Genomic DNA, 72,089 nt, shown 5'->3' on the forward strand with positions numbered 1-72,089 from the left:
TACAGTTAAGCCACAGAAAGTCTTTGCCTCTCTCTCTCCTAATAGCTTCCCCCATTTGAGAAGGCAAACAAGGCCCCCTCTCCTTTTTCAGGGGCTTTTAACACCTAATTAATTAGTACTCAAAGCAGAGTTTTATGTAAATTTTATTTAAATCCTAATCAGTGCTCTCATTTCCGTGCAGAGTTATTTTTACCATAGCATCAGCACTCAGGTGGGCAAGGAACAAAACTACCCGGGGGAGCAGAGCCCGACGTGCCCAGCTTGACAAGGAGACTGGGAGCATTGGCACTGCATGAGGGGCTGCCAGGTGGCACAGAGACATCCTCAGCCTGCAGCCAGCACTGAGGGGAAGGGGTGAGAGCAGCTGTGGCTATAGGGCACAGATATAGCTCTGCAAAGAGTAGAAGCAAGCATTTCTTGACTGTGGAGCAGACCATAAGGTGTTATCTTGTTGAGACTGTGTGCTCCTCCAGTAGGGAACAGCCTCTCACACAGAGATGTTGGTGCCACAGCCACCAAAGGGATGCTTCACAGCAATCCTTGAAACCAGTCTGGATCCAGGGGCAGTGACTTCATTTAGTCTATGCACAAAAGCAGGGAGTGTCAGAGCAGGAACATTCTTCATGGAATCATTAAGGTTGAAAAAGACCTCTAAGATCAAGTCCAACCACCAGCCCATCCCCACTGACCATGTCCTCAGTGCCACATCCACACAGTTCTGGAACACCTCCAGGGACGGTGACTGCACCACCTCCCTGGGGAGCCTGTGCCAGTGCAGCACTACTCTTTTGAAGAAAAAAATGTTTCCTCATATCCAACCTGAACATCCGCTAGCACAACTTGAAGCAATTCCCTCTAATCATTAACTCTGTTAATTGGGAGAAAAGGCCAACCCCCACCTCACAAAACCTCCCTTCTTAAACCTTGAAGATCTTCCACCTCTTCCCACTCATACCCAATGCCTGGCCTTTGGCCTTTCCACTTACCCCAATTCTGTCTCTGAGATACTATCAGGCATAGGATTGTCTGTGGAACCTCGTCAGATTGCAGCCCCCACATCTTAAGAGAGGATAGAGAAAAGCTCATCTTTCTTGGAACTGGATGTCCAAATGTGTCAACTGGATTACCAGACACTGCATCACAGTAACTCAGACAATCTACAGGGTTCTCTGTCAACAGTGTGCTAGGCATCAACTAGCACTACCTCCTCGCATGGTATTGCTAGGGTAGTTGGCATCTCTCCCCAGTCCATGGAAAAAGAGAGAGGGGAAAAAAATATTCCTCAGCATCTCCCTCTGGGTCATTAGACTGAAACAAGATGCTTGAGACCATTAAAAGGAACCAGCCACTAGTTCTAGAACATGACTACCTAGAACAGGTAGGAGGACCTAGCAAAGAAATCCCAACATGCTGCAGATTGGGAGAGCGAGTTTCACCCTAATCTCCACAAGAACTAGAAGATCCTGAAATTCACTGCTAATATCACTGTTGGTTTACAGTCAAGGAAGTACACAAATACCAACTGTGAGGGTCTCACAGGGCACTAACCACATTTTGTGGACCTGATGAGAGGTAGAGACTTTGAAGAGCAGCCAAAGGAAACATGAACCACATATTTTAAACACAACTCTGATGGTACTTGTAACTACCACCAATATAAATGAATGATCCAGAACATCAAACCCCAAGCCTTTCCCTTAGCTCTTCCCCCTACCCAGGCAACCAGCCATACTCCAGAACAAGTATCCATATTCCAGGAAGCGGTCTTTTTTAACACCTAATTACAGCTCAGACAGGTGATCCAGAAACAGCAAGTGGGCTAAGGCAGTAGAATTCTCATAGCACCACAGGAGAGCTTCTTCCCAACTAATGTTCACCATTGCTCTGGGAGCGCTTCCTCCTCACGCCACTTGCATTTCTTTTTTCCCTAGGGCAGCCATGGTTCACTGAGGTCAGAAAAGAAAAACGTGGCCTGCAGTGCAGACTAGAGCAGGGTGGCTAAAAATCTGTTCTGCCTGGCTCTGCATAAAGGAGACTGCTCTGAGAAGGCATTTTATCTCCTCCTCTTCTGATTTTCTAGAAAGTCAGGAGGCTGAGTCAACGGGAGTGATCGTGCCTCACACTGGATAGATTCATGCTGTTGATTTTCTCTGCCAATCCTTCAACCACTCTCCCTGCACTACTACTCAAATCTATTGATTTGCTAAAATGTCCATCTTTTGTTTCCACCTTTTATGAATCCTTCTGTCTTTTATGAATCCTTCTCCTGCCTTTAGCTTGGATAATTATAGTCTATTTCTTAAGGGAGGAAGGAGGAACTGTTTCTACAAGAGACAATTAGCATCTGCTACCCAGAGAAACAGGAATAGTTGTCACTCATAGCAGAAATCTTAAAAGGCAGTATATACTCTTACTGGGAGAAAAAAAGCATACCCACTACCAATTTCAGCGCATCCATGGCCTGGGGAAAGTCACTCATCACCATCAGTGGAATCATTATAGAGAATACAATGCAATAACAAAACAAGAACTTCATACCAATGCCATCTACCACCAGCATATGAAACTTGGCAAGTGCAAAGCAAGCCTGCCTCAGGCTCCCTCAGCAGTCACTGATCATGCAACAGCTTTTGGGACACTAGAAGAATTCCAAGGTAGTGTTATTAAATGCTTAATATTGCTCTATAACCAACTGGATTTGTTAACTTCCCTTCCACACAGTCTTTGTGTGATGGTACACAGATGTTCCCCAGGTGTTTGCAGAGCAGCTTGGCATCTGATAATATGAACCTGCATAGCAGATGCATCAACAGGTTTTGACACAACGCCATTAGTTTTGCAACTAATGGTAGGAAGGGATGAGAGAAGAAATTAAAATAGAAAGAAAAAATAGACAAATCTGTAGGCTCCCTTCTCACCTCAGACCATGCAGTCCAGGCACTGGCATACAGTGCACCTCATCTGCACCATTCCTTGGACCAGGGAGAAAGTTCTGTGACCAGCTCCATCCTGCCAAAATCCCCTCCTTCCACCACCAGACTCCCATCTGGTGAGGAAACCTGCACTTCCTGAAGACAAGCACAGTTAGAGACCACAGCAAGGAGGGCATTTAAGGTACAGAGACAGGGAAAGTGCATCGCAAAAGGCAGATAGTGGGTAAAACAGAAACACTCCCTTTTCTGTTCCTTCCGATGAGTCAACATGATGAGCCCGTTGTGTAAAACATATGCTGCTTGTACATCTGCATAAAATGAGGCAGCAAGATCTAGGAGCGTTCATTAAGGGGCTGAATTCAAGCCTTATTTTTAATCTCAGGCTTACTCTCTACCCATAATTAGGCCTCTAGTCAGTCATTGAAGCTTTATCTGTGTGTCTTTCCTCATCCTTAAGAGAGGATTATACCTTCTACCCAAGGAGTTGTAAAGAACTGATTCTACATCTATAAAGCCTTGCTTTTTACATCTGTGTAGACATAGACAAACAGTTTGCATTTGAGCAAGATTTGAAACAGACACAGTAAGCCTTCCAAAGGAAAAACAGAGAAAAGCCACGCTGAAAAGTCTCTCTACCTGTCTCACTCAGAGAGAATGTAAAACAGTGGAGACAAGCAAGAGACATGCCACCTCCGTTGCCAAGAACTGCAGCTTCCACATGGACAGGAGGCTGTGAGAGCTGCCCTTTTCCCAAAGAAGCTCAACAGCAGCAATGTGGCTTCAGTTTGCAGCCTTTTTATAACCTCCAGTAACAAGCTGTACAAATGAAACTCACGAGACCTGTGGACTCATTACTATCTTTTAAACACAATTCCCTACAGATCAAGTATGACCATTTTTGCCACAGAAATGGCATAGGAAGCTGTAGCATCTCTGCCCATGTGTCTTTCTGCCAGATGTTCATCACACCAGCTAATGTTTCCCCAAACCCACTGTCATAAAACCATGATACCATAAGATCATACACCAGTAGATCACTTTTTCATGAAAACAAACAGAAATTCATTGAAGGGGTCAGAGAGACTGGAGATGATTACCACAGCATGGCTGGGCCAGAATAGCTTCTTCCCTAGAGTCACATATTCTCTTCCCCTCCAAGCCAGGTGGGCAGCAGTCCTCTCCTTCCATATGAAGACCCCTACAGGAACGAAAACCAATTTCAGGGATATTGGCTAAGCCTCTGCACAGGCTTCCTCTGAACCTTCCACGAGCATTTATCCCTCATTTATCAAGGGATCATTATTTCCAGCTTGCACAGCTTTGCCCAAGCTTTCAGGAAAACAGAGCGACAGTTTAAGGTACATCTGATTTATACATTATCCAAGAGGAAGTCACTTAGTCAGGAAAATTATGTAAGCCTGTGCATGTCTAAGCACTCCATCTCCATTACACAGGAGTGGCAGGCAGTGTCCTTCCCAGCGAGGTTTCTCACCACTCTGGACTTAGCACACAGTTTGCCTGTGTAAGGCATTATCAGCACAGAGAGGAGAAAACAGATCTTAGGGCTCCAGCCCCCTCTGCCATGCATCAAGCAACTTAGTTTGTCTTTGTAGCTTATTCCAGCAGTAATCCTATAATCAGGGCAACAGTTACTTAAGGCAGAGTTATTTCAGATGCAGAGTTATTTCAGAGGAAACTTGCATAGCAAGAGCCTGCATTCCTATAGGCCATGAATCCAAAGCCTTTCCATCTGTAGCATTAATTATAAAAAAACACCAATATTAGATGGAATAGATAATTTATAGGAACAGAAGATTATTCAGAAGGGTATGGCTGACTGCTAGTTTATTAGCCTCCAGCTCCACGGTTTCAGCCAACCAGTGAATGTCAGGGGATGGAGAGCAGAAGGGCCATGACCTTGTTCTTACCCCCAACATTCAGCCAACTCTGAAGCTTAGTGCTCATAGAAAGAACTATCCTCCCAAGAAATGTGTGGGGAATACTGAGAGCCTTATGAGTTTCGCTTCATTCACAGAAGGGGGCTGGCTGATCTGAGGGAGACTTTGTACCAGCTTTTGGAGACATGGTGCACTACAGCCACTGTGAATTAGAGCTGTGGCTCTAGTCCTTCCCTAATACATTGCAGTGGGTTGATTTGTCTGACACAGCCAAGACACTCTGTTGCATCTTGGCTCCATATACCCTGTTATTTCTCTTTTTATGCTATCCCTGGCAGAAACAGCACTACAGAGAGGGAGAACAAATTATTTGTTCCTGTGTTAGAGAGGATCTGGAGGGGAAAGTGGTGGCAAACAACCACTTCTCCCCAAGTGACAAGCCAAAATTTTCTTCCCCAGCCAAGAGTAGAACTCTGTTCTTATCTCCAGTATGAGAAGTGACATACCCTGCCACCACACACTGCCAGTCAGGAAGTGCCATTCCCCTTACAAGACCAGGGGATTGGCCACAAATCAAGCAAGAGTGGCAACTTGAGTGTATCCCAGCTCAAGGATCACGGATGAAGTAGCTCAGTGATGGTCCCAGAAAGCATCCCATCAAATGGTGCAACAGATTGTCAGAAAGCCAGAAAAAAAGCTCTGGAGAGAGCAGTGAAGTATCAGTGGTCCCTTGTCCATACCACATCAGTAAGAATAAGGTAAGTGGTCTTTGTCCTTCCGGGAAAGCCTAGCTCATCCAGCTATTACGGTACAAACAGCAGAACAGCAAGGTGTATGTTTCGCATGCACTGCTGAATAGACAGCAGTTTTTCCCCCCCCCACAGCATAGGTAGGTTTAAGCCTCAACTCACCTTGTTACCTCTTGGTCAGAGCCACTTACTTGTAAGTCTGCAATTCACCTGGAATATGGCTGTGAGTTCACATGGTATATGGGGTACAGTTTCATGAAGACTTCTGCAGGAGTCTACACCAATACTGCTCCCATTCAGAATGTATGGGAGAGACAGGAACAAGCCAAAGGCACAGAAACATCTATCTGCTGGCAGTATTTGCCTTGCATGCTACTTTGAGGGAGACAAGAGTCTCTGCTGTCCTACTCCTCCCCCATACAGAATACCTCAAAATAAACACCATCAGCTACTCATCCACACAGAAAGCTGGAGCTGCATTCAGACAATTCTGTTCAACAGGAGAAAAATACATCTCTCTCCAGCCCTCTCCTGACTTCAGACACATCTGCACTGCAACATGCAGGTTCAACTGTCACCCATGCAGAAGCATCCTTACTAATTCTAAGCTAGGTTACATGGATGATGGTCTAACCCTAACAGCAAGTCCTCCTCCACAAGCAGCTGATAGCCACCAGCCCACCACAACTAGGTGTTATGCCCAGCACAATAAGGGCAGACATAAAACGAGCTTACTTAGTAGATAAATGACACAGAGTGTTATCACATTGCAGCAGGGTGCTCTCCCCAACCAAACCTGGCTGCCACCGTACGCCTACCTGGCCTTGCTACTTTGTTATAATTGGCATGAACACATCACTCTTGTTTGTCATCTTTCTCGTTGGCCGTACAGCTCACTCTGTAGATTTCCAACGACTCTGTAAGGGTTTAACAAGCAAAAGCTGACTTCCTAGTGCCAATCAATTGCAGACAGATTTTATACAGCCATACCTGCTTCAGCATTAGCCACAGGAGATGAGTCAGGAAGCAGACGACTAAAAGTTTAAGATACTCCACTATTGCTGCAATCAGGAGGTACGCAGAGACAAAAATCCTGCTGAACAGCTGGTCAAGCAACCTTTGGATTGTACAGCCTTCAATTTAGGGCTTGTTCTCACTGTGATTAGCTCTAAGAACCTACTAATTACAGAGGTTTGTAGTCAGTCCATCTTTGACAGGCTTCTTCTTTAGATGAAATAACTTTTTACCAATAAGATCTTTGTTCATGCCGTCAAGGTGCAGACCTTCCAACATTACAGCTGGTAGCATCAGAAGTTAACTGGGAAAACAAGAATGTATGGTAGGAAGATTTCATAAACCTTAAAATAGCCAATATTTATAATTATGAATATTGTAGGTTTCACAGTGATTACACACGACTTTGAAAAGCGATCAGGAGTCACTCAAAGAAAGTGAGATCTACCCATTCAAATGCAGTCAAACCGCACTTATTTTAGAGCTTTTCCATCCAAGAGATATTCTTCTTGGAAGCTGTAGAAATAACATATACTGTGTTAAGCATGACCTCATCAAAACCATTCTGCTCTTTCAGCCTCTGGAGCTCTGTGAGGCTTACTGCATTTTTCAAATTAAACACACACTGAATCAGCAGGTGAAGAATCAGCAAAGCACCCCCTCCCTGGCATCCAGCAGGCTCTGGCTATCTGCTATGGCTTCACAAGAGGAAGAAGTCACGTGTCTGCTCCCAGCCCTTAAAGGTTCAGATTTTCAAAGGGATCCAGCAGGTTTTTGTAATAAATATGGCTCAGAGCCTCATCAATTGTGCTAAGTACAAAACTGACAAACCTCAAATTGTAAAGCTCACAAGAAATCTGGTCCTGAAGACTACCAGCATGTTTTTTTTTTTCAGTCAAGTTATTCAGGCTGCAGCAGGAAGTTATTAGTTGATCTTTTAATAGGTGACATTTCTAGGAGCATTTGCTCCAATTTGAAAGGTAATTTGTATTAGCTGCTCTGGTTCCTGTTTGCAACTCTTACCCCCTCCCCTGCTGCAGGCACCTGAGCTGGCAGCTTTTGTATTGCTCTGAGGAGGCAGGAGAGGGAAAAGGGTCATCTTTCACACAGGGTAAGAAGGTTTAACACAACAGGAGCCTGAAAATGTCTTTGCTTAGGCCTTTACCTTTATTAAGGTAAACAGCCAGACCTCACCGCATCTTTTACAGAATAGGCTACCAAAGTACACCTCCCTTTTTATTTGAAGACTGATTATAACATTTGAAACTTGCTACAGTTTAGTTGTCAGTGTCCTATAGTGACACTCACTTGGATGACCTAGACTATTCCTCATTCCATTTACCTAACTGTTTGCATTTAGCAATCGTGATAGCTTAAGTGCTGCTGCTCGCAATGCTTATAATAAACAGAGTCTGAAATGTATACACCCAGATTAACTCCATACATTCAGTATCTCAAGTAGATCTTGCAGGTTTTGTTCTATCAAGTGTGATTTCCAGGATATTATTAAAGGAGTTGTCCCCTGCATTCCTGGATGACATCACTCCCTCATGTCACCCAGGACCCAATCAGAACATCCTTCTCTGTGAGATCCAGCTGAAGCCCATGCAGCCTCCAGGGCCAGTGACCCACCTTGAAAAAGATTTTAGCCAGTGGGTAAACTGTATCCATGGGCATCACAGCTAGATTTCTGCAGGAAAAGGTTCCAGAACACTTGAGTCAGGGAACATAATGTTCCCCAAGGACACTGAGAGTCAGCTTGGTGCAACTCCTTCCTGAGAAAAGCTTGCAAGTCTGATCAAGATCCTCTCCACTGAGGAGAGCAGCATTTCAAGCAGCTGAGAGCTTCCTGTAGATGTCAGAGTGACCTTATGGCAGCGAGGCAGGGCTTGGATGAGGAACCAGCTCCCTGTGCAGTTAGGGCCCATGCTTATCTGCTTGCCCTGTCTCAGCTGCAAGGGAAACAGTACTGCCTTGCTGTGCTCCTTTCAGGAGAGGAATGGTCAATCTGGGAAGCCAGCCCTCAGGAGAGGTTGTGCTAGTAAAATGCACTGTTTTGAGGTAATGCTGTAGATTCAGGATTTGCGCTGAAATCTGTAGTAAGTGCACAGCAGGTTTTTGGCATTCTCAAGAAATATCTGGGTCTCCTGCATATAGGATCTGCTGGATGAATCACTGTAGTTGGCAGAGACAAGCCACACATCAGCTACAGAATCCAGGATTCTTTGCACTTAAGAAAAATCCTGAAATTCCATTCAGTTTAACATTCTCCCTTTTTAGGTCTGTAACTATGTAAGTATGGCTTCTGTTCCCAGAATAGAAGAAATGTAGCATTTTCTTCCCTAGAATCATTAAGGTTGGAAAAGATCAAGGTCATCTAGTCCAACTGCCCATCCACTATGTCCCTCAGTGCCACATCTCCATGTTTCCTGAACACCTTCAGGGATAGCAACTTCCCTGGGGCAGCCTGTTCCAGTGACTGGCCACACTTTCAGAGAAAGAATTTTTCTTCATATCCAACCTGAACCTCCCCTGGTGCTACTTAAGGCCATTCCCTCTCATCCTATCACTGTTACTGGGGAGAAGAGACCAACCTTCACCTTCCCTTGTCACCCATAGGCAAGCTTCAACACTCATATATGGCAGTAGCTATTCTCACCCTGCCAAATCCATGTGCTCCAGGAGTGGAGTGACATCACATGTACCTGGAGACACCCACAAGCTGCACTCAATCACATTTTGCTGGGTACAGCTCAGGGTGGCCAAGTCACCATCCTTCAGAACTGCCAGCAGACCAACATCATGGGCACTCCTAACACAGCTGCACTGAAGTAATCCAGCACAGCTAAACAAGTCCCATAACTCAGGATTTGCTTCCCCAGCCCAGGAGCAGGTTAGGCAGCAAGCACACACACGATTATGGCAGTGGATTGGGGTGTGGGAAGAGGAACAGGTAGCCACAGGTTTAGTATTTAAACCTCATTGAGCACCTTATTTCAAAGGTGCACCCAAGATGCACCTTATAAAGGTGAGAAACAATGAGGATTTACCTCACCTGTTAATCATTTCTCTTTCCTGGCCTGAAAAGGGCTGGAAGGACTTCAGGTGATCACATGGTTTAAATGTCTTTCACATGGAGGACAAGTAGTTTCTGTAGATGTTGCTACGATAAAGAATCCCAGAAGGGTTTTTTGTATATTCTGTGGGATGTGCAGGTGGTATTGAAAAGTTAACAGCACTAAGTGTGATGGATTACTTGAGTATGAAATATTCTTAGTCATAGCCAGAAGAGCTGAGCAAACACTTGCCATGAAATAAAAAGGTGTTTTTTTCTTCCCACCATCTCTACGAAGTTAGCCTGTTTGGAAGCTAGGAAGAGTGTTTTAATCAAGGTTTAGACCTGAAGTGAGAAAGGGCTGTGTGTGGAAGGAAGAGCTGAGCACAGAATTGGTAAGCAGCAGACCCTGAACTCGGCTGCTAGCTGTGACCTTGGTCTGCTCAAGTAACACACCGTCCAGCTAGGGTCAGGACCAGCCCTGAGTTTGAGTCCATCCTACATGCCTTGTTCAGCTCCAAGGTTGCTCCAGACCTTACATGAGGCAAGTGCATCCAGGACTCCTGCTGAGCATGCATTCAAGAAGTTCTTCAAGGAAAGTATTGCCTAGGGAGGTTGCAACATACAGACTCAGTTGAAAGGACTGCTCCCAAATGTGCTTGATGTGGATTTCCCAGGGTTAGGGGAGCTTCACCCACCCACTTCTATCTGCACATAGAAGGTTTGCCTTGCAGGTTGCATTGCTGCTCAGTGGAGGTCACAACTGCATCTGTCCATGTCTAGTGGAGTGTATGTACAGCACCCTATAACAAGGTTAGCCAAATCAAATGCCTGGAAATAATTGTAAGTTATACAGGCAACATCCAAAAGATTCTGTCAAGCTTGCATCCAGCATGGATGTAAACATATCAGTGTGCATAAATAGATCCATGGAAGTGACTGGAGATAGAAGCATCTTTGTCAGATGACGTTCAAGTGTTCTGCAAATTGCTGTGTGTGCATTATGGCTGCACCAGGAGCTGGACAGAGGTAGCTAATGGTAGATACTGCTGCATTTTTTTTTATTAGGTTATCAATCAAGTGAAATACAGCAAGATGCACTTCATGAGCGTATTTTCCTCTGAAAAATCCATATTTTCTTAAATGGTCTGTTTTGATTTCTCTCTGCTGTTTCTGTAACAGCTATGATCCAGACTAGCTAATTTTGTTCTGTCAGTGGCTGTTCAGTTCTCCCACCCCCAGCTAATTTGTTTTTTAACATAGTTCACTATGTATAAGGGTCTCTTTGTTCTTGTTTAAGGTGATCTAATTCTTATGCAAATGGCACAGCTAGAGGCAGAATGCTATCTTTCTTCAATTAGTTTAGAAATTACATTCATCACCACAAATCAATGTTTCCCTACTTGTGGCCATTTTCAAGACATATGGACCAAAGGCTTTTCATCTGTTTCTCATCTCTGGAGATGCAAGTGCCAGTATGGTGCTGGGAGCTGCTTAGTCCTGTGCTCTGTGAGAGCGCTGCCATCCATGGAATCCTTAAGTTTGGAGAAGGCCTCCAAGATCATCTAGTCTACCCATCCACCTACCACTAATAATGCCCACCATGTCTCTCAGTGCCACATCTCCATGTTTCTTGAATACCACTCCAGGGATGGTGACTCCAGTACTTCTCTGGGGCACCCTGTTCCAGTGACTCACCATTTTTTCAGGGAATAAGTTGTTCTTCATATCCAACCTGAACCTCCTCTGGCACAACTTGAGGCCATTCACTCTCATCCCATTGAGAGTTAGCTGGGGGAAGAGGTACACTATCTAATACCATCGTGATGCAGCCTCATGTAACACTCTTGTATATTCACCACAGTCCACCATAGGCCCAAACATGTAACACACCTTCTTGCTCACTGCAGCCAACAGCTCTACTCTATAAGAGCTGGAACAGTTTCAAGTAGCTTAAACTTGGTTACTTCTCCCAGATCTGCATAAAGGGAATATTTAAGAGGTCTTATTCATACAAGAAATTGCTTCTGAGCTGGTGGAATCTGGACATAGGGAAATCTGTGTTGAGCTGGAAACATTGGTTCTTACTGACCACTGCTTTTCTCTGCCATCCTAAAATTAGGAAGACAGATTCCTCTCTGGACCTGGCACAGCAGTGAAAGCTCATTCGCTTTACCTGCTCATATATAGAGAGAACAACTGTGGCCATCTTGAGCAACAAATAAGATCTTCCGGTTCTGCTCCGCTAAAATATGTTTAGTCTTCTGACTTGGTTAGTTTATTTGTTGAGGCTTAAAAAAAAAACCTAGTGGCTAGACTAGTCCAGAACTCTGTAAGCCACAAGAGAGAAAACAATGAAAGTTCAAATCCACTGAAAAAATAAGACGATAGTGATCCAAAAATCAAGAACAAGTAAATCCAATTTAGACGGAAAAGCACTCCAGCAGGAAAGCCACACACAAGCTAGGACAGACCCCCCATCCTCACATATAACCTGGCCAGGCAGCAGCAACCATCATCCCCCTGCAAACCACCCCTTTCTTTAGCTCCTTGACAAGCAACCTCGTTTGCTGGTTAAGGGGACCACATGGAGCTGCAGGAGCTGTTAAGCCCCAGACTGTGAATTCATACACTGCAGGCAAGGGTTGTTAGAAATGCACTATGCAGAAATCATAGCTACATGAGGTCTCTGACAGCTGTCTTTGTCACGTGGGCTGTGACCCCACTACATCACTCTTCACTTGCGTAAGCAACAAAGCATGCAAATGTGAGTTGTTGCAGGAGCAACAACTGGGCATCTCCATCTAGTCCAGTCTGAGACAGCATGGCTCTTTGTCAGAGACAGGCCCAGAGGAAGCCAGGATTAACAGAGGTTCAAAAGAATCACAGAACAACTTGTGTTGGAAGGGACCTCACAGATCATCTAGTTCCAACCCCATGCCAAGGGCAGGGTTGTCAACCACCAGTTCAAGCACCAGGTCAGGCTGCCCAGGGCCCCATCCAAACCAGCCTTGAACACCTCCAGGGTCAGGGCATCTACAACCTCCCTAGGCAGTCTGTTCCAGCACCTCACCACACTCTCTACAAAAAACACTTTCTCCTTAACATCTAGTCAAATCTCCCCTCCTTTAGTTTAAAACCACTTCCCCTGTCCTATCTATTTTAGTGTGCTCCTTCACCCCAGGGATACCATTGCTGGGAGCCATGCAGTTACCTAGCATTTTCAATTGCAGGATCTTAAACTCTCCTTTTTTTTTTTTGGAGCACATCTCATTAAGTTTCTCATCGCCTGCCCCTCCACGTGAAAACAAACAGCATCACCGTCCCCATTTCAAAGCTGGGGAAACTCAAGCGTGAAGGGCTAAGCTTAAAACAGCCTTTCTAAATGAATGCAGGAAGGCTTTGGCAGAGTTCTGGCAAGAACCCGGCTCTTCCTTCTTGCAAAGCTTATCATTTTAACCTAAGATCATTTTTTTTTATTTTTTTTTATCTCCTGTAAAGAGCCCTGACAGTCCTATGAAGAATACTATGTAAATACAGGTTGTAGCTGTTGATATAAATCACTGTAAATCAGTAGCTGACATCAAAAGCATAAAGCTGCTGCTTCTTTCCTAATGGATGGGCATTTCATATTCCTGACAGTGCTGAGAATCATGTCTCTCTAAAAGCCCATTCCCATCTGTAATGTGATAGAAAGTGCAACAAGATGGCAGAGCAGCAAGGCCTTTGGCTACAGCAAGTGAGAATCTGCTTAGATGTGCTAGCAACAGACACAAAAATAGGAGCAAAAAAACCTGCTTACCTTCAGAAAGCCCATAACATCCTCAGGTATGCAGAGATCTCTAAAGAAATACCTTCATCTCCACTGCCAACCCTTAAATGAGGTCTGGGAAGGGGTGGATCCTGGCTCCATCCCTTCCAGTTACTCAGGTGCATTGCATGCACCTGAGCTCCCCTGGGCTGGCCCTGCCTTCCCACCAGGTGCTCAGTCACTGGTTCAAGCTGTGACAGCATTTTCACTACACCATCCTTCATTCTCAGCACAACCAGAGGTAGAGCTGCCCTATTCATGCACCCAGTCGTATCAGTTGCCCTCAGCCCTGCAGCAGCTACAAACATGATCGTTTGATCTTACCTCCCTCTAAAGAAGACTCCTCCTGGGGCTAAAACCTAGAGAAACAAGAATGGAATGCAGACCGTAGTTGGGTCTGGAGGGAGGACAGCAGAACTTTTCTTCTTGATGAGTTAATTCTCAAGCACAAGGATACGCTTCCTACGGGCACTACCTGAAATGTTTTGTTGCTGGATTTTCAACTTTCCAGTGAACATGTTTGTGCCACCAATCCAAACTGTTTTCCAAACCTTTTCTGGTGCCAGAATGATCACTTACCATTTAACCTCTTCCCAGCTCAGAAGCATTTCCTCCAGGGTCTCTGGGCAGTATCAAGATGTTGTGAACTAACATAAAAAAGTGAGGTGGCACTTGCAGATAAATGGAGGTCAGTGCAGAGAGGACACTCCAAGCAAGGATTCCTTAGATCTTTTCCAGTTGCAGCCTCATTCCCTGGGGTGCCACAGGACATCATGGTTTTGTCCAAGTCAGGCTGAACTCACATGGGGCACAGGCAGTGCTGACATTTGGGGTTGGTCTCAGGATCAGAGTATGAAAAGAACCTGCCACCAAGCAGTGGTGTGGCAAGTGGCCTTCCATATCCCACTGCAGTCCTCTGTGCCTTCACCATCCTGCTCTAGCCCTGGCAAACCCTGAGCACAGGTAGTGCCCAGCATCTCCCATCGTGGCAACCTGGTTTGCCCAGAGCAGCTGCACCCTTCCTCCTGCAGTGCTCCAGGGTAGGCTAGCACTTGCTAGGAAAGCCATGGAAGGGACTAAGTGTCCTCAGGAACAATGCACCTTGGTATTGCACAGCCATCCCTTGCATTCCCAAAAGTGACTTTCTCCAATTGGCTGCATTGATATTTCAGCACAGCTCTGTGCTGACTGAGGGGGTGAGCCACTGGGAAATCTCTCCATCCCTTCCTGCACCTGTGCCAAATTCAGAGCTTGCTCCTCAACACGGAATGATGGGAGACAAAGCAGGGGGAGATGTCACACACAGCCTGGGAGGAAACACAGCTCAGGTCCCAGACAGATAGGTTGCCACAGCTGAGTAAGCTAAATCTGGTCTGAGAAGACTGGTGAGAATAAGTGTGTCAGCACCCAGCAGAACGGGAAAGGTAGATGTCCATTCCTTTTTCAGGCTGTACTACATGACTTTGCTCCACTGACTTGCAGAGCAGAAATCTTTGATTTTGGAGCTGATTATCCAGCTAAGAGATGACAGAGAAGAGAGGAATAGTAGCTCTCAGCCCCCCAGTAACCTATCTAGGGAGTGAATGAAAGTGACAAAAACCTGCCAGCATGTTGCCTACACATGAACAAATTCTGTGAAGTCAACAGTGCTGTTACAGTCATTGCAGTTGTGTCAGGGGGATGGGACCACCTTGAAGCTGAGGACTGTGCAAGATGCATACCTGGGGTGATCCTAGAGCAGTGTGGTACATTCATACACTGCTTGGGCATTGAGATAAGTTCCCTCTGTAACTGCCATCCATAGACATGGGACCCATGATGCCTTCTCAGAGACTGGAGAGAGGAGCCTGTTTGGGAATGGAGCACTCAGTGAAGGAGCATGGCATAGATTTCTCCTTCAGACACATTCCCTCTTGCAGTGCTCCATGCAATTTACATATGAATACTGTGGTGTTCTTCATAAGCAAGGATTAAGAGAAGAAAAGTGTAGAGGAAGTGAGGGGCAGGGAAAAGAAAAAAAAGGCATGACAGAAACTGGAGGTGGTGACGGGCACCCAGAGGCAAGGTTACCGCTCAGTTATTCAGTGCTGTCCCTGCTGACACACACTTCAAGGGTATACTTTAAGAAAGAAACGCTTCACCATGTTTTGTCCCCTCCTTCCTGGCCCTTTGATCCGTTCTGCCCTGATTTCTGATACCCTTGTGCAGCATCCAAATCATCCTCCTGAGGTGAGCATGGTAGGCTGAATTTTTCCAACCCAAGGCAAACTTAGTGCTGTAGCCCTCCCTTCTGTGTGTTATAGGCTGGGCTTTTACTTGTGACTAAGAGCCAAATATACGCTCAGAGAGAGAGCAAAAAATTAAAATGATTTGGGGAAATTAGTAGGAATCATGCATGCACATTTAGGATCCCCAAGTTGGTGGGGTAGCTAAGGTGCAAATTCCCAGTGACACACACACAGATCACAACATTCATAAGCTGAGAGTCTTATTTGACAGAAAATGTAATGCAAGACCTGGAATGTACAAGTACATATTTTTATAGAGTTCCTAAAAAGTAGTTGCTGGTAAAAGAAGACTTCTATTAAGGAACAAATAATCACATCTTTAGTTGGTCCTTCATTAATTTTGCAACTCTCACTTTCATGAGAGGCTGTATCTCCAGGAATTCCTCTGACAAAGGGGTCCTCTAGAATCTAGAAGACTATCCAATTACAATCTAATGAAACTTGCAGGAAGAGTGACTGAGTATGGATAGATGCCTCTAAGAGCTTTAGAAGAAGAGACAGAAAGAGGGTGAGGGAGTGTGTGAGAGACAGAGAGATTCACTTTCTCAGATGAGAGAAGTAAGGAGAATTATATCTGTCCTTAAGTGTTGTAATGAGTGGAACCAAGGTACTCAGTGCTAGGTTTGGACCTGATTGCCTTCCTTTCTTTCTTCTTTTCCTCTTTCTCTCTCTCTTTTTTTTTTTTTTTAAGTGCAGGACCCATATTTTTTATGAAAAAACTCCATTGCTTCTTAGGGAGACTTTTTAGATGTATATGCAATAATAAAAAAGGGCTAATAGCTGAAAAGCTGTATTCATGGCAGTATCAGCAGAAGACAACATTGCTGTTACTCATCTGAGCCAGGCACATTGCAGATGACTTCTGGGAACACGAGGGAGGTTGCAGAGAGCCATTAACTTGGAAATCCTACCCAGAGCAGGATCCCAAAGAGCTAACAGCTTTTCCTATGTCTCTGTAAGTACTGGGAGTCATCCACAGAAATAGACTGTATTATCATGCCTGGAAGGAGAACTTTGTGATGAGACATTCCCGTCCAATACCCGTCACAGGCATTGTGATCCCTGAGCTGGCATGGGATCATGTTAGGATTAGAGGTGATGTCCTTAAGTTGTGCCAGGGAAAGTTCAGGTTGGATATTAGGAAAATTTTCTTCTTAGAAAGAGTGTTGGTGCATTGAAACAGGCTGCCCAGGGAGGTGGTGCAGTCACCTGGAGGTGTTCCAGAACCGTGTGGATGTGGCACTGAGGGACACGATCAGTGGGCATGGTGGGGATGGGCTGACTGTTGGACTAGGTGATCTTAGAGGTCTTTTCCAACCTTAATGATTCTATGATTCTATTCTATGATTTATGTCAAATTGATTCAAAAGTGATTGAGATTAATGGTGGATCAAGCCCATCTACTCTTCTTCATTGCTAACATATCCTGCCTAGCTCACCCTTATATGAGCCAGGCTACCCCTAATGACTGGGCAAACCCTACTGTTTAAACTTCATAACTTCTGATCTGAGCTTCTACTTCACAAACAAGGCTGTGAGCCAGAAGATTGCCCGGGAGCAAGCTGGGAACACTGTTGTGCATGTGGCCCCATCTCCCTCCACGTTTGGCTGAGGTCTGAGTCTCAGTTCATGTACTGAGCATCCAGAAGGTGCTGCGAAGTGTGGAGGTGGACCAGGAGGTTGTAGACCCAAAGGAAGTCATGGGGGAAAAAAAAAAAAGGCAAGCAATAGACAGCTGGAAGCATTCATTTCAATTATAAAACCACGTAGCATGTTAGTACCCCATCTATGGTCACTTTCACCATGTTTCTAAGAAATCAGTTCACTTGTGTGTGTCTTTGCAGAAGCAGCAACATTTAAATGAGTCCTACAGGAGATGTGAAGAGAGAGATTTCAGGCTCACTGTAGTCAGGATTTGCATGAGAAACTTAATTCCAGGAATTACATCCAAGAAGAAAATAAAGGCCTATTAAGTGACCTACCTGTCCAGCTTAATCAGCTCAAACACTGAATGAAATTAATTACAACAATCAGAAATTGAAATGAATATGCCAATGGTCCTCAAAAAAAGAAGAACTTGGTAATGTTTCAATTATTTAAACATTTCAAAATGATGTTTTCAATTCTCATATTTCATTTTGATTTCATTTTCCAGTTTTATGTTACCTTTTATAGCTTTTAAATGTGCTATGATGTCAGCACATGTAATCTTCATATCAAAAAATAATATGAAAAAAAGAAATGAATAACAATCTATATTCTAAAACAGTATTTTCAAATGAAAATTCAGCATTTTCCACAATTAAATTTTATTCATATTGAAGGTTTCTTTTCCCACATCCTCTCAACAAGAATTTCACAAAATCCATTCAACTTTTATCCAGGGAATATGAAAACAATAAAGAAACAAAACTCCCGTCCTTCAAGATGAAGAAGTTTTCAGTGAAGTACTTCTGCCTAGCTTTGCTCACTTCAAAGTCTTTCTGGATGAGTGACAGGTCACAATTTTATCTACAGAAATCACCTGCCAAATCATTTCACATTAAGCGTGCAAGGAAACCATGATGTGCTCTTAAATAATTCACCGAGTCACCTCTGCTCGCCACTATCCATGACTACCCAGCTGTAACGAAGGGATCTGCCAGCCAGTGCTGAGCCTCACTGCACCAGCAAGGGTGTAAATGCTATGGGATGCTGAATCATAGAATCACAGAATCATTAAGATTGGAAAGACCACTAAGATTATCTAGTCCAACCATCAACGCACCAACATCATACCTCTGAAGTGTCACTCAGTGTGATGCCTATCCTTTTCCTGAAAACCTCCAGGGATGGTGACTCCACCACCTCCCTGGGCAGCCTGTTCCAATGCCTCACCAACTGGAAGAGACTGCAAGATAATTGCACTAGGTTTGGGTGAACGAGTTTGGACCCATGACTGAATGAGAAGGGCCAGGGGAATGGATACATCAGAGCCAAATCCTGTGCTGCATGTAGCCCTCTCCTGCCAGCCAGCCTGTGGTGCAAAGGGTTTCTGAGAAAGTCATTCGGCTCATTGCAGTCAATTAATCAGAGCAAGTCCTATGCCCTGTCTGCTGTCACAAACCATTGCAAAGAGTTTCCATAATCCTGCCTTTGAACTCCGTGGTTATTGCCGTTTACAATGGGTTTATTAGAGGCTTAATTGAATTGGTCCTGCTCGCAATGCTCACTGCTAACACACTGGCCATTAGCGACTGTTAATGAGGGAATCCAAAGGATTACTGCACCAATTATCAAGTTTGGTTTGGACTGGAGGAGCAGCTCGCGGCAGGCGGCTGCGAATCCAGCTGAGAAGCCTGACATAGCAAAGACAGGAGCAGAGGCACTCACTGGCTAGTGACCTCTCAGTGGCACAGCCCGTGCACAGAGCCCATGCGCAGACCTGTGTCTGAGCCATCCGCATGCTCTACCCCATCCTGCAGCAGGTGTTCTGGAGAGAAGACCAGAACCCCGCACTGCCACTGGAGTAGGAAACCACCAGGAAAAGGGAATGGGAAAGGGAGACAAATAACCATGGACTTTCAAATAGAAGATAAGCTGTCGCCATTGACCGTGCTAGAAATGGGTGGTGGTGACTTGTGCTCAACAACCCAGTTACACCAGAGAGCAAAGAAAACTCGTGTGCAACCCAAATGCGAATGCTTCTTTTATGAGAAGCCACACTGCAGTGTGCTTAAGGTAGATGAACATAGCCATTGCTGGAGAAGGGGAGAGCTCAGCAGTCAGGTCACACCTCTGCACTCCCACTAACCACAAAAAATACACGGTGTGTAGGAAAAGTCTCAGCTCAACACCACTTCTATGCTGAGCTACGCCCAGGCCCCTTCTGCCTTGTCATGGCAGTGAACAAATAATCCTGCCTGAAGGAGTGCAGGCAGACTGAGGGCCAGCACACGCTCATGACTAGCATGAGCTGGAAGCAACCCTGTGGAGGAGTTCACAGTCTCCCAGGGAAAGGACAGCACCCATTTGTAGGGCAGGCAGAGCAGTACCTTCACAGAGATGTGAAGACTGGCAAAGAGATGGGGCTACTAGGGGAAGGAGGAAAAATGGAAGTAGGGAGATGGAAGAGAAGGAAAAAGGGTTGGAGGGATGGTAGAAGCAGAAAAGACCCTAAGAGAAATCCAGGTTATTCTTTCTTCCTAAGGCACCACAGGAGCACCACAGGTTTGATGACATACATACTTCCTTCTCTGCAGTTTTTGCCATTCTTATAGCTGGGTAGCTTTGGACCTGTAGAGAGGAAATAATTGCTCTGACATCTCACATGGTACCTGTGGTAAAGCTGGAAACAGCCTTAAGTTGTCCAAGTCCCAACATGAATATGACAGGTCTTACTGCGTCTCACACTGAGGCTGATTCAATGCCTTCATGGGGAAAAAAAATGCATAGGAGGTACAGCACTTGAAAAAACAGAGACAGAGAATCTCAAAGGTGGAAATCAAAGGGTGCACATTCAACAAAGCAACCCCTTCAGTTCCCAGCTTTTCCTCTTGATAGCATCCAAGAGCCAGTAGGCATTGCCTAGAGGTGCTCTGCCAAAGATATGGCCATGGAAATAGCCCAGTGTCTGTTCCCTTGTCTTGCTCCCCTGTCATGCTTCATCCTCAGGAACCATGAGGAACACGAGTGATCAGTTAGCCAAGTCCTGGAGCTGCTAAAGATGTCCTGTGGCTTCATGGGTCCTTGAGTGGGGAAATAAAGACCTGAATAAGGAGCAGGAGACAGGAGGAAACAGGAGAACAGCAAGAGAAAGGAGCCATGATATGAATATCTCCAAGCCCTGTGCTCCTCAGGTCCCCATAACAAGTGTCACTGGCCCTCCTATCTAGGAGAGAAGGGCTGTCCTGAGAGGGAGTAAGAAAAGGAGGAAAGGTCACCCACACAAGGTTGCTGCATGCAGCCAGACACTCATAGAATCATAGAATCATTAAGGTTGGAAAAGACCACTAGGATCATATAGTCCAACCATCAGCCCATTCCCACCATGCCCACTATGTCCCTCAGTGCCACATCCACACAGCCCTTGAACACCTCCAGGGATGGTGACTATGCCACCTCCCTGGGTGTTCCAGTACATCACCACTCTTTCTGAAAAGAAGTTCTTCCTAATAACTGACCTGCACCCCCTCTGGTTCAACTTAAGGCCATCATCTCTTATCCAAGCATGAAGGAAACTTCATTTGCAGTGTGCCACAGTGAGCAGCATCCTGCCCTCCAAGCCTGGCCTCGCTCCTCTAAGGAGGACTGAGGGCCTGTCCTTACGTGGCTGCATGCAGTGCTTGGGATGCAGCACAAGCAGGGCTGCCAGGGCCACAGGGAGGCTGGGCTGCCCATGTGCTGCCTCACCTCACTGCCAGATGAAAACTAGAGGCAGTGATTTTTTAATTTTTTTTTTTCCTTCTCTCCTGTCACCCTTCCTGCAGCTCATTTTTCTTCTGTGTTTCAGATAAGGAAGTGTGCATGAGCACATGAGCAGCGTTAATTGTGTTCTATGGAGGTCAATACAAGGCCGATGGGTGGCATCAGCTGTGGCCTCTCTGCCTTCCTCCCTGGGGCAGCATCTCCTCCATTGCCCAGTGCTGATGTTGAGGTGATGTGGGCAGATGTGAGCTCACACCCACTCTGCCCAGGGACCTGCTGCAGGGCTGAGGACAGCTGCAACTGAGAGACTTGTGGGTGCCTGTGCACCAGTCTCTGGTCTCTCTCACCACGGGAGCCATGGATATCACAGAATAGAGCTCCAGCAGCCTAAGAGGTGGCAGATACATGGGGAAAGGAAGGGAAGAAGGGGCTGGTGAGGGAAAAGCAAGAGATCACCATGGAGCAGGAAGATAACACTAGGGATGGGGTGGGGTGTAGGGGGTACATGGTAAAGCCATGCAGAGCCCTACACAAACTGAGCAGCTGGTGGTCCTTTTCACACTAGATATTTTCAAATGCTGTGACAGTTCTTTCTTGTATAAAATGCTGAATGGAGAAATTGAGCTGTCCTTCCCTGCCCCATAAACCCATTCCCTGGTCTTGGTTTACAGCTGTGGCAAGAAGTCTCTTTTGAAAGGTTGCCTGAAGGGGAGAGGTTAAACACAGAAATCTATCTTCTCCCATGTTCTTGAACTGGAAGAATGAAGTAATTGTCTTGGCCTCTCTTCAGGGACTGCTGGTGCCAGTTTCTGGTTGGAAGGAAGAGAAGCGGGGAAGAGGATGAACAACTGACCACCACCAAAGTGGGGACCACCAGTCCCACGAGAAACTACCCTGCTGGAGATGTCAGCAGCAGCATACTGCTGTATGGCAGTGAGGGGCAGGAACCAAAGGCTGGTGCCAAGGGCAGGAGTCCCAGGGGAAAGGGCTGTCTGTGCAGCTGGGATGGGCAGTGGGCAGTGCACGTCTCCAGGTAGGGCCCTCTGTCTCCATCAGCTTCCCCATGGGGAGGCATGGGAAGGGGATGCAATGGCTTTGCTGACTAACCCTTCCCTCCTGCCTACATGATGTGGGGAAAGGGAAGGGTCCTCACTAAAAGGACCCAAGTGCTCTCTTCATTCAGCTCTGAAGAGTATTCACAATCTGAAAAAAAAAAAATTGTGAGTCTTTCTGCTCTGAAGGGTGCCAAAGCTAAGCAAGCCCTGAGGGAAGGAAGGAGGGCAAAAGAAGGGATCACTGAATAAAGGAGAACTAGAAATTATCAAACTTGGATCAAAACGACACTGTGGGAAAGGCAAAATAGCCTCTTGCTGAGGTGGAGTGGGCTGGTCATTAGCTTTCCCGAGTGTCAGAGGGAGAGGGAGGCTGCCGGAGGATCTAGTGGGACGATTACTTGGGGACCTGACAAACCGACAAATGCAGCGATTTCCATTTCAAATGGGAAAGCGAGGGGAGATCAAACACATTTCACAGTAATGATCCGGAGCCTTTCCCTGCACACTGAGACACACAAACACCCAGCCTAATTGAAGCCACACGCAGCTGAGATGGAGAAGCAGAAATCTGCTCAAGGGGGTTGGGGTAACAACACCCACAAAGCAAACACAAAATCCCAAACTGCAACAAACAAACAGCTCGGCTGCATCCGCAGAGCACAGGAGAAAAAGCCATTCCCCAGCGTAATGCTTGCCTCCCTGCCACGAGCTATCTGTGAACATCAGGAGGTGCTCAACAAAATAACACTGCCCCACTTCTCCCCCAGCGCCTCAAAATCGATGGACACCTATTCTCAAGCAAAAAAGCAATAGTAAATAAAGATTTGGTATTGAACCTTGGTTTTAGACGTGTATAGAATAAGAATGTCGGCACAGCACAAGATGAACTTGAGCTTTCTTTGCTTATTCATCCATTTTGTGAAAAGGATAAGGTGACTCCAGCATGGAACTAGCGAGGAATATTGATGAATTGCTCACTGTTTTTCATTCCTTTTTCCTCTCCTGCTGGGACTGCCTTTAGATATTCAGTAGTAGTGTGATATCGACATCTTATTCTTCCCTGGAAACCAGCCTGAGATCCACCTACTTCAGAGCCTACTGCCATTGCCCCCACTAGCAAGGGGTTTAAGAAAGTGAATACCTCACTCAACACCAGTTTTCCCAATACCAGCTAGAAAACAAACCTAAGCCCCTTCCCAAGCTTCATCTTACAGCTTTCAAACAAGAGAGGAAAGCGTTTCCATGTTGCAAAAAGTATTTCATGTATAGTGTGTTTATTTATTCAGTGAAGCCAAATTTGCTTTAAAATGCCTGCATCAGGCAGGAAATATTTGCTTTTGAAACAAGAGCATCCACAACCTCACATTGTATCAGTCGCCCCAAAGAGAATCCTGCCTCTTCATGCTGTGAACTTGGCCAGCCTAAGGGAGAACATCAGGGCTTCCCACACATCCCACAGTGCTGGAAGCCCCATTCCCACACAGATAAGACCACTGTAGAATGTTGGGTCTTTCCCTGATGCAGAAGCTTGTGTGCCTCCTGCTACCCATTGCTTAACTTGTGCACAGCCATGGGAGGAAGAGAAAAATCAGTTTCTAAGGTAACCGTGCACCCAGTGCTCAGGGCTGTGCGGGAGGAAGGAGCTGCTGGGAACAGCTGGAAGGCAGCAGGCAGCACGCAGGTGAGGGCTGCTCCCCACAGGGTGTCCTATACAATACGGGGACGTGACGCTGCAGCAAATTCATCCAGTGGGGACTGGGATGAAATCCAGTGAAAAGGCAGGGGTGACAGCATGCCATCCCCCACCCACACACTGGTGACACAAAACTTTGGAGAGCACCACTGTGGATGCTTTCTGCCAATCCCACAGCCTTCTCTCCCTCCAGCACCCAGAGTCTGAAGGCTGCTTATTCTGCTGGCTGCCCAACTCCTTCCCCACAGCCCCACACTGAATCTCTGGCTCCCAAGAGAGATTTTTAACCCCTGTAGCCCAGCCTTCCCTAGAGGTCAGCCACTGTGGTGGTGGGAGACAAGGAGGAAACTGCACAGATAGAGCAGTTGTTTTCCAGGACAGAGATGGGACAAAGCCAGGTGGCAGCATGGCTAGGAGATCTCCAGGTCACATTATCTTTCTCTTCTACTAGGTGATGTAGCCAGTCCCCAATACAAGTAGCGGGACTTAGTCATCACTGATATTTTAAACCCTGCAGGGCTGAAATGAGAGAGGTGAGGTAGCTGGAACTGGGGCCTGTGTGTGGCATGAGCCAAGGTGCAGGTCTGCATGGGCTGTGCTGGTTTATGTGCAATTGGGACAAGGCAGTGAGCACACAGAGCCCAAAGGGACCTGGCTCATGGCTACAGCCCTTTTTCCTAGCACAAGGCAGAAGCAATTTGGTGTATATCGAGGGGAGATTACTCAAATCCCAGCCTGCCTATCCTTGGGGGCTTGGTTCCTCCTCCAGGACTGAGGCTTCTGGCTCTGGCAGCACCAAATGTGGGGAAAAGAGACTGAGGAAAAGCTCAGAGCTGGGACATGAAGCAGCACTGGAGCAAGCACAGAGCTGGGATCTCAAGGGATGGCATGGGCTGATAGGAGCACGGGAGGGAAGGGAAGCATGTGTGCACACACGTGCTGTGGAGCTGCACGCAGGGGACAGCCCAGCACCCCAGCATGAAGGAACTTCTGCAAACTGGCGTGTGGGTGTGCAAGTGTGCCCAGAGCAGAGGAGAGGCTGCAGCATCCTTGGGGTCCCTCAAAATAAAATAGTCAGCCCTCCTCCTGCACATGCTATGTTGGGTCCCACAGAAACCCCTCTTGTGATGCACAGCCCTGAGCATCAGTGCTCCTGACTGGAAGAATCTCCTTCAGCATCTGTAACATGTAGATATGCATGCAAGCTCTGTGTGTGTGTGCATTCAGGGTAGGTGCAGGTGCAAAACACAGATTCTGTGGCACTGGGTGAAAGCCCAGGCACACATTCCTGAGCCCATCCCGCATGATGTGGACAGCAGAGCCTCTGCTCGTGCCTGACACAGAGTGCCTAAGCCAGCTGGCAGCCCTACCTTGTGCTGCAGCCAGCACCAACACAGCCCTGTCTGATATTGAAACCATTACTCTTCACCAGTCCCTCACCCTATGCTGCCTCTTCATCCCCAAGAAGCTTGAAGCTAAAATTATACACCCGAATAATTATTCTGTGGCTTGAAAACAATCTCCCTCCCTCCTCACCCTCTTCTTTGACGTGTGTGTTTAATATCGAATTATTTATAACTCAGCCTCGCGGTCAAGCTTTTAATGAAAGAACTGCCAGAGACTTCTAAAAGCATCGTATGCACTCGACTGGCCACATTATGCTGAGTAAGGGCTGTAGGGGCTTTAGCAAAAGGAGACTTGTTCCTGAACCACCACCCCCCCCCGCCTAGTTCCTGAGCATACACGTTTCACTCGCTCGCGCTGCCTCTTGTTCTCCCCATGTCATTTGTTCTGCCTCTCCTCTTTCCTCTCCCCTATCTGGAGCTGCAGTCTGCCTGGCTATCATGAAATTACTGCCAGCACTGGTGCCTACAAATAAAAGAATGATTAAACAGGGATTCTTCAATACCACGTGGATTTTTCCTTCCCTAGGATTATGCATAGCCTGAGAGGTCAAATAAATGCAGAAACAGTTCCGCTAACCCTTCCTTCTCTGAAAATTCCTCAGCTTTATCTCCTTCTTTTCACCGTGCTAACCTTTCCCTTCTCTACATATATATGCACAAGCACATATTTCTCCCTCTCTTCAGTGTGAAATATTGATGAATTCTGCACCCCCCAATGAAGGTTTGTTGGAGCAGCAGCCCGCAGTTCATCTTCAGAGCAGGAGGAATGCAAATTTGCTAAAATCCTGGGAGAGATGGGACAGTGAAATGCAAGGGCTGCTGCTGCAGCAGCTGCCAGCTGACACTGGGCTCTGCGCAGGGGCAGGGCAGAAGCCAGGCAGGGAAGCTGCTCACTGCATCCATTCTGCCAGCTCCCCCAGCATGATGCAGGAATGTGGTGAGCAAGCAGGAAGCTTATTTGCACGTATTGAATTATAGGGGAGGGCCAAGCTGCTCTTAGCACAGATGTAAATCTGCGGTTACTGATGCTAACAGGGAGTTATTCCAGATTTACACTGCCACTGAGGGGTTATAAATGCAGTTTTCCACGGTGCCTTCTGCCATCCCAGGCACCACTGCACGTCCTGCTTTCTGGGGCTCTGGCACGAATAACTTTTGTAACCAACTGGCAATCGATCCACTCCGGGTCTAGTGCAAAAGGCTTGTCCCCAAGAGATCTGAATACTTGGAAAAAGAAAACCAACAGCAACCCATAACACTGAGGGAGCTATGCTTTTCTTTCCATTCTCCAAGGAGCAAACCTGTTTGTCTCAGACCGTAACTGGGCTCTGAGCACTGAGCGAGGAACATCAAAGAGGTGATGTTTGCACGCAGACCTCCACGTGGAAGTGCTGTGACCATTCAGGTGGGAGGAGAAGCAGCTGGAAGGGCTCCTGAGTCCCCACACACAGAGGTCCAAGGCCATAGCTGTGCTCGGGAGGGCCACCGGCCCCATGTACACTGTCCCACTCTTCACCCGCGCAGCCTCACCTCAAGCACTGCGTCAGGTTTTGGATACCATAACATAGGAAGCACATAAAGCTCTTAGAGGTGTCCAAAGGAGGGCTAGGAAGATGGTGGTCAAGGTGTACGGAGAGTGGCTAAGGTCCCCCGGTTTGCTCAGCCCAGAACAGAGGAGCTGAGGGGAGGCCTCATGGCGGCTGCAGCTCCTCACAGGGAGCAGAGGGGCAGCGCTGAGCTCTGCTCTCCGTGACAGCGACAGGGCCCGAGGGAACGGCATGGAGCTGTGTCAGGGGAGGTGCAGCTAGGGGTTAGGGACAGGTTCTACACCAGAGGGCGGTGGGCACGGTCACAGCTCTGAGCTGCCCGAGTTCTGGGAGCGAGACAATGTTTTCAGCCCATACCAAATCCCAGACCCCCAACACCACCCTGCTCCAGCCTTCTAGCTCTGGTGAGGGTGCCCACCGCCCCACCCTTCCACTCCATGTACCACTAGCCAAATGCTTCACTTCTTCTCTCCCACTCAGAAGGCAGCTTCACGCATCCCACTGCGTAGCTTATCTTCTGCAATTAGCACTTCCTTCCATATCTGATAGGAGAGAAGGGCTCAGCTGCCCCTGATTAATTGCTGAGTATTTGCTTTCTTTTCCACTTCTGTGGCCTGGAATTAATTAGTTTATCCCTCTTATTCCTTTCATAGGCCAGAGCGTTCTCCTTTTGTGCAATTACATATAATAGCGATGCTCGAAATCCCCTGGGGAACATTTGAGAGAGGCTCTCAATGGGGAGGAAAGAAGCCTGAAAGCAGGGAGATTATGAAAGGTCATACACCCTACAGCTTCCCTGTGGTCTTAAAATACATACTATCCTCTCACTCCAGCACAAATCTCTCCTCTTGCCACCTGCCTTACTGCCTTTTCCAGCCTTTTCAGAGAGTTGATGTTCAAACAGCAAGAAAAGCTTGTAGAACCAAACCCCAAGTGTGAGCAAGGGATGCCAAGCAAGGGCTCGCTTGGCTGGACACCATCAGGTGCTGCAGAAAGCACAGATCTCAGCACAGTGGGGACAGTCCAGCAACACTTAGTGAGGCACTGGCACAGGTTGCCCAGAGAGGTGGTTCTGGCAGTTGGACTAGAAGACCTTTAAAGGTCCCTTCCAACTCTAAGGATTCTATTATTCTGTGGTGGATGCCCCATCCCTGAAGACATCCCAGGTCAGGCTGCAGAGGCTCTGAGCACCCTGATCAAACTGTAACTGTCGCCGTTCATTGCATGGGAGATGGACCAGCTGGCCTTTAAAGGTCCCTTCCAACTCAAACTCATACGATTCTATGATTCTACTTACCTGGCCCCTATATTCCCCACAGAAATAGGGACGTTGGCTCTAAAGGAATATGCTGCAGTTCACATGCAGTAGTTCAACACCCAGTATCTAGCTGAGGAGGGTTACTCCAGTGGTCCCTTCAAAAGACAGCCAGCAGCATTTTGCTGGCTTGGAGTGACAGAGGAGTGAAGAGGATTTCTGAGTGCAGAGCATGCAGACCATGCTCTGTCCATGTCTCGTGACTGTAGGCTGCACTGGAACCAGGGCTCGCATCCTGATTCTGCTCACCTGGACAGTAGGGTAAATTAGGAGTAAATGAGTACAAAAGCACGTTACTGAAAGCAATAATTGCTCTTTGGCCCCAAAGTGAATGCTTTTTTGCTCTTTATTGAGTCAATACAAAACTGTCTAGAAACTACAGCCCATAAGGAATGATGTGTGGGGCAGCTCTCCAGGTTGTTGGGACAAAATGAAAGCATCTAGGAAGGGATGAGACAGGACTTTGTCTAATTCCCTGAGCTATTGGCACAAGCTCCATTTTAGCCCTTATTTACTGAAGTTTATAGACCCATAACTGTCATTTTCTTTCCTATTTCACTCACACCCCTCATTAGGCAATTCGATCTTTACCGTCTAAAGCTCCCGGGCCACCTCACTTACTGCTCTCTTCAAGCTGCGATGTGATGTACACAGATGGCTGTGTGTGATCCAGAGCAATCTGAGTTTCAGGGTGCTTTGCAGGTGCAAGCATTCCCATGCATGAAAAATCCAGTGGCATCTAACCCATAGACATAGAAACATGATGCAGCCAGGATGCTGTGAGTATAACACTGGCCCCACTGAGAAGGTGAGGGAGGACTTTCAGGAACTTGCAGGCAAAAATACGGCAATAGCTTTTTTTCCACTGCAATATCTGCAGAGCTAACACTGTTCAGCTCTGAGTCAGGAAAGAGGCAGCAGGTTCGCTCACCTTGGGTGTCTGCAGGAAGCTGGGGTGACAGGCCAGACAGGGGGCTGAATAAATTGTCATTTCTCTCCCCCTGCTCCCCTGCCTCCTAAAATCCCCTATATTCCCACCTGGCTCTGCTTTCATTTGGTCATCTTAATTATTAGCTCTGCCTGCTCTCTTCTGCAATCATTTTAGCTAGTCTAATAAATAAAGATGATAAATATGGGGAAAGTGAATGCCAAGGCTGCAAATCAGGAAGCAGCTGAGGATGGCAGCTGGGGCAGTGCGGCCTCTCCTCCCCCTCTTCTCTCCTTTTCTCCCTCCCAACTTGCAGCCCTGCCTGTTCTGCATCACGGACTCCTCTGGACTTGTTATGCAGGCAGGGCATGAGGGGAGTGCAGCCAGGCACTCAGAGCCCAAAACCACTCTGAGATAGGAATTGCGTGTTTGCACCAGGGAGGGAGGTGTCAGGGCCATACACGAGGTGGAACTGTGGAAATGTAGGCAGGCTGCACACACTTACACCCCTGTTGTTTGAATTGCTGTCTGCGCCCCTCAGTATGTTGCATGCTCCAGAGAGCATTTGCTGAGCAAAAGGCATTAACATACAAGAAGGAAGGAGCTTGCTTTAAAGTGACAGCGTGCATCCCTCCAGAGTGTGTGCTGCAGTGGGTGTCATTCAGGAGAAACAGTTGCATCTCGCTCTTTGAAAAGATGTCTCATTTAGCATTGCTCCTTCTGCTGCAGGGAGAGCTGGAGAAGACGAGTCTGCAGATGGGAAGAGTGCTGGGCTCAGAAGCAGCCTTGTTTGAATCAGAAGGGACCTTTAAAGGCCATCTGGTCCAACTCCCCTGCAATGAACAGGGACACCTACAGCTCCATCAGGTACTCAGAGCCCCTCCAGCCTGACCTTGACTGTCCCTGGGGAAGGAGTATTCACCACCTCTCTGGGCTGCCTGTTCCAACACCTCACTGTAAAAGACTCTTCCCTTACATCCAACCTAAATCTCCCCTCTCTTAGTTTGAAACCATTTCCCCTTGTCTTGTCACAACAGATCCTGCTAAAGTGTCTGTCCCCTTCTTTCTTAGAACTCCCCTTTAGATACTGAAGTTCTTCAGCTGGTGTCTTTGTTCAGCTCTTTTGATACCACATCCTCCAGCCATGCTCTGCTGGTGTAAAATGGAAATTCTGCCTTGAACTGGACAATGCTGCAGTCATTTACACCTTCTTAATCTCTCTCTCTTTCACAATTAGGGCCATAACCAGCCTCACATGAAAAGCTCTGAATGGCTTTAAATAACGAGATTGCAAAACAGAAATATTTCCCTCTCAACACCTGCAATGCAAATCATGCATCATCCTTTGTTTAACCTTGCAATAATCTATAGCTTTACCAAGGCGGTGCTTGCAGTGATGACTTGAAAGAAACCAATTAGCATCACTTTTGAATTATGTGATAAAGCATTCAGTTTTCTATCACTTTGCTTCACAGCTCTAAGTAACAGCAAGCAGGGAGGATATGCAACACGCTGACTTGAATGGCACAGAAAGCCAAGTGCTTGATCATTCAGGTTTACAGAATGAAAGCCCAGAGGAGCATGCATTTCTGCACTGGTTTTTGCAACAGTGAAACTGCCTGTACAAACCAAGCATTTTTCACAGGCAAACTGGTATTTACACAGCTTCATTTGAATGCAAAGTTGCCATCATTATGTACATAAAGTAAGCATGCACCTCCTCACAAGAAGATGCTGCCCCAGTGACAATAGACAGCACTCCCCAATTACCCACCCACCAAGTCCTTGGATTTCAGTGTCAGGGACTACTCAAAGTGGAGCTCAGCATCTCATCAGACTCCACTTTGTCTTCACACACTGGCTACTTCAAGTTCTTCCCACTGGTTTCCAAGCAAAGCATTATCTTTTCCTCCTTCTGTACATGCTTTCGCTAGGTTTCCAGACATTATTAAGCATCTGTCACAGTCCACCCCAGAGGTAGCTGTGTTTTAGCTGTGGCTGAATGATCGCTGTTGTACGTAGTCTGCAGAGCACTCAGTGATTCTTCAAGATGACAGGCGCAGGGGATGTCAGTCATTTTCATTAACATAAATAAGATATGTTTCATTTTAGTCACTCTAAAATCATTGAGTCATTTATTGATGTCTCAGTAATTTATGAGCTCTCTGTCTTGGCTGGAAATCTACCCGTGTGACTGTTTGCAGTAAGAAATGGGCACAGCACAAAGACATATCTCTCTTTAGCTGAACTTAAGCAGTTTCTACCCTGGGTCAAAGCATTAAGGAGATGAGGGTGAGGAGGCACATGAGTCTTTCCCCCACATTTATCAGAGTTAGTGACAAAATGTTTTTACTGCAGCACCCAATGAGAAATGGGTCAGCTGTTCCTGCTGGTGGGCACTCAGAAATTTGATCTAATCCCCATTTTTCACGGGATCACAAAATCATTAGGGTTGGAAAGACCACTAAGATCATCAAGTCCAACCGCCAGCCTATCCCCACCATGCCCACTGACCATGTCCCTAAGTGCCACACCCACATGGCTCTGGAACACCTCCAGGGACAGTGACTGCACCACCTCCCTGGGCAGCCTGTGCCAGTGCAGCACCGCTCTTTTGGAGAATAAATTGTTCCTTATAACCAACCTGAACCTCCCCTGGCACAGCTTGATGCCATTACCTCTCATCCTATCACTGTTACCTGGGAGAAAAGACCAACCCCCAGCTCACCACAACCTCCTTTCAGGTCATTGTAGAGGGCAATAAGGTCTCCCCTGAGCTTCCGCTTCTTCAGACTGAACAACCCCAGTTCCCTCAGCCACTCCCCATAAGACTTGTGCTCCAGACCCTTCAGAGCTTCATTGCCCTTTTCTGGATGCAGTCCTGGGCTTTCTGACAGCCTTAGCCCAGAAGGCAAAAGCCCCATTAGGACAGAGATTGAGCTCCCTCCCTACTGCTAGGAACAGCCAGCAGGTAGGTGCAGGTGGGGAACATGCTCTGCTCAGCCAGAGCAGTATCTGGCAAGGTGAGAAATAGGAAGTGTCAGTCTCCCAAGCTGTCAGTCATGCACTCTCAGACTAATTTCAGATAAAAAATTGGCATGCAGAAGAGAACTTAGTGGGTTCAAATGTGCTCTGGAGAGGCATCCAGGTTTTCTGCTGATGAGACAAACCAAGAGGGGATGCCAGCTCTTCAAGGTCCAGAGGGAAAAGGAGCCCTGCAACCCTCACACCACCCCTGCATCCCCCAGCCCTCTGAGGGCTGCCTTGAGGCTGGGGGAAGGCAGAAAGGTGCACAGTAACGTCCCAGATCTGGCCATGAGTTCTGGGGGACAGAAGGGAAAGATGAGGAGCTGTGGTTTCCAGTAGGGTGTGCCCAGAGCCAACACTGACATTTTTTTCCCTATAATTTCACCTCTCTGACAACTCAGTGCTAGGAGAGAAGCCACTTCGAAAGAGAGTATTCATCAGGAACATGAAGGAGGGAAAAAAAGAAAATAACAACAACAACAAAAAAAAGCCAAAGCCCAAACAAGCTTGTTTCCTTTTGTCTCCTTCTCCACTTACTCCTTCCTATTCCATCTTGTTTATTTCATAGTCTCTTCCTTCCTGCCTTTCCCAACACCCCTTCCACTCCTTTTCTCCTAAGCATCCTCATAAGGTTCCTGCTCTATTCACAGGCCTGCAAAGCATCCATTTCCCTTTAACTCTACTTTTAAACTGATTGTGGTAGCGTCTCAGTGGACAATCAGGGGGACTTTGGCATCACTGCTTTGCCTCCAGGCTTCTCTGTGCCACCACACCCCTCCCAAGCAGCCCAAGAGAGCTGGGAGCCCCCCAGCCCCACACTCACCCAAGGACACTTCACTGGAGCTGAGAGGAGCTGGTCCTATCCTCACTGCACAGTCACATCACCCTGGGGTTAAGCAAAAGCATCACCAGGAGCTGCCACTCACAGCATCCAGCACAAGGCAGTCTTTCATCCCCTTCAGCTCCAGAATCGAGACTGTTTGAACAAATTAAATGCAGGAGGGATTTTCAGGTGCTGCTGTGTCTTACAACTGGGAACCATTGGAAGCCCTCACTTTCCACACACAAGTCACATCCCAAAGCATAAAGATCCTATTCCTCCTTGCTCCCACCTGAATATCACCTCTTAGGATACAGAACCAAGTCTTGAGGCTGGAATTTGTCAATTCTGCTTTGTCTAGATTTGTCAGCTTGTCACCCAGGAATGTTAATGATCTCCATGCATGGCCTGTAGCCTTCAGAGGTAAAATGGCTCATTTAGAACATTAGGACTTCCATCGATTTACTTTTAGTGCTTCCAGGCAGTAAAGTTCTTTTGGTCCTGACCAGCTGACTGTATTTCCCAAAGGGATTTTATCTACCTATCTGCTATGTTTCAGAGGGATGGTGATGGCATACTCACATGGGCTCACACACAGATAGACAGATGGTCAGACCGGTAAACACCAGCCAGGGGTCTTTTTGACAGGCTGCAGGAGCTGTTTAGTTTCAGCAAATGGCACAGCTTTCAATCCAGTTGAAGGCACTCAGCACTGGAACCCCGAGTGACTGCAAAGGATCATACTGCAGAAGTCCACGTTCACTCAATCCAGCAGTCCCTTGCTTCTGTTAGAACAAAGAGTCTTTTGCAAGTGACCCATTATAACCCCAGCAGAAGTACAGTTACATCTGGTGGTACTGGAGCAATACACGGTGAGTTTTTCATGGCATCAATTTCCTCTGGCCAGTGGAAAGTCATAGCTGTGCAGCTGCAGGTGATGACTGCTGAGATGCTTTATCTCCCACCCACAACAAGCTATTAACATCCACAAGATTATTTACTGTGGACCAGCTACTAACAGTAATAACTGATATTGTGATATCTCTACTGCACATTAGTATCTGCTCTCAGTCAAATAGAGCCCCTCTGATTGAGAGTTATGCATGACATATTACACTGCTGGAGGAGATTTCTCTGGCATCCAACAGGCAGAAATGCAAGCTGAGCACAAACATACAACCCAGCACATGAACACACATCACTACATTTTTAAAGGCATGTCTAAGATTGTCATAGATGGCATGCTTCTCTGCACTAGGGCATTTCTCCCTGAATTTTTCACCCCCTGCAAGATTTACTGAAACTTTTTCTGCCCGACCACAATACTGAGCCAGGGTTGATATTTGAAAGCCAAGGCTGTTGTCTAAATCCAAAAGAAAGTACATCTATATGAAGCCAAAAGGGCAGAGTGATCCCAGGATACCTACAAAAGGGCTGTTTCTAGGTTGGTCTCCAGGTGGGAATCCAGACCAACCCCTGCTGAGCTGCCAGTGTAGTTGTTTGGCACTTCAGACCTTTTATTTTTTGAATTTGCTCTCATAATGTAATATTCCTGTCCCCTTGAACAGGATCCACTGAATCTCCACAGTGCACTTGACATGTTTTTGAGCTGAAACTTGGCTTGCAGGTTAAGAAAGGTTCACGTCTGATCTCCCAAGCTCCATGAGGAGGTAGGAGCCCCTCGCTCCCCTGCTTTGTCCGTGCCCAGCAGCAGGGTCTCTTGCCATGGCCACTGATAAGGATGAAGGCCCTGGCCTCAGGTCTGCAGCTTCTTTCCTCCTTGTGGAACACATACTGATGTGCTGGGGGTGGAGAGAAGAGAGAGCCCTGCTGTCCACACCAGCAGTGACTCAAGATGCTATTTCTGGCAGCTATTTCACAAGCTTTTTTTTTTTTTTCCCTATGCCGCTCCTGAGAGCCCAGGAAGGTGGCTCAGGGCTAGATTAGGCAACTCAGAGTGATCACAGAATTGTAGAACCATTAAGGCTGGAAAAGACCCCTGAGGTCATTGAGCCCAACCATCTACCAACAACCAAAATTGACCACAAAAATCATGTCCCTAAGTGCTACATCTCCCCTTTCCTTAAAGGCTCGCAGGGATGGTGACTCCACCACCTCGCTGGGCAGCCTGCTCCAGTGCAGCACCACTCTTTCAGAGAATAAATTGTTGCTAATATCCAACCTGAACGTCCCCAGTGCAGTTTGAGGCCCATCCCTCTCATCCTATTGCTGTTACCTGGGAGAAGAGGCTGACTCCCATCTCGCCACAGCCTCCTTTCAGGTCATTGTAGAGAGTGATAAGGTCTCCCCTGAGCCTCCTCTTCTTTGGACTGAACAATCGGATCCCTTAGCCACTCCCCATAACTCTTGTTCTCCAGGCCCTTCACAGCTCTGTTGCCCTTCTCTGGACGTGCTCCAGTGCCTCAACATTATTCTTGTATTGAAGGGCCCAAAACTGAAGACAGCACTCAAGTTGCAGCCTCACAGTGCAGAATGCAGAGGGACGATCATCCCCCAGCTCCTGCTGACTGCACTATTGTTATACAAACTAGTGATACACAAATGTATAATAAAACACATGCATATGAAATAGAAAGACCACCTCTCCTCTGTATTCTTACAGCAAAAACCTTGCAAACATCTAGGTAATTATTTAAAACAAATAATAACCCAAATCTTCAGTGACTTCACAGCCCCATGCAGCACTGGTACACTTGCCTTGGCCTGAACTTTCAAGCTGCCTCCCTGTAGCTGCCACCCATACCATCCCTGGCACGTGTCTAGGCATGGATCACCTGTCTTCCTCCTACGACCACCCAGGGCTGGGCGGTACAGTGGTAACTCATTTGTCCTGGAAGGCAGAGCAAGTGGTGGGGACCACCAGTACTCCTCTGAGTCACAGACCTGCCCTGGTGTTGCTAGTGGCTCAGTGGAAGGTCCATAGCCTTCTGTTTTTCTCAGCTGTCTTCCCAGTTGAGCCACCAAGCCCTCTGCAGATAGCGCAAACCACATGGCAGTCACACAAAGCTTGGGGTTAAGCTGTAGCTTGTGGGGCCATAGCTGCACTTGGTTTAAGATAGGTGTTCAAATCCAGGTTGGATGGAGCCCTGGGCAACCTGATCTAGTGGTTGGCAGCCCTGCCAGCAGTAGTGGGGGCTGGAACTAAATGACCTTTGAGGTACCTTCCAACCCAAGCCATTCTATGATTTTCAGGTACATGATGAGCCCCAGTGGGTGACAAGGGTGCTATGGAGTTGAGGGTTCAACCTATGGAATCTTCAGCATGCAAAGCACTATGGTAACAAGGCCCCCTTGGTCCTATACCCTGATTTCTCCATCCCTCTTTCAGTTCTTCCAAAGTGGAACATCCACCTCCCACCGACTTTCCCAGAAGCCACTTTTCAGAGATTAGCTTGTACGTAGGCTTTACATTCCTCCCCCACCCCTAAGCCAGCCCACTGCATCACCCATTTCTCTCCAGCCACCCTCACCACATGCCATCAGATTCCCAGAGGCCACCACAGGGAGGATGCTCCCATGGAGCCAAAGTGGTTTGGTGGCATCTGCAAGGTGGAAGATGCTCACTTTCCTGCTCCTCTGGTCAAGGAAGAGCTTCACTTGGGGTTGGCCAGGGCTGGAGCAACCAGCTAGGAGCACTGGTGGAAAGAGCAGAAAGCACAGTGGTAGAGAAAAGGCTCCGTATGGCAGGGACACCAAGGTAGTGAGCTAAGGCAAGGGAAAGGAAAAGCAGAAAGGAGGCAGGTGGAGGAAGAGATGGGGTGGTAGAATGGGTTGGGTGAGGAATCACAGGAGAAAGAGACCTGGCTGTTTGGCTGGGCACCACATCTTGCACTGCAAGCAGCTCCTCTCTGCCTGCAGTGGTTTACTTAATGCTTGGAAAAGGAATAAAATGTGTGTATACCTTATATATATTTTTTGGTTAATAACAGTGATCTATTTATAGGCTGCAAATTATACACTGCGAACACTGCTCAGAGACGAGACATTATTTCGCTGCCAACAGGGAAAAGGGAAGGAAGGAGAAAGAGACACAGAGAGAAGGAGAGATTGAAGAGGAAAAAGAAAGAGATGCTTCCTGATGCAACTTGCTCATCAACAGCACAGAGCATGCTGCATGCCAGAGGGACAACTCTGAGAGCAAGCATCTGGTGTCAGCTGGAGCCAGACCCCTCCCCTTTCTGACTTGAACAAAACATGCAGGGTTGTTTCTGAATGAGTTGGGGCATATCCCAGGGTGCTCTGAGCACCATGAAACGTGTTGCAGAAAAGCTGATGGCCTGTGGCATATGGCATCTTCCTGCCTGCTGCAGCTCTGTGTGCGGCCACCTGGCAGGTTCTCTTGGTCCCCCAGCAAGTCACTGGAGTGTGTCAGAAAAAGGTTTTGCTATCCCCTCTCTCCTCCCAGATCCCCCCCCACCCCCAGCAACCTTCTCTCTTCTTTCATAATCACATTTCCACAGAGATGGCATTTGAAACGAAACTCATCGCCCAGATTTAGAAACCTAGTCACACTGCCTCCCTTTGCAGTCAATAGAAAAAAATGGAGAGAAGGCAAATCACCTGCCTGATGGCCCTAAAGTATGTAATTGAATATTATAGTTAAGTACCTAACATTAGACAAGACAAGTCCAGGCCTTATGAGAAATGCAATGAATTGCTTCCATCAAGTTCGCTGTGTTCAGAATGAAGCCAGTCAGGAGTAATCCTAGGTCATGACAGAATAGAAAAGATTTATTTTTAATGTGAGTACTGATAAAATTTCCCAAGAAGCCTAGGGCTTCAGAAAGGATCAGAGAAAAATCTAGCACAGCTTCCCTTTTTTCTGAATCTTCCTGACCTCCTTCTTTGGATATCTGAGCTTCATCACCTAATTGTTCTTTTCTTTCTACAATAATCTGCTTTTTTTTTTTCTCATCTGGATTTTATACTGCATTTAATATCCTATTCCTTTTGTTTAGGCAAATCAGGAGAGGAAAAAGAGGTTTTGGCCCAACTTGCCTATACAATTAAAAACCCTTTGTCGCCTCTGAGACTTCCCTATACATATCCTACATGATGGAAACTAAAAACCTGGGACTGTGGAATAAATGGGTTTCACATTCCAAGTGAAAAGCACTAGCACTACAAATATGGCCTTGCATGCCAGCCCATCACAAAACATCTGTAACTCCCTCTGAGGGATATCCCAATCCAGGTATGGATGAGAATCAGGTACTACTCCTTGCACAGCCTCAAATACAAGGAGTACGTGCATGGAGGCAGGCAACATTGAGATCCAAATTCAGTGCAGCTGTTTTCTCTGGTACTTAGTAATTGGCTCAGGTTTAGAGTGCCCAAGATCAACCACATTCTGCAGACAGGGCTTCCCTGCATTTCAGTGAGGACAAGAGATGCCAATATGCAGAATTGGCAAAAGATGAGAAGTTCATTTGACAGTCTGTTCAAACATGAACAACTGAGTAACAGGTGGCTGAGCGACTGGCAGGTACTATTTGTCATCATTTCAAGCTATGTATTGCTCAAAGAGGAAGGAGCAATTTAAGGCAGCCATCCTCGGGGTGCAGCTATAGTGAGATAGTGCATTTGGATCTGAGCCTGCAAGGCAAAAAAGCAAAGGGATTCTTGGAGCTGCTTGCTAGGAGGGATGGCACGCCCATTCAAGATGGTGCCGTGTTCAATGTCACATAAGGAAGCCTCCTGAGAGCTCTCTGGAAGCTCAGGCAAACAGCAGAAGAGCATTAGTGCACCTGACATTGAGAGTCTGCCTTCTGGAACTGCTGTTACAGGCCAGCCTAGGACACTGCGACACAGAGACATGATTTTCATGGTGTTTGCTCATTTGTTGACCTGCGTACAAAGGGTCTCTCTAGTTCCACCTGGAGGGGTACAGAAACACTGTCCCAGATAAAATCAGGGGTAACTCCTACACAGTGCTGTACAGAGATATCTGAGCAGGCACTTAGCAAAATGTTACATCATACAAAGTCCTGTAAAAGTGTTATACGGAGGCACTGACCTCTGCCCTGGAGGTATTATTTGACATAGATCCTTCAGCACAGATAACGTGTTGCCAAACTGCCTTTGTACCCCAGCAGTGGCTGTTTCCACTGACAGGAGAGGACATCCATGCAGGCAGTGATGTGTGGGAAGGGAACTGGCAAAGCAAATGTTGCTGCCAAATAAATAGTAACTTGGATCCCCAGAGGTTTCCGTTTGGCCTGGAGGACAAGTCAACTAGCAGAACAGATCAGCCTAGCTATTCCTCATGCGAGCTCCTGGGAACAGCCCTACCTAAGCACAGAAAACCCTTCCCCCACAAGCTCTGATCTTGCCAGAGCTCAAATACAAGCAACATGAAAGAAAATCCCACGTTGCTGCCTCCTCATCAAGTTGGTTCTAAAGCTAAACCTGTCTGCATCAGATTAGAGAGCCACGTTTCCTTCTCAAACCCCAGCATCTCTAATCCTGCCTCACACCCATCCCCCAAAGCTCAGAACCAATTCCTGGACAAACAGTCCCAGCAAGCAGACTGGCAGCCCATACCCTTGGCAGGGTCTTGCAGCCAACCTGTATTTCCACTGGTGCAGCAAATCGGAACTGAACAGTCTCCTGACCTGAGCCTTATAGCGCACAGCGGTCTCCAGATCTATTGTCTGTAGTGTTCACACTCACACTGAAGAGCCAGGCCGTGTCTGCTGCTCCAAGGGCAGCCCCTGCCAGGGAGACCCAGCAGGGCTGAAGTTCAGCAGAATCACAGCTGCTCCTTTGTCCTGGTTTCCCCCAGCTCCTCTATGATTTCATTCAGCTGAAGTCACAACAGCTTTTCCAAGCCTACGTAGGCAGGGCAGATCCCTTGACAGATTTTTTTTTTTTTTTAATGAGTATTGTTTGGGGGTGGAGGTGGAGAGGAGGGTGCTTAAATGCAAAAGCCTGAACCTATAGGATAAGACTTCCACTCAGCCTAAGGGAAGAAGCTGTCTGATTGATGGGTAGCGTTGCTGTAGAGAGAAAGAACAAATAGGGTGAAGATGCTGCCAGATGGGAAACTGAATCCTTCTTGGCTCAGTGCACATAGATATAGCTGGTGGTATACATACCATTGGCAGAGTCTGCAAACAAGCTTTAATTCTAACTGCTGCTAATATCAAATTCTGCCACAGTCTATGAGCAGCAACAAAATATTGCACTCTGGTGACAGGAGGGCTTGGAAAAACTTTTCCTTGTCCTACTCAGCAGATTCACACCTGTGACTTTAGCAGTCATGAGTAAGGAGACTGGAAGGACGTCTTCCTTGCCCACACTCCTTCCGCTCCTCTATCAGCTGGAACCTCCCTGCAGCAAGAGACCCGTGAGGGGTGGCTCTTTGCAGAAAGCAAGATGGTTTCTACGTGGGTGAGATCACTGTTGTGAGGGCTCTGGAGAAGGAGAAAAATCTCCTCTGTTACTAAGTAGGGATCTGAAGGCTGTTGTCGGGGGAGAAGCAGAAGAATTCCATAAAAGGAAAAATTATTCTGCCTACAGCCAAACCACCTCACCTCTGATCTTGTCAGATCTTACAGCAGCAGTGCTGGTCAGCACAGGAGGATGAATCCCTAGTGGAGCAGGGTGTTGCTGTGACACAGTGGATCAGGGATGGAGCTTCTCATCCCACATGCTTTTGAAGGTTTTATTTTCTGACAGGAAAAACAAGAGCGCTCTATGATCCAGAGGGTGCTATGGGCACATCATATGAAGCATCTAATCGGGCTTTCTCATCTAATTCCATTAGGAGGAATTCGATAATGCCTGAGTACCATCCCTGTCTTTCCACTTCGTTCCTTCTCCACTTGAACTGCTCCAGCTGGTTGCCAGCCCCAACACTGCTTGAACATCTGAGTGTAAAATGTACTTCTGTTACAATCAATGGAAGGTCCTTGGGAACAAAGCGATCTGTTCCAAAACTACCCACTGGGAATCATAGAATCATAAAGGTTGGTAAAGACCTCTAAAACATCAAGTCCAACCCTCCACCTACCACCAGAATTGCCCACTAAATTATATCCCTAAGTACCACATCTACACATTTCTTGAACACCTCCCAGGGCAGTGACTCCACCACCTCCCTGAGTAGCCTGTTTCAGTGCCTGACCACTCAAGGTGAGCAAGGAAAAAGGTGACCTCTTGCCTGATGAACAGGAGACTCCCAGGACATGAATACAGGACTGGCCACGGCCATCCTGAGCTTCAAGCTTAGGATTTCCACCCATCAGAGTTGATGTCTTTCACTATGGTCTCCTAGGAAAAGAGGCACCCCGATCCCCATCCCTCTTTCCTGCAGCATCTGGGCATTACCTAAGGCACTTTGTGTCCCTGTTTTTCCTCTGCACTAACAGCAGTATTGCAGGTGCTGACACCACAGCAGCACACTAGGACATGGATGGCAGCAGGGTTAAGTGTACCCTTGGCTCAAGCAAGTCAGTGTTGATTTCCCTCTGTATGCCTGTTGTTTACATTCACTGTATGACAAGCAGGAGGAAAAGAATATACCAGGAGGAGGAAGTAATCAACTCTTGTCCTGCTGCTCTTTGGCCAGTAAAGCGATAAGACAGAAAAGAGAGAGCAGGCTTTTCCTCTGCTGCATCAAGAAGCCAAGAATTGCAGAGCAAATGAAGAGTATATTTGAAGATAGCACAAATCCTCAATAAAGCCTCTCTGAAACTTGATGAAAAATTTCAAAGTTTATCAGGAAAGCTGGGATTCTCTAAAGGATAAATCCATTACACAGGGTGAACAGAGGAGGAGAGACAGACACAGATGGTTGGGCTGGGCTCTCCAGAGCAAGGCAGGGGTGTAGCATGAGCTTTAACCACTTTGCCGCCTGTTGGATCAGTGTCAGGGATGGAGATGAGGCACCTAGGGTGGGCCTTCAGTCTCTCTTTTCAGAGCCCCAGCATGCTGGCACTGAAGGCACAGAGACTGCTACAGCAACCGTGAGTGCGGCCTAGTCCCCATCCCATCTTGCTCCCTTCACCAGGCAGGGAAAAGGCTGAGGGCAGGGTGGTTGCAAAGGTGATGTTAAGGTCTTTGGGAAGAGCTGTATGTACAGTCACTAGCCCAAGAATCTCAGTTTTCTCCAGTGCCTCCTGGAGGAGAGCAAGCAGAAGCAGGCTCTGCCTCATTTTCTAGATCTGCACAAACCTTAACTACCCCAGCGTGAAATTATTTGGCCTAAGTCTTCTGTTTGCTCTTCAAGGATTTCTCTTCCCCTAATTTCCATATCCAACAAATTAATTCCATTGAAATAGGCCTGTAATTAAGAAATTGTACAATTTGTTGTCAGGTAAATACAGAATATGCTGTCTAGAGAAAGGCATTTCTTTCAGTGAAGATTAATTAGACAGAGCTCCTGACCCAGTCTGTCTGGTAGATGGGGAAAACATTATTTGAATGTGAGGGGGAAGAGCCCATGCCCTCCCCACTGCACATCCAGCACCATCCACACAGCATGCATCACTCAGGAAGGCTCCTCAGAGGATACTTGCTATTTATCCCTTCCATAGAGTCATAGAATCATTATGGTTGGAAAAGACCTCTAAGATCATCCAGTCCAACTGTCAGCCCATCCCCACCATGCCCACTAACCACATCCTTCAGCACCACATCCACACATTTCTTGAACACTTCCTAGGACAGTGATCACCTCCCTGGGCAGCCCATACCAGTGCATCACCACTCTTTTAGTGGTGGAAAGAAAAAAATAATTATTTTTTTTTTAAACTAATATCCAATCTGAACCTCCCCTGGTGCAACTTGAGACCATTACCTCTCTTCCCTATTGCTGTTACCTGGAAGAAGACACTGACCTCCACCCCACTACAATCTCCTTTCAGGTGGGTTTGTACTCTTCCAGTTTAGGAAGAGACTACTAAGACCAACTCGTGCAGCAGCAGGGAAAAAGGCCAGAGAAATATGCTTATTTTTGATAGGAAGAATGTGGAACAACCACATTTTATTTGCTGCACATGCATATGCTTCTTGAGGGGACGCAGACAGCAACCAATGTTTGCAGTGTTCTCAGCGCTTAGAAGGAAGGCAGGTCAGAGAGAAGCAATAGGACACAGCTATGCCTCTTCCTGGCAGATCATCCCAGCAGCAGATGCTTTGCCTTTGGAGTTTGTGCTTTTCAGTGCCCACCAGGCAGCAGCAACCTGACTGCAAAGGCCTGAGAGTGTGAAGGGAGCAGGAAACAAGCAGGGATAGAGTAACTCTGCAGTACATGTAGAGTCGAAAAAGAAAAACCAGAATATCCCACATGAGTTCAAAGAAACCTGAAAACAACACAGGCCACAGCATACATAGCAAAGGAACAATTAGAGATTATGCACACGTAGAACTCAGCCCAGAACAGTGAGGGTAAAAAGGGATGGAGGAAAGTACCCAGCATCCATTGCTAAAATTAAATATAGCCAAAGAAGGAAACAGCTCAAGGTAACTTAAGGAATAGACAGGATCAGATCCTGGAGAGGAACGAGAGGAATCGGTGTGGGACAGAGAGATCACTCATCCATGAGGAGACTCACACACTTAGCTCTTGCTAGAGGCAGGAATAGACTACCCCAAATGAGAAGGCTGCTCTGCGTCCATCTAGCACGTCCACATATGAGCCTTTCCCCTATGCCTGAGGTTCATGTACCAATGCAACCAACAGCACTGGCAAAGATAGTAAAGAAAAATGTGTTTGTTATTCACAGTGACTCCTTCCCCATCACCACTTCTAGGTGGGTAGTATGGGCTTCATGGCTCTCAGCAGCAGATTTTGACCTGAGACCATAGAATGGCTTGAGTTGGAAAGGACCTCAAAGATCATCCAGTTCCAATCCCCCACCATGGGCAAGGTTAACAACCACTAAACCAGGCACCAGCTCAGGCTGCCCAGGGCCCCATCCAACCTGGTCTTGAACACCTCCAGGGATGGGGCATCCACAACTTCTCTGGGCAGCCTGTGCCAGTAACTCACCAACCTCTCAGTGAAAGACTTCCCTGATATCTAATCTAAATCTCGCTCTTTTAGTTTAAAACAGTTCCGCCTTGTCCTATCACTATTTACCCATGTAAAAGATGGGAAGGGTTTGGCAGACTGGCCACCTCTGATCATCCTTGCCTGCAGTAAGCCAACAAGAGGAGCATACAGTTCTAGAGAACAATCTTAGAAGATCTCCTGCTTAAGCATAATAACTTGTTCTTTTAGTAACTGTGACAATTTCTGCTCTTTGTGTAAGAAAAATCAGCCCTCTGGACATTTAATGGCAGAATCCCAGAAAGCTGGATTAGCTGACTGTGAAGGCACAGGCACTTCAGGGAACAGCAGGTCTCAGGTCTCATCTGGGGAGACAGGCAGCTTCCAAGTAAACTCTTGGCCCTGGGTAGTGACTGAAACATTACCAACATTTCCAGGAAGGAAAGAAGAATAAAGTTATTATGAGAAGAGGAAGAAAGCCTTTGATGCTTAGTTTATTGAGAGGCATAATATGATATATTAGAGATTTAGCCAGCATTATTGAGAACTGGAGACTGCCAAGTCTTTCAGAACACTTGCAGAGAATTTATGAGACAACATCACTGCAGGTTTCTTGTAGGAGTATTGGGCTACTCCTTCAAGCTTGACCCGACACCAACTTTGTCAGAACAACCAAGAAGTCAATAACAGAACTAGGAGTGCATCTTCACATTACTGCATTCTCAGTTATTTATCCCCTTATTGTTATTCTGTACATTAATACAGCCCATTAAAGCAATTAAGAACCTCACAACACCTTTGGCCATAGTATATATTACATGTCAGCTGCTGTCATAAAACCCCAAAGGGGAATACACCTTAGATTGCTCCCAATAGAGGGGAGTGTAAATTCCAACAACCTCCACCCCACAGATTGGCCTAGTCTTCAGAAAAAGCTCCCTGTTGGGGTTGGGTGAACATAACACAATGGAAAGCACAGCAATGACAACAGAGTAGCAAGGTCCTAGGCCACAGCAGGTGAGGATTTGCTCAAATGCAACAGCTACAGGCACAGAAATAAGAGAAAGAAACTGCTTACCTTCAGAAGAACTCAGGTAGGCAGAGATCTCCAGCAAGGTACTGTTGCCTCCACTGCCAACCCTTAAATGAGGTCTGGGAAGGGATGAAACCTGGCTCTACCCCTTCCAGTTACTCAGGTGCATTGCATGCACCTGAGCTCCCCTTGGTTGGCCCTGCCTTCCCACCAGGTGCTCAGTCACTGTTTCAAGCCATGACTTATATGTATACTTAGTGGAAATGCTGAGTGTTAGGCCTGGGACACTTCGCCTGCAAAGATTTTACCTTAGGAGGCAAAGATAGTGTTGGCAATTGGAGATGAGGGCAATAGAGATGGCAGGAGTTTCATTTCTGATACCAAGGAGTTAGACATCTAATGGAGATTAATGTCCTGTAATTTTTGATGTCTAAATACTAATGAAAGCAGAACACAGGAAATGGAGCTAGACACATTTGCAGTTATGGGAGAGACAGTTTCCTTTATATTGTGATTCTTCTGATCTATTTGAGATAGGTACATAAGGAAGATCCAAATCATACTCTTCCTCTCTCATAGCTATAAGAGGAGCCTGGCACTATGGTGAGCATCTAGTCTTAGAGAGAGAAACCCACTGACACCTCTGAAGAGGGAAAAAACACCACCAGTGGAAGAGGGGAAAAAACAGGCAGTTGCCATTTCCTCCATGAGAAAACTGAGCTCATTTATCTGATCACATAGACAGCCTTGGTGTCAAGTAGGAGCTACTGCTCTTGTCTGTCCACCCTCATCTTTCTCATTTCTCTGTTCCTTGAGGTCCACTGAATTTGTCCCATGAAGGTTGAAGCAGGGCATACTGCTGAGGAAAACCCATCACCATCTGAAGAAAGGGCAATTAAAGTGATCACTTGGTTTTTCACTTTCTGATTGGCAGATAGATGCAGACAAGGAGAACTGTGCCACTGTACGGTGTCCAAGAGGTACTTCACAGAAAAACAGAGAAGATGATCTTAAGAGAAGTATCTCCTTTTCTGGGAAACTCGGAGAGACAGCTCAGTTTAAAAGGCACGACATACAAGTGAACAGTGACAGCTCAGGAGCCCACTCCCTCTTCCACATATGAATGATCTCCGCTGGTTTCCAGGTGGAGATATTTGTGTCTCGGTGTTAGAGAATGACACCCTTTACTGAAGACAAACACGTATGGAGCAGCTTCCTCCCTCCCATGCTTCAGTATCTCTGTATGAGGGAAGAAGCTGGCTGGCTCCATCCCTGGCATCTCCTCAGAGACTGCCAACCAGAATGCAATTAGTTCCAGTTGCAGAAAGCTGTTAGTTTTGTATGTGTGTGAGCAGATGTGCTGACCACATAAAAACAAGCTTACAAAGCTGGAAAATAATAATTTTTCTCTTGCATAAATTTGTTCTCCATCCTTGGTGAGGATACAACAGTCTGGGCAGTGTCCACAAGTGAGAGAATTCAGATAGCACCTGGAGAGCACCCTGAAGGAAAATTTTACTACTAGGATAGAATGTGGGGGGAGTTTTGTGGAACTGCTTTTCAGGAGCAGACATACAAGCACATTTTTTTGCATAAAGGTGCACCCATGGGGATTCTCTGCAAATGGTGTGCTGGCCACGCTGTGGCCAAATGCCAGCCTGAGTTATTGCATCTCAGGTCCCCTTCCAGTTCACATCCTCATTTGTGCAGGTACACATGTTAGGGGTAGATTATAGGTGCCCTATTTCCCTATAAAACATTCGGGAAAAAAAAAGTGATGGTTCTATACTCATGAGTTGTTAGCATTCTAATCACAACAGCCATCCAGAGGCGGACTGGGGCCATTCATTTAGGATGTGCTTAGAGAAATTTCAGTTCTTGTTTTACAAACACCAGATCTAGAAACTTACTTTCCCCCTGAGATTTCCTGAAATCACCAGCAAAAGGCTGGGAAGCTTACTTCAATGGCTTTCAGCAATCTCTGGTGTTACCACTAGCTGTAAGGTACTAGTTACAGACTTTAACTTCTGCCTGGAATAAATTACAAAAGCAAGCATCCTGCAAATAAACACAGACTAAATGAGGCTGTTCACCATCTACCCTGCCCGCAGTACGTGGTTTCTCTGTCCCATTACCTTTCAGCTGTTCTCTTCTGTGAGTACAAGCTGCCTTTGGAGGCACCTCACACCTGCAGCACCTGGACTAAGAGTACAAGCACAACACAAGCAATTAAAACTGGCCTCACAAACCAGCTCCATTCCACAAAGGGAGTGCAGAAGGCATCATGACTGACACTAAACCCCAGATTCATTGCTTCATAAAGTCCCAGGAACTGGTGCTTGGAGCAGAGGAATTAGCGAGCCTAGTTTGGCAGAAGACTTTGCGCCAGACTGCCTGAAGGATGCTAAGTACATTCATCTTGTCCACAGATGAATGAAGTGTTATCAGTAGAGCCAGAGAGGATAATTTGACCTTTCTGTCTCTCTTTCTCTCCCTCTCCACAGCTCAAGGAGAGAAAAATAAATTCTTCACAAGTTTCAAGTTCAATTCTTCTCAAGAGGGTTGCCTGGGAGTCATAGGGGCCCACAAAGCAGGAAGAAGGCTGCAAAGCTGTACTGTAGCAAAGGGACCCCCAGCTCCAAGGCTCCCAAGCTCCAGCACTGGCCTGTTTTACAGTTTCAGCCTTTTTCCCTGGCTTGTCTCTTGACTAGGCAATGAGCAGTGCGTGCATACCTCGCTAGCAAGTGTTGCGGGAAGAGTGCTTCTGCCCTAAACCTAATAGAGGACAAGTCCTAATGTGCTGCCATTTGTCCCTATCCTTGGTGCAAAAATGGCCACCAACATTTTTGCAGATGGTCAGTGAGCACTGGGGATAACCCTTCCCTGACACTGGCTTTTTACTGCCTTGCTGCTATTTTCCCTCACAACAACATAGCCCAACAGTGGTCCCTCTCTCAGGAGCACTAGGAAAGAGACATTTTTGGAGTTACATTTCCAAATACTTTGGTGTAGACCTGCCTAAATGCAGTGCAGCATGTCACCTTTTCCCTCTGCATCACCGTGGGGTTTCGGGATGTTACCTGGCTTAGCATCCCTATTTCTGTCTGCCATGCACCTCTCCCTGCAGCTGTTGCCTTCACAATTGAGAGATGGCCTTTTTCTGCCCTGCTGTGGGCATGCAGCATCCCCTTGTTGAGCCCAGCTTCTGGCTTTCAATCCAGCTCTGCCACTGGCTCACCCTACAAGCTCAGCCATGACTACCAACTCTTCTGTCTCTACAATGAAAACTGACAAACTTTTGGGAAGTGTTGTGCTGGCCTTTTTCCCAGCGTACATGGTTACTCCCCATTAGTTAGCTCTATGGCAATATACATCATTGTGCCTGGCACAAACTTCTTTTCATCCCAACCACCTGAGTTTTTGAATTTTAAATGATTATCCCATTTGAATTCTCAGCATGTTCTTCTGGTAAAAGTTTTACTCTACAAGTTATGAAATTATGTTTTGTTTTGTTTTTCTTTTTGGCAGAGAAAGAAAAAGAAGATAACTGCAAACCTTTTGTGAAGTCCAAGAGTGGGAAAATGTGTTCAGCAGGAACAGTACAAGCGCTGCATGAGTGTGTCTCAGGAGCACTGGGAGAAAAGAAAGCGAAACTCAACACATCATCTCTTCTACCAAGATCCAACACACCGTCCCTCTAGTACTGGCACTAAATGTAAAATCCAATTTTCCTCCAAAAAGCAGCCTAATTGATGCACAGCAGTGTGAGCATATTAGTGGGAAGAGGAAGCACTGTGGGTCTTTGTGTGTAAAAACATCAGTGGGAGCAGGAGGAAGTGGGTTGGGCTCAGTACCCCTCAGAAGGTCAACAGAGGGAAGCAGAGCAGCACAGAGGCCACAGAAAGAGGTGCCTGCAAGGCACCGTGCAATGGCCCAGACAGGGCTTGAGTGTCCTGGTGCTCACACCAGTGCACAGCCGACACACTTGATGGGAGCTGCCATTTAAACAAGCCAGTTGTTAATAAGTGCAGCCTTTTAGCCCTAATTGGTGGAGAACCACAAGCCTGGAAAACTCCCGGAGCTCTTCAATTATAGATCATGCCCCAGAACTGCTGGGAAGAGCCGAGATGTTTCGCAAGTCACCACAGAGCTGCTGCTGCCCATCCCAGCACACAGCCATGGCACAACTCCTGCATGTCAGAGCTGGGCATGGCTCAGGTAGGCATGAGACAAACCCCATGGGCAGGAACACCTGCAGCTGGAGACTCTGGATCTGAATGAGAAGGGCTGTCTTTGCAGTAGTTTGCAGCTATTCTGCATCCTGTCCACAGTTGGATGCTTTCCCTCCTCACACCCATCAGCTCAGTGGGACCAGCTGACTCACACAGGTTTTGCAGCCAAACAACCCCCATGTGTTTCCAGCAGCAGTCCCCTTGCTGGTTTCCTATATCTCCCACGACTTCCTGGGTCCTCTCCCACCTGAGTGCTGGACAAGGTGCTTTGTTTCCACATCCAAGCAGAGCCACCTCACTATGGTCAGAGCCTTTTTCTTAAGTTACTAGTATTTCCATGCCTTCCATCAGGCATGCCTTTCCCCCTTGATGTCTCTCTCATCTGCAAGACATCACCCGTCTTAACTACCCTCCCCTGTGCAGGCCTGAATGCAAAATATACAGATGGAGACCACTGAAAAAGGTATAAGTGGATCCCTGCTTACCCTGCATGTGAGGCAAGCAGCCAGCACACATCTAGTTACAGGGACTCCACTATGTGGTAGCAACATCCACTGAAGGCAGCAATGGGCTCTGAAACCCCTCTGCCTCTACTGCTTGAAGCCCATGTGGCTCCACCACATGAAACATTCTAAATGTTTCCAATCCTGGCTCCAGCTCCTGGACTCCAGAGCAAGAACAAGGAGTCCAGGTGAGAGGCAGAATAACAGCTGTCTTCCTGCTATTTTCCTGTCTCACCAAATATTTAGTATGACCAAGCCCCATCTGTGGACTGGGAGCTGTGGATCCAAGTCAGCATACTTTGCCAAACAACAAGAGCCTCGTGAATCAGCATTTTCTAAAAGAAGCACACGCTGTTGGAAAAACTCCTCACCAGGCCCCCAGATCCTGCCCATCCTAGGAAACACTACAACACAGACAACATTTCAGGAGAGGAAACCATCCCCATGGGTTTTAGACCCATGACCTGGACCCTTTTCTTTCTCCAAAAGGAAATATTTTTTCTGTCTTCTGGTACAGCTGTGTGCCTCAGATCCCTCAGTTTTAACTCACAAAGATAAATGAAGGAGTAGAGGGAGCTTTGAGGTGACATACAGGGGCTGGGCTGCTTCTCTCTAGCCAAGCTATTTATTCTGTTGCCAGTGTCATGCGAGGGATTTAACTGGCTGCTCCTGAAAGCACATCAACGCTTGTAAGCGGAGTAGGGAAGAGAACATTCTATATTTATGTTTAGTGGCTCTGAACAGGAGCCAAATCCCTCTTCCAGAGCAATCTCTATGTAGATGAGCTGCTGACTGACCCAACCAGCAAGACTCCTCTCAAGGAGAAGGTATGCTGGCAGGGAGGCACCATGCAAGCCCCCGCACCAGGGAAAGCCAGGCTCTGCAGGTCACAGGCACAACATGCGTGGAGGACTACGTATGGATGCTGAGTGCTACTGGTCATCCCCATGCATCCCCATGAGCTGCACCTCATACTGTGGTGAGCAGCTAACCTCTCATACATGTTCAGATACAGGCATATACAAGAGCTTTCTATCTCCTGCTGTCCCTTTCCTCCTAGCCTTGGGCTCTCTTCCCTGACTTTCAAGCTTTCCTTTCTGCTTTGCTTAGCAGTCTGTGTGATCTGTTCAGGATGCCTCTTGTGCAATGGCCAATGGCATTGCTAATGGCTTCAACAATCAATCACTAACAGGATCTACAGCAGACTACAAAACGACTGCTTGCACATGTTCATGCCAGGGCCTTTCTGGTGTTTTCCATGTGCAAGCCATATGCTACAACATGCTTTTACTGACACAACAGTGAACATACCAAATGAAATCCACACACAACATCACCTGAGGTTTACTTTTCGGATCCTGCAGCAGTGTGCTGTTCCAGCCCACCCACTACATCTAAAGGCCAATGGAACACCAGGCTGGACAGCACAGTGGTGTTTCCCTTCCCAGCAACAAACTGGCCCCAGCATAGTGTCCCTCAAGCTGGGCTCCACAACTACTGTTCTTAGGGAGGAATCAGCCTTTGTAACTAAGCAGCATTGAAGAATGATAAAGAAACCAGAACAAAACATAGAACTCCTTTGGGAGGTCTGGCTGCTTTGAAGCAGATTTGCCAGAAGACCGAGTTCTGGAGCTTGTTGCCTTTGGGCTATCATCTGCCCTAGCCTCTAGATTTGTTGGTAAGAGAGAGCAGCAAAGCCACCAGGGCTTGGCTGTAAGAGTACAGTTTTCAGGGACTAAGAGGATGTCCTTACCCAAACAGCCTTTTGTTCGGAGAATATCATTGATAGAAACAGAAAGTGCAGGTACTGCTGCATCTGTGAGCTGGAGGCACCACAGAGGGGAGGTTAAGGGAACCTCCAGCACTGTGGTATTTCGGCAAGCGTTCCAGATTCTCATCCGTCTACTGCATCCACGTTGCTATTCAGCCTCTCTACAGATGGCTTATCCTGCCTGGGGTGTTCATTTCCTGCTCCACCAGCATTCCCCTTACTGCCCAGGGATCATGAATTTCTTAGAATCACAGAATTTTTAAGGTTGAAAAAGACCTCTAAGATCACCTAGTCCAACCGTCAGCCCATCCCCATAATGCCCACTAACCACATCCCTCATCACATGGCTCTTCAGGGACAGTGACTCCACCACTTATCTGGGCAGCCTGTTCCAATGCCATACCATTTTTCTCATTTTTAACATTTGCACTTCCTTTCAAATTATTTTTTCTCTCTTATTTTGCAGTCTTCACCAGGACAGGACTCCTGCAAGCAGTACTAACCTGCTGAGCTCCATGTAGGGTTGGTTTGCCTAAGCGCACTTCATGTTCCTACTGTCTGTCCAAACTGGCTAACAGCCTCTGCTGCCCTGCACCACCTCTACCAGCACTGAATCAGTGCTCCCATGTGCCAGCATGTACACTGATGTGACAAGGCAGGTCACTAAGGGACTGGCTCCTTCAAAGGCTGGAGCTAACTTCACCTCCTTGATCTCACTTAGGGATCACCTGCCCTGTGCTCTGAGCTTCTGCCACTGCTCATTGCTGTGGATAGTGTGAAGAGCTGTAACATAGCACAGCAGCGATGTCCAAGATTTGTCCAAATTGCTGCAGCATGCAAAGCTGTGGACAGAAAAGCTGTCCTTGACATTTTGCAGCTTCAAAATCTGCCATCAGGGGAGAACTGCATCATGTTGCAGCTCTAGCAGCTTTTTGTGCAGGTAGGTGATTAGGTCCTGCCTTCTCCTTTGAGTCCTGCAACCATCCACAGAGGTGGCAGACTTTGTGACAAGCCAGCCACAGAGATGACAAGCTGCCCTGAGGAGCTTCAGAGAACAAAGAGATGCACAGTTTAAGAAGGACATAGGTCCACATGGATGCTGGAGAGCTCAGAAGTTGGAAAGGTCGTGAGCCCAATAAAGAGTTGGACTTTTAGATGGTTTGCTCTCTGAGTAGGTGGACTGCTGTGAGGAAGAGGATTCGACAGCAATGAGACGTGTTAGCTGGGTGCGAAGGCAGCAAACCCACTGGGTCAGACTCTGCAGCATTGTAGGCAGAGGCATGAAGCAGAGAGGCAAAGAAAGAAAATATCCTGTGTTCACCTGGGGAACTCCAGATGCATGTGAGATAAAGGAAGGAAGAAGGTGCAAAGACTGCCTGTGCAAGGATTGAGCTGGTTGTTAACACAAGCAGTCATTCACAGGGCTCCAGAAGTCACACATCAGAGCTTTACCATCACCTGCTGATCTAGGAAAAGAGTGGTGAGTGATTCCTTGTTCCCAGACAGCATTTGGGAAAGGCAGGTCTGCCTCTGTCACATTCATTTTCCCCATGGAAAACTGGACACAGGTTTGTAATGCTCCTCTGCCTTCAAAATTTTCAATTCTATTTCTAATGACTGGACCATGCTTTGGGTACTCAGCAGAGATTTCAGTGACGTGAGACACTGGGCCAGGAGTAGCTCACGAGAGGAAGCAATTGGTGTTCAGCAAGGGACACGTTAAGGCTGCTGAAGATACCGATCCCTAGTCTTGCAAATGGGATTTACACATTTGAATTCCCATTTCATATCACATATACAGTGACACAGAGGAGCTCGTGTCACTGCCTTGCCACATGGAGAACAAGTTCTTTCTCTTCCTGGAAGAGAGGGGAAGAGATGGGGGAGCTGCTATAAACCACTGGAAAGTTAGGGATCACCATTCTGTGTGCCACCAGGCAGAGGTCACCACATACTACAGCCCTGTGCAGCTTTCCAGATCATGAAAGCAGTTCTGAAGTCAAGGATTAGAACCCTGCACTGTTGGACATGATAGAAAAGTCGACCCATTTCTGATCTGGACAAGAATGCTGTTTGGGAAAGATGCCCTGTTTCTACCCAAAGCTAGCTGACAGCCTATAGCACTGATCATCCTATTAGAGCGCACAGACGGGAAATAAACCAACATTACATGAATATGAACTGAAGTATTTTAGAAGTGGATTGTTTGTGATATAATTAATGCTCCAAAATAGCAGTTATTTCAAGAAGTGGACTTGACCCCTTGACCTTGGAGTGGCTATGACTGCTTGGACATCAGCGAGAGCCGTGCCTCAATGGACAGGATCAGATGCTTGCCAGGCTTGTTTTCTGATGTTACCTCTCTCAGCTGAGATCTGTTTGCAGTGGTGATCACAGCAGCACTTGTGAGAAATAAATGTTTATAATGCTCTAGCTGAAAACTGCTAGCAGTTACTTACTGCCCAGAACGAAGCACAAGCAAATGCTGCAGGAACAAATATACATCTAATTAAAAAAAGCAATGGTAAAAAGGCCAAATATTAGGGCCGACAAACAGCAGTGACTGATTTGAAGTAAAGCAGAGACAATCTCAGCACAGTGAAAGACATCCAGACACAAGGGCTCTGTGCCGTGTGCACCGGGAAAGCATTAGAGAGGAAATACTGTTCCCAGCAGAAATAAATGTAAAATAAATCAATGAAATGTCTCTGAAGGACAAAGCCCTACTGATGATTTAAATAACTGTTTTGAAACCAGCCTTCACCACATACTGGTTTGTGATTGACAGAAGGAAACAATCAAAAAGGCAAAGGAAACATGATAGAGATTGAGCCAAGCACAGCTACACGCAGCAAGGACTCATTTCAATAGAAATCATTTTCTGAAACAGCCACCAAGAGGTCTTCTGTGGCAAAACTAAACCTGTCATCTTTGTATTACCAGGACCAATTACACCAGTAGAGTTTGGAGTAAAAAACCTCACCTGGGCCTGGTTTACAGGATGATGTGCCAGTGAAGACATTAGTACTTGACCTGAGATGTTACCCAGAGGAACAGAGCTCCCTTTGGCACTCAGCAGATGGATCAATGCTTGTTTTCTCAAAACTGCTTTTTTCCTCTTTTTTTTCCCCAATCAACAGAGTTCATGAATTTTCCTTTACTGCATGCCAAGAAAAGAGTATTTAGCAGAGCATAAAGAAATGACTGAATGAGATTAGTTAAATAGAACCTCTGTGGAAGGCAGTTGATAAAAATACAGGAAAGTTTTTACCAATGGGAAAAGAATATGTTAAAAATTCAGGACTTAAAATAATGGATAGAGCAATACTTAAAGTCTTTCTGCTTTGTTGCAGTTGAGTTGCTGCAACTGAGTTCCACGTATGAGGAGAGGTTGGGAGAGCTGAGACTGTTCAGCCTGGAGAAGAGAAGGCCCAGAGGGGATATCGTTAATAGGTATAAATACCTAACTGTCCTTCCCTGTAGCATGGCAAGAGGTAACAGGCACAAACTGGAGCACAGTTTGTTTTCCTCTGAACACCGCCAGGCAGCACTTCTATGTTGAGCAGGTGATGGAGCACTGGCACAGGCTGACCAGAAAGGCTGTGGAGTCTCCTTCTTGGAGATATTCATAGCCATCTGGACATGGCCCTGGGCAGCCTGCTCTGAGTGTCCCTGCTTGAACAGGGGTTGGACAAGATGACCTCCAGAGTTCCCTGCCAACCTCAACCATTCCGTGATTGTGTGAACTTAACTGGCAAGCAGAAAATCTTTGAGGGTGAAAAATATGCTGTCAAAGATCACTTTTTCAAGATTAACAGCCCATGGTATGAGATCACAGAGAAGGAGTTGTTGGAGAGCCTGACAAACTATGGTGTCTAGAAAAAGTCTAAAGACAAATTGAGAAAGGATCCAAGAAAGTCCCAGAGATTACTGGCTGTCCTTGTTCTGGGTACTGTTCAGAATGAATGAAATGGGAAAAAATTACTTTCGTTACTATGAAGCAATCTGTTGCTCTGGATCCAAGATGAATTAATAATGAAGTTAATTAGTAACCAAGGAACTATGTGTCAAAAAAATTCACCAAAAAAAACCCAAACTTATGTGCTGGGATAGACAACAAACCTCTCTAAAAAAGAAAAAGAGGGTCAAACTGTTACTTGCTAGAGAAATGAGAAAGAATTAGATGTGACATACCCACTAAAGGAGACCATGTGGCAAAAGTGACCGTGACATGCTTGTACAAAGACAAACAACACCAATTTTTGAAAAAGAAGGTTGAGCATGAGCCTGGGTTAAAATACAGCCTGCCACTGGAGAAATCACAGCTTGATCAAGAATCCAAGGCCGGCAATTAATAGTTTTGGCAGAAAGTAGAAAGGTGGACTGATAAAACACTTCTGCCAACCCACATCCAGGTTACATGCCTGTGATGCCTCTCAGAGGTACCCACCTAAGAGAAACAGAAGATTGCACCTCCTTTTCCAGGATACACACAGCGTTGCTAATTCTGCTCTGTGTTTGCAGAAGGGAACTGAACAAGATTTCACATCTACTGGAACCAGCTCAGTGGCCAGAAAGGATGTTTTTGTTGAACCAGGAATAATTTGGTCATCACAATAACTTACTTTTCCCACTGTCCGACTTTTGTTTGCTAGCTTGATGTTATCTCTGGTCATGGTTTTGTTACAAGCTCAATATGCTTGCTTTTTGTAAATTATTATAATATCACATTAACGAAAAGGAATCAGAATATGTGGTACCAAGAAGTGACTTACTCTTATCCCCACAGTACTGTGCTTTTCTTCTCTGGTGAAAATGGACATATTTTCAGGCATACAGGTACTTTTAGGGGTTTAAAGTAATAATGTTGAAGCCTTGTTGTGTGTCTAAAGGCCTCTCTGCACCTTCTCTACAGGATTACGTAGAGATATGATCTCTCTCCCTATCAGTTCTGCCTCTTGCACATCCACAGATTCCTTAGCTTTAAAACTGAGGCACCAAGTAAATCACTCTCGTATATGGTAGATAAAGCCAGATACCAGGCTGGGCCATTTGCAGCCCTACTTGAGCAGACATGCAAACCTGCTGTCACATCCTTGCAGCTGCAAGGACACAGAAGACCATGGAAATGGCTCATCTTTCCTCTGTGCCTGTCACAAGAAAAGCAGTGCAGTGGGCTGTGCTGCCAGGTGGTAGCTCCCTGTGGAACATTTGATTCATGTTAAGTGTCTCAGCACTTAACAAAGCAAAGCAGATGAACACCCGGCGTAAGAACAGCACAAGAGTTCCAGTACCAAATATCTAACTCCATTCAAAGAGGAAAGCCAGCCCTGGTGCTCACCAGCTGATCACACTTATATCCAGCCAGAGGGATGGATCCTGTGCTACTCTCAAGAGCAGGCAATTCCCATGCAGAGCTGTCTCTAGTCACTGACTCACTCCATGAGTTTGCTTTTGATTTGGGATTAATTTTCAAGAGTGCCCATGTGGTTTTGCATGGCTGTTTGCTCCTGAAAGTATTTAGCCTACCCTTTAGAGTTCTGCTTTTTCTTCCACTGGAAAAAGAAACCTCACTGGGACTGAGTCCCTGCTTGAGCACTTACAAATGTGATAGAGGTGGCAAAAACACGTTGCTTTTTTCCCCCCCAAAGAGGCTTACTTAGTTTGTGTTTGTACTATGGCATACATATTTGGAGACAACCTTACTACAGACTAAAAACCTGCTTGATTCTGCACAAGAACAGATGATGAATAGGCCCTGCAACTTGCCCTTGCTATGGCCTTTGCTATAACCTTAGTTGCATCAGTAGCAGATAAAGCAGTTTCTCTCTCTTACTCGAGCCTTACACTATCCATAATTGTGTAATCCTCTAATGTCTTTGTGTCCCTGCCAGAGATTAATTTATGTTTTTAATCATGTTCAGCTAAATTTCAGCCAAGTTCAAACTACCTGTTGGGTCACAGCACTCCTATATAAATGTCTAATCTTTAAATTTACTAGTCCATGTGCTGGTCTGTGACAGTGGTTTTGCTCTAGACAGGTGGGAATTGATGAATTTGTTCCTCTCTGAGGGGTGTTTTGAGCAATGAGAACTCCAGCCAGCTGGAGCAATGGGGAGAAGAGCTGTAAGTCTCTCTAAGGGCATTGCCCAGAAGCCTTGCTGTGAATAAATACCCTGCCTGAATTTCCACAAAAGCTATTGCATTATATATATTTGATGTATGTAACAAGAGCAAATCCCAGGGACTGATTAATTGCAGGGTGAGAAATGTAAGCCCTTTTAATCCATAAAAAAAGGAAAACATATTGCCTTTAAGACTTCCTCTCTTGTTCCAGGCTAACTTAGAGTGTCTGCTGGCCTGTTCTTAATCATTCATCATCTACCTGTTTATTGCCTTCTGTTCAGTCTCCAGCATCCCCAGTTTCCCTGTGTATCAGATCATTGTTTCCCCCTGACAGCTTTCCAGCCCCTCTTGCTTTGGATCATTTGAATTGCCCTTCATTGGACCTCTGTGATTTCTGCACTCCTCATTAATTACACCACTCCTGTTTTCCCTCCTCATGTTTATCCTTCTGTTTGTATCGGCACACCTCTGCTTGTTTTACAACCACCTGGCAACACATGATGACAGGGTGTTGAAACAGCTTAGCTGCTAAGGACTGGATAGCCGTCAAAATGCCACGTTAGTTACACAGGTGCTGCTGACTGAGGAATTGGCTCAGACACCCAGTCACCTACAGCACACATTCAGATTAGTGTATTACTGAGCCAAGGGAGTGGGGATACCCACCTGGTCAAGAGCAGTACTACCTCCCATCTGTGTGGGTGACAGCAGAACAGCAGAAACACTGGGGAGGTGGAGAGAAGATCTATCACCTCCTTCCTCCACGCTGATTAAGTTAGAGGGCTTGGAAGAGATGCTTAAACCTGTTTTTTCCCAGTACCACTAATAACATCACTGTAGGGCTGTGATCTCATAGAATGGCTTGGGTTGAGAGGGACCTGAAAGATCATCTAGTTCCCACTCCTTGCCATGGGCAGGGCTGCCAACCACTAAATCAGGCACCAGATCAGGCTGCCCAGAGCCTCATCCAACCTGGCTGTCCACACGTTAAGGAAGCTGGGCATGGATGCTATTTCTGCACGCTATGGTTATACTGAACAGCCCTCCCACCCCCTCCTGCCCAGTGCTGGGAGCTGCCATGCCATTGGAAATACCCTGTGTTGGCTGAGCTGCAAAGCCTAAGCAATAGTTGTGCTTGCAAAAGGTCACTGGCATCTCTGCAGGCTCAGACTCAAATCCCATGTGACAGACATACATGTGGAGACCATTTCACTCACTGCTGAAACGCACTGACCTCCGGCAGTCAGCAGTACTCAGGTACTCAGGATATAACAGCCTGGTATCAGAGGTGAATAAAAGTTGTACAGAAGGACGTGTCTAATTGCTCTGGGAGAGCAGCCTCCCAGCTCAATCAATCACTGCTTTCTAGGCACGTGTCACCACACAGTCAAACAATGCTTTCCTTCACTGAAAAATGTTTAAAGTATCACTCACAAAGCATAGAGTTTGAGAATTGAGTTGGAAGGAACCCTTAAAGGTCACCTAGTCCAACCCCCTGCAATGAACAGGGACACCTACAGCTCCATCAGGTGCTCAGAGCCTCTCCAGCCTGACCTTGGATGTCTCCAGGGCTGGGGCATCTACCACCTCTCTGTGGCATCTGTGGCAGTTCCTCACCACTCTTACTGTAAAAATGTTTTCCTTACATCCAACCTAAATCTCCCCTCTTTCAGTTTGAAACCATTTCCCTTTGTCCTATCCCATGAGACCCTGCTAAAAAGTCTGTCCCATCTTTCTTATATTCCCCCTTTAGATACAGAAAAGGCTGCTCTCAGGTCTCCCCAGAGCCTTCTCTTCTCAATGCTGAACAGCCCCAGCTCACTCAGCCTGCCCTCACAGGGAGGTGTTCCATCCTTTGGATCATTAAAGCAGGCGTGAAAATGTGAATCGTTTCAGCACTGGCTGGATAGACTATATGGAATATTGCTGCAGGGCACCCTTTCTATGTAGGTGCTGCTTTATCCACAATTACCTAATGGGATACTGCAGGCAGGTTCCCTGGGCAGGGTTTAACTGAGAATATCTGCACAGCAGCCCTTCAGCCAGGTCCTAAAACAAGGACTATGCAGCAGATTTGGGTACTTTGGGGACATACATTTTCTTCCACATTGTTAACTGGAGAGTACGCCTACAAAGAATAGGTATCTTCTCACAGATTAATCATTCTGTGATTGCATCTCCTGAGCTCAGACATATCCAAACACGTACTCAGCACTGCGTATGGGGCTGATTACTGAATAAAGAACAGCATTCTGATAGTTGGTGCCAGGAGCACTATGCTGCAATAAGCAGTCTATGGGAGGTTTGGAGCGTTCAGGGTGTTTTCAATGTATGGATGAGCATTCTTCCTTATGTTTTCTTAGAAGGGTATTATTCCATGTAGCTCTATATACTACTCACATAATCACACAATTTAAAAAAATGCATTACAGCTTTTGTTGCTGGAACAACGCAAAAGATAAAGAGAGGAATATAAATATGCATGCACACAAGTATATAAGGAAGCCACACGATACTTAAGGAGTCAGAAGAAAAAAAAAATGTTGGTGGTTTGAAGTCACGGCTGGAAAGAGATTAAGAAATCCAGTTATGTCCATTCAAAATTACAGGTAGAACTTTTAGATAATAAATTAATTATACAAGCTGGAACTGGGCCAGGACACTGTGCTTTCTGAAACTACACAGCGTTATCATGTTTGAACATGCTTGTATCTAGCTGAGACAGAGGACACAATTCTGAGCACAACCTTCCTCTGAGAGCAGGAGTGAGCCAGGACAGTCCCCTCTGGGTCACTCTGGTCCAGTTGTCATGGGACATCATGCACCCGATTGCAATATTTCTAGGGCCCCTGCTGACCAGTAAATCAGTCAAGATCCAGTCTCTGACAAAACCATCTTCATGCACCACTGTCCTTCATGCTCTTGCATACATTCATGTTACCAGCTGAGAAGATGTCTCAGGAGGATTTAGATACGGAAAATATTCCTGTGCAGCTGACACTGCAGAACAATGCAAGGGGACCTGCAATCCCTCCACTTGCACAGTACTTTATTTACATCTCATGTGGCAGAAAAAGGGAGAAAGGGAAGGGAAACACAACATCACAGCTGTCTGTCACACCTCATTCTACTCTTTCCGTCCTGGCTCAGAGCATCAAGTACATCTTACACCAACTAATCTTCCTGCAGAATCCTTATTTCCCTCTCCCATTAAAGCTTTATCCTATGCAAAGCACTGCAGCAATGACTTTTGCTGTAGGGTCCTCTAATAAGCCTTCCTAATTTGAGAATAATGAATGCTGAAGGGTTCACATCCCGCAGGCCAGTCAAGGAAGAGGGCAGCCCAGGATAGTAGAGGCTGGGGAGGACACTAATACATTTTAATTGCTTGCTAAACTCTCGCTTCTCCTCCTAGGATGGAAAGAGGCCCTCTTTCTATGTGAATTTTACTGATGATAATGGAGTAGTTTCCTTACCCGTACATTCCACAGGGTAATATGGCACCTGGCACAAGACCTCTACTTGAATTACCAAATTTCTGCATACCACGGGGTGAAGGCTGAAAAGATCTGAGTGGATGGTGTTTATGGTGCTTAGCTGAAACTAGGCAAGAAGTCAGGAGACCTGCCCCACTCCTGTGGGTTACATCTATTTGCCAATGTTTTCTGAGGGACATCTCCAAAAGATGCTGCACGCAGAAGAGGACAAATTCTTCGTTCCCAAGAATTCCCAAGAATTTGTCCCAGAAAGAAATCCCAACCCCTCTGTGCTCAGGGCCTGACTCTCAGTTTCAGCTTACCTGTAAGGGAGACGTATCTCCCCTATCACCTCTTCCACCTTAGCTTAGACACCAGAAGTGGGCTTTTGTTGACATACCTTTGGCTGTCTTCTGGTGAAGGTGTCCATGAGTCCAGAATCCCAACAAACACCTGCCCAAGCAATGACTTTATTGGGAGATTTGTCTGGGCTAAAAGAGGCATCTATGCAAGACAATAAAAAACCTTCTCCAGAGTTCATTGACTGGATGCTAGTTAAGTTCAGTGAAAACCTATGCATGTAGCTGAGATTTCAGCTCTAAAGCTTAGGTGAGACTCTCTACATCCATGCATGTATGCATACGTACACACATGCTCTTCAATCATTTTGGCAATTATCAAGAGAAAGGCTCACCTGGGGGGCAGTTGAAACCAGACACTGGCTGTAGGCTTGTGTTCTAGAAATGCCTCCTGCTCTGTTCTGAGCATACAAAGAAACTTGAAAACATCCCCTCCCAGGCATCCAATGCTAGGGAGATACGTACCTGCCTCTGTGACACTGGTAGCAGGGACTGGCTGTAGCAGAGAACAGCTGTTTTCTACCGTTGCCATACTGTGCTATGTTTAAAAGCTTTTCTGTAAAGCCTGGCTCTTTAAAGAACCAAAGGTGACAGTGTGGGCTGATAACATCAGAACAAACCTAAACTTCAGACACCTGAGTATCATAAGGCTAGTGATAAGGTGATTATTTTCCCCCATATATTTCCATTTTTCCTTTTTATGTCCATAGCTATTCCTGAGCTACCAGATTCTGGCTGAGGTGAAAGTCAAAAAAAAAGAAGGAAAACTAATCAATCTCTTTCCAGATTCAGTCTGTTACATCCAGGAGATTCAGGGAGAACCTTAATTTCTTCATCGCTATCTCATTTGCTGATAACATCACTAGACTTCTTAAAAATGATTTGCTTCAGCTGCCAGTTGAGCTGTTTGAGAAGTTCTAACTGGATTTTATTTCAGTGATATTTTGCACAAATAAAACCCAATGAGAAAGTATTTTTCTACTGTTTGAATTTTTTTTCAGTTCCTTCTGATGATTATCTTTGTTTTTCTCTTACACACTCCATTTAGTTTCCTGTTGCATTGCTTTTACTCTATTAGCAGTTTCAAAGTATGCAGCTTGGCCAAAATGTGAGAAGCTTCAGATCTGAATCTGCAGACTGGCAGGCATTTCTTGTTTCAAAACAGAACTTGCCAGTTATTAATTTAAGTGTAAAAGAAGCAAAAAAAACCAACCAACCAAACAAACAAAAAAAAACCCACAAAAACTCTATGAGGAGTATTGAAAAGGTGGAAAATTGGTCTTTTTTGGAAAGAGAAGAATGAATGTGCTTGGAATTTTCAAGCTGTTTACAGTTCCCCAACATCTCCAGCTAGGACATAGCTCTGGATTGCATGTGAAATAGAGTGAAATACTCCCCATCCTTTGGCTGAGGAATTGGGATAAGACCTGAAGCTTTAATGAGCTGTACTATTTTACAGTGATGTGTTGGAGGTTATGCAGTTTTGCTGGCAGTGTCCTGCATTAATGCAGCTCTGTCCCCAACCTGGAAGAAGACATTTTTGTTTTCTTAACAAAAATATCAGGTTCTGTCTGAACTGGCCCCAAAAAATCACATTTCATTTTTGCACTATCTGTGCTACCATCAGAAGAAAATAAATTTGATTCCCTATCTAAACAGGGATGTTCTGAACTCAGAAATACAAGGGTGAGCACCTCTGCCTTAGTAGCTAATGCATATGGGTTGAGATAGAAAATAGATGAGATATATAGGTAGGTTGGTAGGTAGCTAGAGAACAGTATTGTCTTTTTTTTTTCCCCCTATGGTGTGCTTATGTAAATACAAACCACTTTACCTTTACATCTACTAGCCATAGATTTTCCTTCCCTGGTTCATACATTCTTCCCCTTATCAACTGTTTGTATTTATTAATGTTTAACTTCTATCAGCTGTTACAAACCTCCCCAGACAAACACTGCTTTCTTATTCTGAGTCTTACTTGCCATGTCTGAGTGTTTCTGCTGTATTCTACCCCTTTAATTGCACCCCACAGGTTGTCTAACATCCTCTGACTGGCTCAGCTGGTCTATTTTATTTATTTTTAGTTCCCCTAAAAATAACTAAAGGTTGACTACCCTGTCACCATTAAAGGTGACCCACTGCTCTGTTTCCAAAACTTGCTACTTCTTAGCACTTCTTTATAGATCCTCTTTGGCCTTTTCTGATGGTTGGACCAGGGCAACCTCTGCAAAGGTCCACTCTTACCTTTTCCCCCAGCTTGCATGTGGTCTTATGGGCCATGATTCATGTGGCTGGTGCCAATATGAACTGATATCACTGGAGACTTTCCTACCATCTTTGCCACTCTGTCCTCCTCTATAACTCCAGCCTGAGCTTTGTTTCATGAAGAAAATGTACTAATACCTTGTAACTTACTGGCCTGACAGGAGCAGCTCAAGACAGCTCCAAAATCCAACAGGTTTTTTTAGCAGTTTTATCAACAGCTTCCTGCTAGCCTTTAGCACGCATCCCCCCATCCAGTTTCCTGGAGGAATAAAGTGAGATACAGTTCATGGATAGAGACTCCCATGCATGCCTCTTCTTCAGCATGTGTTTGTTCTTGATTGCGAAGATGCCGGATGTTATTCCTTCATCCACACTTGTCAGATGACCCCAAGACACCAGGCTCAATCTACAGCTACCCGTGAAAGCCAGGGGCAAGGTGTCTCTCAGGGGATATTGTATCCTAATTTCAACTCATCCTCATTTCAGACTTTTTAAACATCACAGATACAGTGCAAGACTCCCGGGCATTCTCCAAGATGATCATAACTTGAACAAAGACAAACAAAAAAATGTTCTGAATATGGGTTCAGATTTTTTTAACCCTGATATTCTGTGGTAGGTTTCTTTATTTTTGAATATAAAGTGACAGAAATAATTTGTTGTTAGAAAAGAGAAAGTATTTTTGACTATTTACAGGTTTTGTACATCACAAAGGTTTTCATGTTTTCTTGATGATTTTTCTTCATTTTTTTTTTACTTTTTTTTTTTCCCCTCCACATCCTTTAAACAATGCTGAACTGGAAATCTCAACAGTTCACAAAAACTCTCTTCCCCAGGAAACAAACCCCAATGAGAAACAAGAGAAATCAAAGGGGGGAAAAATCAACTCCTTTCATAGTTTTCCAGGAAATCCATTTCCTTAAATATATATATCTATATATTTATATATATTATTTTTTTTTCAAGTTCAAACACCAAAATTCAAGAGAGAAAGGAAAACAAAACAAAACAAGTGTCTTCTCCGCCCCCCTCCAGAATCTGTTGATCCCTGCTTGTCCAAAATCAGAAAGTTATTTACAGAAAAAAGAACCGGAGGGGGGTGAGGGTGTAGGGAAGGGAAGGATGAGGTGGTGACTGGTGGAGGAAGGATAATAGGATTAGGGCCTCGGAGAGATGAGGCAAGCCTGAGTTCGACCACGCTTTCCCTTAGGAAGACGCTACACCGGGGAAGTATCCACAGTGTCCCCTTGCTGCCATGTTCAGTGCAAGGGTGCTGCCTTTCTTGGTCCCCGTCTTGGCCCCACACCAGGTATGTGATGGTCACTGCTGTCCTTCTCTCTGCACCCTCCGCTGGTCCCCCCTTGCCAACAGGCCAGTCTTGTGCTTCCAGCCAGAGATATTCTGGGGAACAGAGTCCTTCCAGGAGGGCTAAGACCAAGGTAACAAGGCCATGATGGGCAGCAATATCCCTCAGTCCTTTCCCTCTCATTCACTACTGTCACTGCTCACCCATGTCATCCCAAGCCTCAAGTCACCTAAGCTGCTTGTTCAAAGCAGCATGACCCCAGGGCCACAGCATTACATGAAACTCATCCTGTTGCCAGCTATCCTTGGCATCCTCCTCTTCTGTTTCATGGCTGTGAGGTATCAGCAAGTAACAGGTGCTAAGGAAAAATTTCTCCACAGAAAACCCACCTCTGATCCCTGTCCTTCCCTCCCTCCCCACCATATCATGATTTCAACTGCAACCTGATGGAAAACTTGCCAGACAAGTCAAATATGACATTGCACAGAATGAAGTTTATGTGGCAGATGTAAGCCTGCAATTTACACATGATTTGAGAGTATTATGATATATTAATCAGGAAACACTATGTAAATGTGTGTAAATGCAAACCACAATCTTAAATCAGTTTTGCATAATACAAGTAAACAAATTAATTTCCCAATGCAGTTGTAAACGTTAATAAAAACTTGACATTAACCATTAAGCTTAGATAATGTTACTGGATGCGAAAGCGGTGTTGGGTGTCACATGTGCCCTTGATGTGCAAATGAGTAAAATTTACATGTCCAAGCCACGCGTGTTCTTAAGAACTCAAATTGCTGCTTGCTGCAAGTCATGTAAGCAGTACTTTTCCCGTCAGCAATTTCTTTTTAAAACACTGCCTCCTCCCTGGAGAGAGTAAACCATCCGAAATTAAATGTAAGGAACCCTTGAATATTTGAAGAGTGGCAGTGAATCTGTAAGCAAGAGTATGCATAATTTAAAGGAGCACTGGCAAGACAGACCTAAAATGTTGGTGTCATTAGGAGGCTGGAACTTGCACTATGCTCAACTATAGCCTTAGGAAAACTGTTTCTATCAACCTCGCCTTTTGAAGAGGGAAGGACGTTAGGTCAGACTCTGTCCAGCTGCATATTTGTCTGCACTTCAAAGCATCCTGAAGACTTTGGAAGAAAAGCCAGAGAAGAAGTTGGTTGGGAAGTTGAGTCACTTTTGAAACAGACAAGGCTGTCTTGGATGATCTCCTTTGAGAGAGGCCAAGTTGGATGAATACTGTGCATGGTGCAAAGAGATTCTTGATGAAGCCTCTCCAGTATGACAGCCTGAGGTGCTACTGCACACTGGTGGAACTGAACAAGGAGGTTATTTTCTATACAACATTTTGACAGCCTCTCTGTAAAAGGTGAAAGTTTGTAGCAGCCTGACAAAAGCAGCAGAGGGATGCTCAGGACTACATGTGAAGAGTACACTAAGATTTTGATATGTGAGCTTCCAAGGATGGGAAATAAATTGTGTTTTGACTCCTAGTAGACCTTCTGTGATCAGCTCAGAGAAGTCACTGTAAGGCAGCAGAAGAGGCTGAGCCCCATGCACTGCACATGTCTTAGAGAGTCTGTACTGCCCAGCGCCTCCCTGAATCAGGACCATGCATGCCTTTAAAGATTCTACCTGTAAGAGCAGAACTATTTAACAGAAAAAGGAAAAGAGAAAAAGAAAAAGGAAAAAAGAAAAAGAAAAAGAAAAAGAAAAAGAAAAAGAAAAAGAAAGGAGAAAAAGGAGAAAAAGAAAGGAGAAAAAGAAAGGAGAAAAAGAAAGGAGAAAAAGAAAGGAGAAAAAGAAAGGAGAAAAAGAGAAAAAAATAACCTACCATAGCCAGTAAAATCTCTCTTAGGGCAAGACTGGGAGAGTGGGATGAGGTAGAGCATCCTCAAAGCTCCACTCAATGGAAGAAGTGAAGAGAAGCTAGAAAACCAGAATAGCAAGATAAGATTCTTCAGAAAACTCACCTGTAGCAGAAGCTGATTGCTCAGGGCATGGCTTTGCAAATAGCACTGTCATCCTTTCATGACCTCCAGAGAGGTAAGAAGAAAATGGTAAGTACTGAAGCGGTAACAGGCAAGTCTGGGATCTGGTGCTAAGCCTGCTGTGGCCTGCTGCTCCTGTATGGATCACACACTCACCTCCTCACTGTTCTGGGCAGGAAAATTTCTGCCTAGGTAGGAAATCCTTGTTCCCATATGAGGGCAGCTCAAATCTCAAAACAAGGCAAAACAAAACAAAAATGCAAACTAACAAAATAACAACAACAAAAACAAACAAGCAAAGAAAACCAACCCACCAGGCTGAGACCTTGAATGTCCATTCAGGCTGAGGTCCCAGCACCTCAAATCATGTCTGCCTGCACAGGTTTCTTGCAGTGCTTCTAACCGCATCCCACCGACATCTGTGCACTGTTTTCTCCAGACAGCAACCATGAATATAATATGTGAAAATGCTAGATGACTTTTCCCCCTGCCCCTTGGCTTTACCACGGTTCATACAACAGACCACATCAAGTCACCTAGCACACTGGATCACTGGGTACCTCAATTATTTTCCCTATAATGTGTGCACGTTTCATTCAATCACAAGAAAATTAGATGCAAATATATGCGAGATTTCAGGATATTTGCATAATATACATAAGCTATGGCATCTGTCAATTTACTTGTAAATGTTAATATCAGTGTATTTTAATTTAGCATCAAAACTGCAAACTCTTTGAAGTAAGGACTATGGCAGTGGAAAGCATCAAAGAGACAAATCTTATCTGAAAACAAAACCTAAGTGGTTTTGATCAATTTTATGTCAGGGTTTCACCTTGCTGGTAAAGTATCTCTCTTCACCTGGTACTTGCCAGATTAATGACCGATGCGGACACTATCCAACCTTTCAGCAACACTGTTGTTAGAGATGGAGTCATTCTGAACAACACAGAATTAGCTCCAAAGCCACCAGTCACTGCTTCTATGCAATGCACATCCTCAGATGTACCTTTCTGAAGAAATCCCAGACAGTGTCCTACTCACTTCCCACTGCCAAGTAAGGGGCTCCCGCACCCTCTAGGGGCAGCTTCACAGGCTGAGTTCAAATCAGGGCTTTCCAGACCTCCTCCAAGAATAGCTGCTAGTTGAGAATATTATTACCTTTTTGTAGGTGTAAGAGAGCTAAACTACTCTACCTACCTGTTAAATACTCCATCTCCTTCATAAATTGATTTTCAAGAACAATAAACACTCTTAGATTTTGTAGCAGAAATTTGAACCAGCACCTGAGCAGCTAAGTGCTACTGGCTTTCAATGAGATAGAGTTTGTTTTAATAGATACCTTGAGTGCTTATAAAAATCTTTCTCTACTTGCTGAAAATTGCATAAGCATTAATTAGCGATTTCTCCTCCGTACCCAGTGCTACTCACCCCAGGCACACCCAGCTATCCAGGAGGTGTATTAAGGATGTCATGCAAGCCACCCAGGCACAAAGTGTTGGGGCTTCTGGACTCGTAGCTCATTCCTCAAAATGAACATGGCAGAGAAAGTGACCCTGCCCTTTGCAGCAGAAAGTAGACTATTCCCTCAGTGAAATGCAGTGGAAACACAGTCAGTGCCTCTGTGTAGGCACCAGCCAAATATCTGCCTTATCCTAACACTGCAAAACAATACTCTACTCTACACAGAGCGACAATAGTCTAAAGAATGGAAGAAGCTTACCTTTCCTCTTTTTTAGGAAATTTGCTTTGGGGGGCAATGGATATAGACAAGAAGTTAACTTGCCTCCTCTCTTCCACTTAGGCTTAAATTTACATACAAATCTTGAATGAGTAGCAAGCATGTTAGCATTCCAGTGCATGTCCCTTCTACTAATAGCATAAGAGCAACTCGCAGCCAAAGGACGATCACTTACCAATAGCTTAATCTTGCAGCTGGCAGGCCTCAGTCTCTCACCTTGGTGAGGATAACTAATCACAGAACCACAGAGACAGGTCCAAAATGTCATGCTTCTCCAATTTTAATCTAACGCCTCAGATAGGAAAGTGGCCATGAAGCCCTTACTCTCTGCATATAAAGAAGGGGAAGGGACAGCAAACCAGGCTGCCACTGTGGCACACAGAGAGCCCTGATGTGAAGGAAGGAGAACATCTGAACAGTTAGTGCCTAAGAAATATGAAGCTGCAAAGATAGCAGAAGTGGCTGGTTCATTAAAGCTAGCTCTCTTTGGTCCCAAATGGTATGCTTCCACTTGTGTCTTAACACAGCAAAATTCAGCTGCCAGAGCTAAAAAAAGAAATATCCGCAGGAAAAAAAAAAAAAAAAACACCACCAGAGTCTATGGAAGTGCATTTACCACTTGGAAAAGTTCCTACATGTGGAAGGCCAAAGATGAGCCCTGAACGAGTTTGTTCCAGTAAGTGAAATACACCAGCAAATATTGCATGGGTATGGGACTTACTTCCTTTTCTTTAACTGCGTTTCTAGGCCCCTTGTTCAGATGCAGAAAAGACACAAAGAAAAGCTCTTCTCCACTGGCAGAATCTTGGCATCCTGATGGATCATGCAAATAATCTGTGAGGGCAAACAAACAGTGCAGCACTCACATTAAGAAAGACAAACAGATATTTCAAGGAAAGCATTTGGTGCTGGAGCGCTCAAAAAATTCCAGACTCCTGTCCTTGACATACATGTCTGTACTGGAAGGATATCTGCCCTCCCTCTGGCCTTGTTAAATGTCTAACTTGAAAGGCCTGGGAGATGTGAGCATTGAGGTGAAGAAACAGGGTGAGCAAAATGCAAGCTGCTCCCAGAGAGAGACCAGGGTGAAAGTATGCTCTCTGTCACTCCTGGCACAGCCAGTCCTTTTGGTCTAAGGGAAGAGAAGAGCCTGCTGACCCACTCCAGGGAAAGGAAAGTGAGTGAGCACAGAGGCTGGAGGGCAAGAATGGCCCCTGGGTGAACTTCCAGCAAGCGTAACACATGGTCAAGGCCCTGGTTCCAGACTCTAAAGCTTGGAAATCTGAGTTTTCAGACCATTTGCCATGATTTTTTTCTTTAGCTCTGTTCCCTCCACTTCCAGGGCATTACTTTCAAAATATATTCCACCCAGATACATATTTCTAGGATCCGGTGTGCAGGATGCACTTACCATACTGAAGCTGAGGCTCCTCAGGTGCTTAGTCCTTCGTCTCTTCCCCTGCCTTACATCCTCCATGGGGCATCCTAGCACCCAGAGAAGAGAGAAAGATGGACCACTTCTCAGACGGAGGAGACAAGAAGGTGTGGGGGTCATAGAGTCACTCTCACCCCATGCCACATTCTCTTGGTGGTGAGCACACTTTGCACACTAGCATAGCATTACATAGACACTCTCACATGATCCTCTTCCTACCTTTCCCTGCTGCTACTGCCTTGATACCTGACTCCGCTAAGGGAATAGTAAGCAGACAAATAGGAGGCTGCTGGTGGAGCAGCAGTCACAGGGCGACTGTCCAGGCTAAAGCTAACAGGCTCCCTGTGATTCCTCTTGCTGTATTTGAGGGAACAACACCAGCTGGCAACACAAAAACATAGCTAGTCCACACTGGGTAAAGATGTAAGATACCATATCCATTGAAAGAAGGGCACCTGGAATATCCAAGTCAGTGGAAGAAATTAAGGTGAACAATACCCATAAGCTGTGTGTAATGACTTCTCAGCTCTCCTTGATCATAGGACAAGGAACAGTCTTAGCTTCCTCCCACAAGGAAGCAACAAACAGACCCTTTCCTTCATGTGCATGACCAGGAGGCCACAGAGGAATATAGTTCCTCACAGCAAGACAACTTGCTGGCAAGATTTGATGGTGAATGGATGGGACTACAAGAGAGGACCAAGGGTAAATAGCTAGATACTCACTGGAAGAACTACCTAGATTTATAGTTAAATATATAATGGCAAAAGCTTCACAAAGCAGAGGAAAAATAGTTTCTTCCCTGGAGCAGTAAAAGAGCAAAAGTAGAAAGTGTCTGGGTAGGGACTAGTAATAGCTAGATAAAGGCTAACTCAGACTAGATAGGAAGCTGCTTCAAGATTTGAACGTCTTTTTATTATGCTAAAAGCACTCCCTCCACCAAGAGGCAACATCTCCATGAATCTTCTTTCAAGAGGAGCAGACAATCTCTGCAGCTCAGAAATTTAAGAATCCACCAGCAGAGCTGGGATGCACCACCACCACTGCCTCCAAGTCCTTCCTGCCCACTCCACCCAAATATCTTGGCTTGAGCAGAAGCCAGGGTTTTGATCCATGGTTCTTTTTCTCCATACTGTCAGAGGAATAGTTTAGTCTGACCTTGAGTCTTACTGACTTTCATTCTTCTTGATCAGTGTGGAACCCATAGTTTAAGCTACATGGTGTGCTATCTTCCTCCTCTCCCTCATTCCACAGAAGACACTCAGACAGAAAGGACACAGGTAACAGACGAGGCCCCCTGGTAGCTGATGGGAATGTGTTTTAATGATTGAGTGAAAGATGAGAACATGAGGGACAGAAGATGAAAAGATGGACAGAGAAGACTACCAGCTTCCACGGGAGGGTCCAGATACCAGTACCTCCTGTCTTCTGACAATTCGTTGGCAGTGTGGACTGCTACCATCTAATGCTCCAGTATCTAACATAAGAGCTTCTCAGGAGGCAAAGAGGACTAGCAAATCACTTCCTTCAGGGGGGCAGACAATCTCCATCATTTCTAGAAAGGACTGGAGGAAAGGCTGAGAGAACAAACTGTTTTGTTTGGAACTGGGAGAGGCAGACTGCTTCCTTTAAGACACTTGTATTATCTTTTTTTTTAAGGAATGAATGACATTGCCAATATATCATGTAAAAGGACAGTACCTTATTCCCTTACTCAGGAGGAGATGTAAGAAGTCCTAGCTTAACTCCTGTGCCTCAAAGAACAAAACCCTGAACTTCATTAACCCTTCCTTAATGTCTCACTTCCTTCACACCTGCCTCCTCAATACCACAACTTCAGCTTCGGAGAAAAGGACAAATCAAGCAGAAAAATA

At 46.0% G+C, this 72,089-nt stretch overlaps 2 long non-coding RNA genes across 2 annotated transcripts; both read right to left on the reverse strand.

Annotated features, from left to right (window-relative positions):
• LOC110388304 lies at positions 2,922–13,488 on the reverse strand. Its single transcript, XR_002432850.1, has 4 exons — positions 13,452–13,488; positions 6,571–6,898; positions 4,031–4,131; positions 2,922–3,068 (listed from the first exon to the last, which is right to left on the reverse strand). It is a non-coding gene; the product is annotated as an uncharacterized LOC110388304 (long non-coding RNA).
• LOC110392300 lies at positions 30,992–45,178 on the reverse strand. Its single transcript, XR_002434293.1, has 4 exons — positions 45,041–45,178; positions 33,528–33,730; positions 32,949–33,101; positions 30,992–31,141 (listed from the first exon to the last, which is right to left on the reverse strand). It is a non-coding gene; the product is annotated as an uncharacterized LOC110392300 (long non-coding RNA).

The sequence above is a fragment of the Numida meleagris genome, chromosome 1 (genome assembly GCF_002078875.1).
Source record: "Numida meleagris isolate 19003 breed g44 Domestic line chromosome 1, NumMel1.0, whole genome shotgun sequence".
Lineage (NCBI taxonomy): Eukaryota > Metazoa > Chordata > Aves > Galliformes > Numididae > Numida > Numida meleagris.